At 38.1% G+C, this 72,089-nt stretch overlaps 1 protein-coding gene across 1 annotated transcript; it reads left to right on the forward strand.

Annotated features, from left to right (window-relative positions):
* The first annotated feature begins 23,813 nt into the window (after window positions 1-23,813).
* On the forward strand, window positions 23,814-33,732 carry LOC149804375 (arginase, hepatic-like). The gene is made up of 7 exons (XM_089939538.1): window positions 23,814-23,972; window positions 28,135-28,314; window positions 30,116-30,381; window positions 30,731-30,787; window positions 31,283-31,387; window positions 31,733-31,869; window positions 32,921-33,732. Exons 1-7 carry the CDS (start codon window positions 23,823-23,825, stop codon window positions 33,097-33,099), a joined length of 1,074 nt encoding a protein of 357 aa, XP_089795664.1. The 5' UTR covers window positions 23,814-23,822; the 3' UTR covers window positions 33,100-33,732.
* Window positions 33,733-72,089: the final 38,357 nt, after the last annotated feature.

Here is a 72,089-nt window from a genome sequence, read left to right on the forward strand (position 1 = left end):
GTAGCGCGCGCATATCATCGTTTAATGTCATTCATGGGACGTGATCAAAATATAGATACCGGTTTGCAAATATCACAATTAGATTTTACAGGTCTATATCCGATTTATTATTTTTCGCTAAAACATCTTGATTTATCCAAACAATCTGTTGTTGATATACACTTTCGAGCTCATGTTACTAACCCACCACCTGGTGGTGCCTTTTACAGAGCGATCGCGGTCGTACTTAGCGACAAAGCCATGTTACTTGAAGGTGGTAGTGGTCGAATGAGGGTCGTTGATGCACCGGTGGAAAATATTTAATCGTGTTATTTAGAAAAATATTATTTATATAAAAATGTCGTATGGTCATGTTAATGTTACTCTGACCCCCGGTCAGGTAAAAAAGCTTCAATCAAAAACCGCCAACAAATGCGGAACTAAAATATCACTAAAACGAGATCAGATTAGTGGTGGTCCAAACAAATTATCGTTGACAAATAATCAGATTAAACATTTCAATAAAGCCCTAGAATCAAAAACTGGAGTTCAATTCCATCTCTCCCCGAGCGCCATCAAAGACATGGTTAAAACGGGTGGTATATTCCCATTTCTCGCGGCCATTCCGGCATTAATAGCTGCAGCTGCTCCAGCCGTAGCAAAAGCAGTTGCGTTAGGTGCTGCTGGAGCGGCGGGTAAAAAAGTTTTCGAAAAAGTTACTGGTGGACGATATAACAAAAAAAAGGGACGCGGTCTAAAATTGCCAGGATCTCGTTGGGGGAGAGGCCTAAGGCTTCCAGGGTCACTTCGTTAGACGTTCCAGCATCAAATTTTGATTTACTTGATGCTGCTAAAAAATTAAAAATATCTGCCTTTAGAGGTGTTTTTATGCGAGATCAATTACCGAAACAACCAAACAAACTTGAAACAGGTATTATTAATCTCGATGAACGTTCTGGACCTGGTACTCATTGGGTATCATACGCGGTTGATCCACGTGGAATTGTTTATTTTGATTCGTACGGGTTAGCTCCACCTGTTGAATTTATCAAGTATGTCGCATCACTCCACGCAACAACCAGAGGTTCGAAAGTTTGGTATTCAACGCTACCCACACAAACAATGACAGATCCGCCAATATGCGGCCGTGAAGTAATTAATGTACTCGACGCTATATCAAAATCATCCAGGCCGCCACATAAAGTCGTGCACGATTATACAAGCAACCGATTTGTTGCGCGTAAGGCGTTTTAAACAACGGGTCTTATTATAATGGTTGATATTTACGGAAGATCTTCTTCACGCGTTAAGAAAAAGCCCGGCGACGTTGATCTGTCGAAGTATGTGACTAAGGATGACCTCGCTGATATTATGAACCTGGCTGGAGTTGACCCAGATGAAGTTGTTATTTTTCAGGATCGATATGGTAAACTAAAAACCAGCAATATCAAATGGAATGATATAGTCCGGCGAGTACTTGGTGCAGTTACGGATAATATTCCCGTGTTTACTGACGGTGGTAGAATCAGAGATTCAAGTATGTCACTTAAAACCATCAGAGATGAAATTGCAAAAAGTGTTGCTAATCGCGTGAGAAACACCGGTGACACAATGATGGGTGAACTTAGCAAGAACGGGAACAAAATAGTAGTTTTAAGAGATCCAACATCTGACGAAGACGCAGCAACAAAAAAATACGTCGACGTCAACTATGGCACCGTAGACGGTAAATTATCCACGTTACGGGCCGAATATGATGTTCACGCAGGCGCTTTTGGAAGATTTCGAAGAAATTTTCAAAAAACCGATGATGCCATAGATAAATTCTTCGGTACTCCACGCGCCATTGACATGAAACTCGTTGATATCAAAACTGACCTAGACACGATCAAACGAACACAGCAAGACGTCGTAGCGGGAATTCCTGAGATTATCAATAAAACCAATTTGATTAAAATTCAAGCTGGAATAACTCCCGGGCATATCACAAACATCGTATGCACGGTATCATCGGGATTTGCAACATGGTCGCAGCAAAATAATACTATCAAATATACCGCAACAGTCACTGGCGTGTACAGGCTGTCTGTGTTTAGTGCTGCAAAATTTGAAATATTTACAACGTTTCCATGGCGTCATTCCACCGACAGGTTTTCCGGGGTTGTATCTGTTGTATTAAATAACGGAACCGAGGAAATATTTATTCTGGAAGCAGATGATAAGAAATTAACCGCAACATCCTTCTGGTGGTGTTTGGAATTTGTAGCTGAAACACCTCAATTGGTTACTGCATAAAAATATATGGACGGTGCACAATACAGATACAATCAAGCGCGTGAATGGCAGGCGGCGCTAAAAGATCAAGTCGATCAATATACAGTAAAAGTAAAAAAATATCGACGACGATTGGTTATCGTTGATGTGATTGTTTATTCAGTATCCGCTGTTGTTGCTGGAACCGGTGTCATATTATCAGCGTTGACAACGATGGCACCAGTAGCTGTGACTATTTGTATTTCAGCAGCAACAACTATTGCAGGTGTGCTTAATATCATCACAAAACAAATATGTACTTGTACGAACGAAACGATTACAAAATAAAATTACATACAGCGACGGTAGCATACTCGAAATTATCCTCGTTGTTATCAGCAAGTCTCAGTGATGGAATTATATCTGATTTCGAATTTTCAATGATAACCAAAATATACGACGAAGGTATCGGTATTAAAGATACAAGTATCAATAATGACAGAATTACTCCAACAGATCGTGACCAACACAACTCCGCCAAAGATAACGATGATCTCGGTAAGTTCAATTAATCCTGAATTTAGTGTTAATTTTCCCACTGCAATTCCAGTAAAAGAAATAGCACTAGCACAATTACGAGTATATTACAGCTGGCCAAATATCAGATCAAAATCATTTAATGGTACACCAGCAAATAATTCGCTCGTATTTGCTAACAACAACAAACCCGATGGAACACCTGACTGGGTTGTTGTTGGAATACCAACTGGCAGTTACGAGATTGAAGAGATCAGTGAGGAATTTGCGCGTAGAATAAAATCAATAACAGGAAAAGAATCAAAAATATCAATTAATGTTCATGAACCCACCCTGTCCTCGACGATTGAAATAAACTCGCCTGATTATGCCGTTGATATTTATCAATCCACGATAAGATCCGTGCTAGGTTGGCCTGAAATATCACCACCGATAACACCGGTACCACCAGAACCGAAAAAGTCTGATTATGTCACGGATAGGCAATCATATCATTAAATTAATCCATCATACGGGGAAAAACTACGTATTTTTAAAAATAAATCAATGCTCAGCAAGGTTTTAATTCACGATTTTGATGAGTTCTGGGCTTTTAACAATTCCGGTGAAAAAGCAAATAGTTTTGTTATTCGTCGGAGTGATATTATTGAATATTTTCAGGAAATCAATCAAGAATGTAAAAAACAACTAGATCAACTAAATCAATATTTTAACGAACATATTTTTGACATATCAGCGTCATCGCGTGAAAAAATCATCACGCGTGTGGAAATATTAAATCAGCTTATATCAGATATGGAATATATTAATAACCGAATAGTTCAAGCAATGCTTAGTTTAAAATTTTCTGAAGGAACTTTTGCAAAAATATTGTTAGATAAATATAAATTAACAGAAGCCGATGTACCAAATTTTAAATTTCCCGGGTATAGTGTAACCGAGTTAAGAAAATCTGTCAGTGATGTCATTGATGAGTTTTTTCCTAAAATACTTGATGCATGGAGAAAATTAATTCCACCAGCAGCTGTTCTTAGATATGATAATGATCCACACGGCGGCGGAAGACACATATCTCCCGGAATCGTTAATATAACACCGACGGTCGCGGTCAATCTGGTTTGTGACGTAATCGATGGCAGCTATCAAATAGATCTCGGAAGATCAAATCAAGCTCAACAAGGATACATCCTGTACACGTTCACACCACAAGTTCCCCCTGGAAGTTTAATCGTGCAAGAACCAACTAATCCTGTGTATCTGCGGTGTCACAATAATATGTTAACACGAATCAATTTTAAACTCACAGACCACCTTAATCGCTTAATTGACATACGTGGAGAAGAACTTGTAATAAATCTGTATGTAAAGTCGTAAGACTTTATCGTAGATCTTCATGTAATGGAGGGTTTTTACACACGAGGATTTCTTAACAGTTAGAAGAACATTTGTAACAGAGATCAGACTCAAATTCGATCAACTTAAAAAAAATAAATAAAAAAATATTTTATTATTACTGGCACAAATTTGTGTTTGGTACAAATTAATCGGCCTAGGCAACTAAAAAAGCTGGTCGATGAAAGTAAAAATTAAAATTTCTATCACAAAAAAAATAAGATTTATTAATTTTCCTGATTTTTATTATTTTTTTTACTGAAATTGTACGAACTACTTGATTTTGACTACCAACTACCCCGTCAGAAACATAAAAATGTTCGAATTACTTGATATTGACTACCAACTACCCCCTCAAAAACATAAAAATGTACGAATTACTTGATTTTGACTACCAACTACCCCGTCAGAAATAAGGAATTCTAACTTTGTCAAATTGTTCCTAATAAATTTTATTTATTATAAATTAATTTTATTTATTAATAATATTATTTTTACTGAGATTTTTATTTTTTTTTACTAAAATACAACGAAAATGCTCAATTTTCCTGATTTTGACTACCAACTACCCCGTCAGAAATCAAGTAATTCGTACATTTTTCTTTAATTTTGACTACCAACTACCCCGTCAGAATCAAGTAATTCGTGCATTTTTCTTGATTTTAGTAAAAAAAAAAATAAATCCTCAGTAAAAATAATAGTATTAATAAATGAAATTAATTTATAATAAATAAAATTTATTAGGAACAATTTGACAAAGTTAGAATTTTCTTGATTTTGACTACCAATACACGTGGTCAGCGTTGACATGGACCCCAGTTACCAAAACTTTCATTTTCATTATCACCAGTAACGAAGTTACTCTGGATCGTTTCACCAGTAACGAAGTTACTCTGGATCGTTTCACCAGTAACGAAGTTACTCTGGATCGTTTCACCAGTAACGAAGTTACTCTCTAACATAATTTTTCTTAATAGTCTTATGCGAGTACTAATCGTTTTCTTTGCCTCATACTCGTGGGATAATAACGATTTAATTCTTTCTACGGCGGCAGAGAGAGGAACGAACTCCTTCACATGATCATCTTCTACGGTAGCTAGCGACTGAAACATTGCCGCCTGAATCCGTTTCATGAGCCTGTATTCAGATGATAGTGTGTGTGTCCCCTGGGTTTTACGTTCTTGTAAAATCTCAAAGTCAGAAACTATTTTTTCAGGATTAAGTTCATCAGATATATTAATTCCATCTTTTTTCAATTTTTTAATAGCAACAATTACATCATTGATATTTTCATGGTTCATTATATAATATATAAATCTTTAAAATAAAAAAAATATCCCAGAACCCCTATCGAGTGTATTAGCGAGTTCGTCGGGATGTTTCAAGGACAGCACAACATATACAATGAATGAAGAGCCCCTATCGAGTGTATTAGCGAGCTCAGGTTATGCATTGGACGGCACAAACATATAACTTAACTAAGGAAATGGATATATACAATGAAATGGTTATATACAATGAATGAAGAGCCCCTATCGAGTGTATTAGCGAGCTCAGATTATGCATTGGACGGCACAAACATATAACTTAACTAAGGAAATGGATATATACAATGAAATGGTTATATACAATGAATGAAGAGCCCCTATCGAGTGTATTAGCGAGCTCAGATTATGCATTGGACGGCACAAACATATAATTTAACTAAGGAAATGGATATATAAAATGAAATGGATATATACAATGAAATGGTTATATACAATGAATGAAGAGCCCCTGTCGAGTGTATTAGCGAGCTCAGATTATGCATTGGGCGGCACAAACATATAACTAACTAAGGACAGTACAAACATATACGCTCAGCAAAATCCCACCCACAATAATTAATCCAGTGGGTGATACGAAAATATGTATCAACCACAAGTCAATATTGTGGGTGAATTTTGCTGAGCGGGGGGGTTTTGCGGTTCCCCCACTATTATAAAAATCGCAATTATGCGCACACCACCGACAAATTGTCAGCCATGGGGGTTTGATCCTGGACCGCGAGCGTCACAGTCCAATACCATACTGATTGAGCTATCAAACCTTGTTACGAACATATGTTTCGGAAGTTAATATATAGTTAAGCTATATAGCTAAGGAACCAATATTTACACTAAAACAGCGGTTTCTGAATAATAACAGTTTCTGAATAATAACAGTTTCTGAATAATAACAGTTTCTGTATTTATAACAACAGTTTCTGAATAATAACAGTTTCTGAATATAAAACAACATTTTTCCTAAGCAGACTGCGAATCAATAATAACGGTGGCATGAACACACCTGCAGATCGATTACCATGACAACGGTTTCTGTTCTGTACCTACACAGCTTCCTGCGGATCAATAACATTATCATGATCTCTCGTAATGTTGTATGATGGGAAATATTTAAAAAACATAAATAATACTTCTACGAGTAATTAATTACGATGTAATTAGTTAAACTGACTAATTACGATCATAAAAAATCAAAAATCTACGAAGAAAACTATATATTACAAAGTAATCTCTCTTTTATATAATCAAAATTCAGTAGTGTATGGAGGACCTACTGTGACATAAATTAAAAAAATTAATTCAATGTGGTGATGATAGTTAATAATGTGGTGATGATAGTTATTGATACTGAAAGATGATTTTCTGCTTATTTTTTTTCGAGAAAGCTGTTTTATATATATTTTCTGACACTCTTTGTACTGATTGCGAGTGAATATCAAAATATTTTGCAGCTGAATGCATTGAACGAAATATTATTTCTTCACCAGTTTCTATGTTTGTGGAAATTACCGCCCTCTTTCCGATTGTCTTACATCTTCCTGTATTACCACGTGTATTATTCTCGCTGTATGTGACAACACGAAGGTTGGATAAATTATTGTTATGAGGATTTCCATCAATATGATCAATAACAAGACCGTCATTGATCATCCCATTATGACATTCATACGTAAATCTATGACACAGATAATGTTTCTTTCCAACTGTAAATCTAAGATAACCAAAATTATTAATATAACCAACTTGTCTCTTCAACTTGCAGTGTCTGATGATACCATTAATATTTGATTCATAGTTTGTTATGACAGGATGTGGGACAAATATATTTTGCTCCATTATAATAAAATTATACGTTTAAATCATTGTTTGTCTGAAATCTTGATATATAATCCCTCACGGATTTTATAGCGTTTTCACCGCTATTATTTTTTTTGTCATAATATCTTTTAAGTTCTCTGAACCGTTTTCCGCGGCACTTTCCACATAATTCTGTTTTTCCTCGCACTCCAATACCACACCTCAGACATGGTATTGGTCCTAGACTTCCTCGTCGTATGTTTTGTGAGTGCATCCAACAAAATTCCTTTCTGCAGGATTTGTTGCATCGATTTACTGAGCCGATCATCAACCATCTGCATTGAGACATTGTATATATATATATATATAATTTTCTTTATTTAAATATTTGTTTTAATTATATGAACGAGTTTGAGAGATTATCCCAAACTAGGCCTGTTAAATATAAATTCAACCTTGACAGATTATCTTCTGACTTGCCAGTGCGAGATTTGGTTGATCCGAAAAATAAAAGTCTGATCTCGAAAATTCACGACGCCAAGAAAGAATTTTACACGGATGGTGCATCTCATACATGGTCAACGTTCAAGATTATACGCAACACTGACAAAGTCAGTGTCGACAAAGTCACGGACGCCACAATGAACGACAAGCGAGCGGCAACTATCATTAACTACATTGCTGAATACGAGGGCAATCAAAAATATTTCTTCAGAGTAAAATTTATTGTATTAACAGAAACAGGTAGTTGGATTATCCGTGACAAATATGATCCTGTCCTTGGCAATAATAAAACTGTCATATTAAGTAAAAATTCCAGTCCGGGTCTACTGACGGGTATTGACAAACCGTATTATGAACGAGCGTATCCTGTAACAGCGGTTATTTATGGAATTTATGAGATAAATAAAAAACCCAACGTTGATAAACTAGCGCCGATGAAATTTTCAAGGTTAAATTGTGTAGCCGAACGAGTAATAGAACACTTTACAAACGCGATGCGTGGAAATGGATTAACTGATTTAAGGCGTGAAAAAATAAACTCGTGGGCTGATTCAGTTAAGGATACACTGGTCAACAGTGAAATCATTACTGACTTGAAAAGGCCCTAATCTGTAGTATTTTGGTGTGCCGAACACGAATATAACCGTGAAAAATTTGTATTGGCTCTCGTTTTGAAGATATTCATATACCTCATTTTCTATGTTTCACTGTGTAAATTTCTCCAGTAGGACTGCAGCAACATCCGGAATAATGATGTAACATTGCATAATACCATCATGCTCACATCATCCACAGTTGATTGCATCATTTTCTGATGCAATGCAATACTAATGCCATGCGGCTGCTGAAGTAAGTTGACGTCAGCAGTGTACTATACATGTGTAGGCCTATTATACTAATGCCAGGCGGCTGCTGAAGCTGACGTAAGCAGTGTACTATATAAAGCCCAATCAGATAGGTTCAGCATTTAAAATATTTTAGACGTTGTGCGAGACAGTTCAAGCTACTGTTACATAAAACTTATTATTTTATCCATTTACGTACAATAAAGAACAGTAATGCCTTGAAAGTGTGTTAATACCGCGGACAATTTTTGCTATATTTGTGGGGAAGTGACTTTTGCCAACCAGAAGAAAAGTATCAATTCTCAAGTGAAGAAGGCATATCATCTTTACTTCGGATGCAAGGTTGGTGACCAAGACAAGCCTTGGGCTCCGCATATATGCTGTGCTACATGTACAACACAGCTTTCACAGTGGTTGAATTGCAAAAGGTCATCAATGCCGTTTGCAGTCCCAATGGTGTGGAGAGAGCCAAGCAACCACCTAAATGACTGTTACTTCTGCTTGGTTCCTCCTCTTTCCGGCGGAATAACGAAGCGAAAGAAGTCGAGAATAGTCTACCCAAACATTCCGTCTGCATTGAGACCAGTTCCACATGGTGAGGGACTTCCTATTCCAGAACCTCCAGCAGAATATTCTCTTGATTCATCTGACGAAGACAAAGGTGAGTCGACCTGTTCTTCTCCTGGTCCATCAGCATGCAGTGATCCAGATTTTCACTGTGGTGCATCATCAACCCCACACAGAATAACACAGGAAGAACTAAATGACCTGATTCGTGATTTGGACTTATCAAAGAACAAGGCAGAATTGCTAGGATCAAGACTCCAACAATGGAATCTTCTAGAAGAAGATGTCACAATTACTGCATATCGAAAGCGCCACCAGCAATTGGAGCCTTTCTTCAGAAAGGAAAGTAATCTGATATTCTGTTCCGATATTGAGGGCCTCATGAATGCTTTAAAAATCACTCATGACCCACAAGAATGGAGACTATTTGTGGACTCTTCGAAACTGAGTCTCAAGGCTGTGCTTTTGCACAATGGAAACATTCTTCCATCTATTCCAGTAGCGTATGCTGTCCACATGAAAGAGACATACGATAACTTAAGGCAGCTACTGAATTCCATTGAGTATAACAAGTACAGCTGGCACCTCTGTGGTGATTTGAAGGTAGTTGCCCTTTTAATGGGGCTGCAGCAAGGATATACAAAATACATGTGTTTCTTATGCGAGTGGGATAGCCGAGCAAGGGAAATGCACTACATGAGGAAGGAATGGACTCACAGGCAGAATGTAGCCATTGGAGAGAAGAATATCCAACACCCAGCTCTGGTTGAGGCTCAGAAAATCTTGCTACCACCCCTTCACATCAAACTAGGTTTGATGAAGAACTTCGTGAAAGCCATTGACCGGACTTTGCCAGCATTCCGATACCTGCATGAAAAATTCCCTTGACTCAGCGAAGCAAAGATTAAAGAGGGAGTTTTTGTGGGTCCTCAGATTCGAGAGCTTTTCAAAGATGACCGGTTCAACAACTTGCTGGAAGGTGACGCGAAACAAGCATGGAATGCTTTTCGCCTAGTTTCTACAAACTTCCTCGGAAATGTTAGGGCAGAAAACTATAAGGAACTAGTAGAAGACATGTTGATGAAGTATAAGAAACTTGGCTGCAATATGTCTCTAAAGATTCACTTCCTTCATTCCCATTTGGATTTCTTTCCTAGCAACTGTGGTATTGTTAGTGATGAACACGGCGAACGTTTTCATCAAGATATCGCAACAATGGAACAAAGATACCAGGGAAAATGGTCCACTACAATGCTGGCTGACTACTGCTGGACACTCCTCAGAGATGCTCCCGAACAGCTGTACAAGAGACAGGCGAAGAAATCTAAGATGTAGTCAATGACTTGATTTTTTATAGGTAGGCTATTACAGTTGACCTTTTACTATTGGAATGCATTTCGTTATGTAAACATTAATTTCTTGCAGATTACAAAAAAACTAGAGCCAATTTTGCAATTTGACTGTCATATTCGTGTTCAGCACATAAAAATTGATAAGAATTGACTAATTTTATTTCAGTAACATGACTTTTGTAAAAATTTGTTGTCCAGTGATACCGGTGCTACAATAAAAGATGTTGCTGAGTTAGGAAAAATATTAAAATTTCCAATAACCGTAGCAACAATAACGGGAGAAGTACTGTACCAATCGAAATATAAATCGAAGGGAGCTCCAATAAATATTATCGATCATAACGCGCACGCATGGACTAACGCAGTAACAATATTTCCACGTGATCGAACTGTTAGATTTTACCCCACAGATAGTATGTTTGATTTTATCAACGAAATAAGTAAAACCGATCCTGTATCGGTATGGTTATTTAAAAGTAATGAGGAGGGTGAATTTGATCAGTTTGTCAAACCGAACGGTGAAATATATCGCACAGAATCCCTCCATGACGAGATGAAAAATCTTGCGACGTTTTTACAGTGCAAGCACGCGGAAAATACTGACAAATTACTAACTAATTGTTTTACCGTTCCATCTGTTGCGGCTCATTTCGCCAGAGAGAGAAATTCATGGAAACCAACACGATTTGATTTACTCGAGGACGTACGCGCAAGTTGCGTCGAATATGGACATGGCGGATTATGGAATACCAAATACAATTACAATGATGTTATTTCGGTTGATATGGTTGCATGTTATCCAGGAAGTTTTCTGGGATACGGAGATTGTTCTACGTACTTTGAAAGATTTGGTCACCCAACAAACGAGATGACGCGAGTGGCAATTAATGGACCATTACCTGATTTTGATCTGACTGGATTCGCCCGTATTGAATCATTCGAGTTTAACGAAAATCTTCACAAGATTTGTTATGTTTGGTTTGGTAGACATTTTTGTGAAAAACGTTGGGCACCTATAGTTTTGTTGCGATATATGCTAGATTGTATGATACTGACATCGTTGGTGGTCAGTGAGGCAATTATATCATATCATGCACAGACCAATGTTTGGTTGCCCATGTCAGATTCTGAAGTTATCAGCGAGTTTAAGGATGTTTCCGAAGATGATATTCCTAATAAACTCAAAACCGCAAAAGATCTCGGTAGAAAAATTATAGGAAAATTTACTCAAGGTGGTGCATATGATTATAAAAGACATCACGCACGATTAATTTTAGATGATGCCGAGTACGATTTTATAATCGCTGACACAACGGCGAAAAATATATTTGTAAATCGAGAAAGCGTTCATTTATCCGACGGAACAAAATTAGGTACGATCGTTAGTTACATAAATGATGTATCCCCGCAATATACTCATCTAAGATCTTCCATGTTGGCTTATGTTTCTATAAATTTATTATCGATGATTAATAGATTTCCTGAGACCGCAGTCAGAGTCGCAACAGATTCGTTTTATATTTCAAGTAAATATTTAGAATCTGTTATGAAATTTACAAGTAATGATGAACGATGGGGTTCGTGGAGAATAAAAAAGGAACTATTACACAATTATACAGAATCAGCAGATGTTCCAATGAGAGATTTTTATCGTGAGGGTAATAAAATATCAGAAATGTCGAAAGCACCATCGTTGAGTGATCCAATAACCAGATATAAGACAGTATATCTCAATGGACCTGGTGGATGCGGCAAAACAACTCGAACGATTAATGTTTTTAGAAATTCAGATATAATCGTGCTGACACCCACACATAGACTTGCACGTGAGATGAAACAGCGGCAAGTACAATCGTGCACGTATCATAGTTTCTTTCGGTGGCGCGGAGATACATGGACTCCTGAACGGATGGGAGAAAAATATATACCTAAAATAATTATTTGGGATGAGATATGCACGGTGTCATTGGATACATTAAAAATGTTTCTTGATTGGTTGTTGACGAAAAATACCGCCATAATAATGTGTGGCGATCATGGTCAACCGCCGCCCTTTGTTGGACCATCTCCACATGATTGGTTAAAAAATTTCGTTGATTATTACGAAGAAATAGATGATGATCATAGAGCCCTTGATGCAAATTTGAGGGAGTTTAAAAAATTAATCAGATTACAATCAAACAAAATTCAGTGTGAAATAATACGTGGAGTGATCTCAGAGACATCAATGAGTGATTTTTTGAAATTATGGAGACCCACCGATTTGATCGTAGCAAGTAGAAAAATAATCAGAGACGCTTTACAACAGCAGTTATTTCAACTACATAAAGAAAAATATTCAGAATTACCCGTACCGTTGTGTTACAGACCATCAGATACACGAAAACAGAATATTAATGTTGATATTCCAGGACCCTTGACAGAGTCAAGGAAACAGAATCTCGTATTAAATGATATTGTAGCCGTTGATATCAGTGTGGTCGAAGATGCATTACACGCTGACAAATCTCCATGGGTGTTGGGATACGCCATGACAATCCACTCGTCTCAGGGATTAACTATTTCTGATACACGAGTCTGGATTGTAGACGATCGCATCGAGTGGTCAAATTTAGTTTATTTGGCGGTATCGAGGGTCAGAAATATATCTCAATTACGTAGAATTATAATTCCTGAAATCGTTGATAAATTTAACATCATCGATGATGATATAATAAGAAAAAAATTAATCGGATACAAACAATCTGATAAAAAAAAACCACGACTTTGATCTTGATGTTGAATTTATTATTGAGTTAAAACAGCAGCAGAACAATCATTGCGCAAGTTGTAATTGTATAATGTTATGGCGATATTCGAGTAATGATTCAAGACAATTTACCGTAGATAGAAAAGATAATAGTCGCGGTCATACACGAGAAAATACCATGTTAACCTGTCTTGAGTGTAATCGACGTAGAGGCGCTGGCACCCTTAGCGCTAGTGCTAGTTAAGTGATCGAAATCACTGAAATGATCGCGGTGGTAGTTGTGTATCCGCGGGAATTATTTGTAGTTGTTCACGTGTAAATCCACGCTGAGGAGCGGCCGAATCTAATCTGTAGATTGCAGGTCTGGAAACACCTGCGTTTCTTCCAGTGGATCTTGTCACGGTAGATATTTTGTGTGTGGTAACACTCCAAATAGGATCAGTCGCTCTCGCTTTACCACCTTCAAGTTCACCAGGCTCATATAAATATCTGACTGTGACATCACCTAATATTTTTTGTTTTCCAACATCTTTTCGTTGTGTTGGTATATTTATTTTTGTAATTGCATTAATGGGTTTCATGTTGGTTGTTCGTGTGATCTCATTATTTAATGCGGCTATCACGCCTGGTAATCTTGCCACCCATTCGCGAGATCTTTTATCCTGAATAAATTCCCTCGCGTATTGATATCCAAATAACCGCTCAGCAAGTGTTCGATTAAATCGCTCAACAATTGCTTGATCGCGATGAATTGCAGTATGACCTCGTCGTATTTTGGTATTATGTTGTTTCATCAACGATGATACTGGACCAAGAAATTCCTTACCAGGATCAACCTGTAGTAGCTGTGGCCATCGCAGACCACCTTGTGGTCCGAGTCCTCGTTGATAAATTCGTTCAAACGCATCGGCTACTTCAGATGATGTTTTCGCCGATAGCGGCTCTGCTTCTTTATATCTACTTGCAACATCAACTACGGTTAACGCGTATTTGTACGTTTTTCCACGTACAGTATCATGCGGTAAAAACAGAATATCAGCTTGATGAACTTCATTAGGAACACTGACATCGAAATACGCGTACTGAATTTGTTTAGGACGTGGTAGATAAATTTGCCATATTGCCTGCCTGGACAACCACGCTTTAGCAGTAGAATGTTTAACCGCCGCTGCATCAGCGAGTTTACCAATTGCTGCTTTGCCTCTCCAGTATCCAACTGGTGAATAATAAATTGATTCCATTATTAATTACCAGCCCCAATCGCTAATTTACCTTTCATCGAGGATCTTACTAACCAATTAGCTAATGATTCTCTAATATTTTTATTTTTTATAGAATTTAATGAATGAATTAATTTTACATCTGCAATATGCCTATCTTGTAGATTTTGACTTTTATAAGCTACATCATGAGCATGACAAGCTCGATCAATAGCGTTTATTGGTTCCTCGCCTGGTTTTGGTTGATCCTGATTATCGAGCCTGATATCGAGTCGAGTACCAGGACCGCAATAATTATATCCTGGTAGATGTTTTTCTCCGCTGTATTTAGCCCATGGAGCACCTGGAAACTTTGACATCAAATTAGCAATATCACCACCGCGCTTATTAGGTAAAAATGAAAATTTCTTTCTACTGCATATAGAACATTTTCCACCGTACGCTATTTTTTTATTTTTTGTTATAACCGTAGCTAAATCAGTGGTTGGAGTTTTAACTTTACAGCGTAAACAATATAGATTCATGTTATAATATATATGGATATAATTGATTTCTCAGCAACTCGGCAACGAGAGCCAGTTAAACACCATCCTGCGCTACCAAATTCCATCAGAATGATTATCATAGGACCATCTGGATCGGGTAAGACACAATTATTACTTAATCTGATAATGAGATGGTTGAAATGGGATAAATTATATTTAGTAGCACCATCCGTTGATGATCAGCGATGTTATGATGTACTTAAAGATTTCAATGAAAACGCACGATTACTGGATGAAGATAATGATGTTATAGAGTTTATAACCGATATTGATGAAGCACCATCCGTAGATTCCATAGACGGATTTATTAATAATTTAGTTGTATACGACGATGTGATGCTAGATAAACAATCAAATCCAGCCAGAATATTTTCCCGAGGTAGACACAAAAATACAGACGTGATCTATGTTACTCAACGATATACACAAATTCCGAAGGTGATCAGAGACAACTGCAACATTTTAGTTGTGTTTAATGGCGTAGACACACACACGTTGCGAAATATTCATCAAACTTGGTGTGGTGGTGACATGGATATAATTAAATTCAAAAATTTCTTCTCACGAGCGCAAGCTACTCCGCATGGATTTATAACAATAAATTTACATGATCCAAGAACAAGATATCGTGTGGGTCTTGATAAAATATTTGGGTAAACTTAATTAAAAAGATATCATTCATATAATGAACAACTGTGCGTGGCTGCGTCAAGGAACCACTAACAATTGTAATAAAAAATGCCGTGGAGAATATTGCAAGAAACATAATTATCTTATAAAGAAAAATTCTCATGCTGGTCCACGAAGTTGTGTTGGTTGTAACAACGGTGTTAGAGGATTATATCAGATTTGCAAAAATTGCGGTGGAGATCGATACAGAAGTTTGATGAACTATTACAGAAAAAGAAAGAACATAAATCCCAAAATAGAAAAACCACCATCAGAACTTGAATATTACTTGAAACATAGAACAAATAAAGATGAAACAGATGAAGATGAAACAGATGAGGAGAAAGGACAGCGAGAACGAGTTGAAAAATATTCATCAAACTTGGTATGGTGGTAAATTAATAGCAGCAGAGAGGGTACCTACCAACGTTGGTCGTCAAAAAAATAAACAAGAAATAAATAAACACGTAGAGTACTTTATTTTTTCAGCTACTATTTCGAACTGAGGTTTTATTAGTACAATCGGTCATTACAGAAATAAAACATCTCAAGGAAAAGTTAATTTGTAAAAATCTTGACCTTTCTACGAGATGTTTTTATTTGTTTGTTTTATTTGTTTTGTCGGAATTCTATGGTCTGTTCACCCTCTCTGCTGCTGCAGCTGTTCCGTTTTTTGTGCCGTTTTCATGACATTTGTGCTTGTTGCCTGTCTTCGTCTATGTTATTGTGTTCATTATGTATTGGCTGTTCAGTTCGTATGTGTTTCTTCATCTCCTTGTTTTGGAAACGAGAACAATTAGATTCTTTCTCAGCTGTCTTGCTCCACTGCTACAACTTCCATTTGAACAAACCCCATCACGTGATACTCGCCAGTCAACCCGTTTGTGCTATGATGGACCCTCAGCAATTGCTTTAAATGACTACTCCTTGGCTCTCCACACTACATTGTGCTCTAGACTAAACGAACTGGGACTACATTCATCATTACCTAAATGTAAACAGATGCGAATAAAAGAAACGTTAATTCGTCAACCTTCGTGTTAACTATCCAAGAGATACCTCTGCGTATTGCATTATTCAATGCCCAATCAGTAGGCCCACAGGAAAAGTGCACAGAAATAGTTAATTTTATCAACGACCAGAATATTGACGTCTTTTTCCTGAAAGAAAAACATGGCTAAAAACATCAGGCGATGAGCCCAAGTGTGCGGATCTAACACCCACTGGTTACTCCATCGAGTCGTTCCCCCGTAACTCTCGCGGAGGTGGAATTGCTGTCATCACAAAGAACTCCATGATCAAACGTCTTAACCACACCACAACATTCAGTTTCGACCAAGCATCGTTTGAACTAGTCCAAACCACACTCACACTGGAGCAAAGGTCAGTCCATTTTTCCTGCCCATAAACATGGTCACATTTTAGACTGGATTCTTCATAGACCTGATGATAACATTCTACGGTCCTCCCTGGTATCCCATGACCTTGCATCAGATCACCTCTGCATTATATGCCATCTTGACGTATCAGTCCCTAACCCTCCACCTGTATCTGCTACTAAAAGTAGTTAATGACATTCTCTCTGCTTTGGATAGCGGAAAGATTACAGTCCTCACCCTCCTTGATTTGTCTGCAGCATTTGACACAATAGACCATGATATATTACTTCACCGTCTTCAGCATACATTTGGCATTCATGATACAACCGTACTGTGGTTCAAGTCCTACTTGGTCAACAGGACACAAATTGTGTCTGCAAATGGAATACTGGAATACACTCCAGCCCAGTTGATCTGTGTTATTGTGTTCCACAAAGGTCTGTTCTTGGACCTGTTTTCTTCATGCTATACCCTCAGCCGCTCTCAAGTGTCATAGATCATCATGCAGTGTCTCACCAATTGTGCGCTGATGACACCCAAATATACAAATCTAGCCACCCAACTGAAGGTGATGCTACCATCCAAGGTGTAGAGAGGTGCATTTCTGATGTGAAATCATGGATGACATGTAACAAGCTGCAGATGAATGATGATAAAACTGAGGCTATTCTGATTACAACACAAAGACTTTATCATTCACATCCTTTACCTCAAACAATAAATATCAGCAACACCAACATTAAATTCACACAATCAGTACGGTTGCAGTTACTCTGGACAGTACTCTCACATTGCACCAACATGTCATGAACATATGCAAGGCTGCGTATCTTGAGCTGAGACGCATCAGCTCCATTCGCAAATATCTTTCAGTTGATGCCACTAAAACACTTGTGTGTTCATTAGTACTTTCAAGACTGGAGTATTGTAATTCAATTCTGTCTGGTTCATCTCAATACCTACTCCAAAAAGTTCAAAACGCAGCTACTTGGATCATACTTAGAGTACCACGATCAGAGCACACCTCTCCGCTGCTCGGTACCCTACACTGGCTATCCATTCGATCCAGAATCAAACACAAAATGTGTTCTCTGTGTTACGTTTCACTGAAGGACTCTAGTCCAACATACATATCCGACCTCACCCATGTGTACACACCAGCAAGATACTTACGCTCCTCTTCTGACAATCGTATACTCATTATTCCCACTATCACAACAAAGTCATATGGACAGCGTTCTTTTGCATACCAGGGCCCAGCAACGAGGAATGAATTGCCGACTGAACTTAGACACAAAGACGCAGTGATCCCATTCAAGAGTGCTCTTAAAACTCACTTATTTCGACTGCAAGAACAAAGTTAAAGACCTAATAATGTTTCCTACCTTAAATATTCTCAACATGTTGTTGTTGTTGTGTTTTATTATTTTTTTTTAATGTTTTCTAATTTTATGGTGTTTGTTTTTGTAATCATATCATTATATATATTTTTTATCTTATAGGTGTTGTCTAATGTTGTAAAGCGCTTAGAGCTTCTAAAGATTAGGCGCTATACAAAGTCCTCATTATTATTATTATTATTATATATATATATATATATATATATATATATATATATATATATATATATATATATAGGTGTGTGTGTGTGTGAGAGAGAGAGAGAGAGAGAGAGAGAGAGAGAGAGAATGAGAATTAACTTTACGATATGGAAATGCTAAATATGGCTAGCGACATTCATAAAAAGATAAACCCACATTATCTGCCAATATTTATTATACTAATTATACGGAAATGACTCTAACTGGATCCAGATTAAACATGAATTTATAAAAGAATACGTGCCAGATCAATATGCGAGTTATATTTAATCTTTTCGAAACTTAGGTTCGACTAAATGCTCAACCAATAAACCGTAATGGTGGGAGTGAGGACTGGGTGTAAATTGGGTGGTATTAGGCTTTTGATCTTAACACAATTGTACTCAGATAATCTCGGTGTTGCCTAACTCATCCATAATCTTTCAGAGGACTTAAACGGTTAATGATCGAATACATACAGACAACCGAGTATGAGCGTTATTCTTACACTTCTTGCACTCTTAATGAATACATATTATAAATCATTCTGCCAAAAGGGTTAGGTTTTTGAAAGAGACTATGATTCAAGCAGCTGGTGATATTCTTATATATGAGTAGGTCTGACGTCATAGAACAGCACACTGAAACCAGATGTAACCGTCTTAGCCACGCTTTCATAAAACTTTGCAATTTAAATATGTATATAACTAAAAATTATGTCCATCCATAGAATTTGTATCAAGTTAAAAAAAAATTATCTCGGCGCCTAAACATAAAGTTCCAAATAACGACCTCACACCTCTTCTATCCCCGTTGAAAAAAATGAGAACGACACAACGGAAACGTTTAATAAAGTAAGTTTTCCGAACAGTAACATGGTTAAGACTGTGACATGGAGATGATTAAAATACTGCAGGTTCCATTACGTGAACAGTTTGTCTACTTATTCATGCTCTGCGTCAACATATTTCTTGATCCGCCCCTGCAATCACCAGCTCGCTGCTCATAAGGAGTGTCAATTTTTTCTCTACCCGGGGTAACAACGAATGAAATGTATAATACTGTTCCACACGCTCGAGGCTAAAAACACGTTGGCTGCTGAGTGGAGTATATTTCATGTTCTGTACAAATTACGTATTGAAGGTATGCGTGAGCTATTCATTGATGAATTTTAAGCGTATCAATGATTAAAAAAACAACACAAAAAAAAACACAATAATGTCCCCGATATAGACCCATGGGGACACCTGAAATTGCGTCGTAGATATGAAGATTATAAACATTCCTGTTTGCTTGCTGATAAGTAGCTTTCAAACCATGGTAAACATTTCCCAGAAAAATTATAATTTTGCATTTAGATCACTACCTTGCCAGATTAGGTCGAAAGCTTTACCAGTATCAACAGTTTGACCTCTGAGCAGTGAGGTCATTAGAATGCAGTCATTCGTGTTGGCTGTGAGATTTAGATTATGGAAGGAGTGTGTGTGTGTGTGTGTGATTAGGAATTTAATCGTAGCTTTAACAATTTTTCAGTCATATCGCTACGATGTCTGCAGTGTGGCAGTTTATGGTGATTTCCAGCATCGGGGCATCATGCCACAGACATGAAGCATGATGTCCCACCCCGTCACATTATTCTGACACCAGGCCAAGCAGTCCTAACACTAACCTCTTAATGCTGAGCGCCAAGCGAGGCAGCTGTTAGTACCATTTTTGTAAGTCTTTGGTATGACTTGGCCGGGAATCGAACCCACAACCTCCCGCTTCCGAGACTGACGCTCTAGCCACTAGGCCACCGGAGCGGTGATTATGTAAGGAAGAATATATATTAGCTATAATACTAGTACTGAATAAAGACGGATTAGTGAAATAAAAGTGTTTGAGAGGAAACGTGATTGCCTCATCAAACCACGACTCTGTGTATGTACGATATTTTGATTAATAACGTAGCTTTAAAAAATGTCAATCATCCTTACGATATACGCAGTGTGGCAGTTTGGAGTCTGTTATTGAGGTATATTATAATATTGCTCTTTTTCAGTTGTACAATCCAAGTGTCGAAAGTTCGGTGATTTTCAAAACCGATGACTTCATTTAGGCTTGTGGGATTTCGAATAATATGCAATATTTACTTACCTCCGAAACAAGAGTTTTGTCACGTGCAAACATTACTCACCTCTAAAACTGAACTTTTGACAATAGAAATGATCCAACGAATCCAATGAGAATGGCCAATTTTGTTTTTTTGCGAAAGCACGTGCTAATAGACTTAACGAGGATTTGCACTTAGTTCAAATTACAATCAAAACATATTTGATTGACATTAGCAAGTCATCACAGCCAAAGACAGTTTTGTGTCAAATGCTTTGAAGTGCTAAACTCATAACATGTACACTGTCCACCAAGTGGTCAGCATAGAAATAATATCCGAAATTGGATAGCAAATCGCCAGATGGGCAGAGACGCTTACTTAGCGGCGATGGTACTGAGTGGTACGAACCACGATCTGAACCACTGAAAATAAAAGAACAGAAGACAACATGTATTTAGCAAAATTTGCAAAAGCAGTATTAGCCGTGAGAAAGCAAACATATGACTAATGAAGTGGATAAGTAAAGTAACTATATTGAGCATTAAACATTTAAATTATTTGATGATTTTTAAACACGTGATCATTACATTTTCATACAATGTGAAGATCAAAAATTAGGATTTAATTGTATTAGTTTTGTAATACAATTTAATCATGAATTACTTTTATGAAATTGGTTATTTTCTGCCATTTGAATATTTGAATATTTAGGGATAGGCCCTTTTATTGTTGTGTGTGTGTGTGTGTGTGTGTGTGTGTGTGCGGGGTGGGGTATGTGAGATGTTTTCTAAACAAAATTCCTGATTTCAAAGAGATTGCTAAAACAGTCCTGCCATGATTTATAGTAACAACAAAGTAATAATATATCGATTATATAAGCTGAAGGAAACAATCATTAACTTGAGGTAAAAAAAAGTATTTATCTGGGCTCAAAAGAAAATCCCACCCCACCTCTACCCCGGGACCCTGGGTGTCCAAGTGGTCTGGGGCGGTCGCCTTTACATATGATAGGTTCATCTCATCTCTGTCCGAGTGAGTTTGAGTCTAGGCTTGACCAATCTGGGTATGTGAGAAAGCTTGCTAGTAGCTTCCCATGGCTCGTAGCTTCATTCTGTGTTCTTCCTCCACCAAATATTCTGGCCAACATGTATAAGTATATAATATGCTAAAACACAGCGACAAACCCCACAAAACCAGCCACCGCCTGAGAAAATGAACTTGTCGGTCTGTTACCGAAACCCAACAATTTCATGTCCATGGATATTGACATTATTCCGACATTCGGTTCCAGAAAGCCGGCCATGCAACCTGATGTCTCAATACCAAGGTCAGGCGAAAATCGGACACGTAATTCTTGTTCGTTTGCCTCTCAAAATTTACATAAAGTTCAGACCCATCCATGTCCATGTCTGATTGGCTCTTTCGTAAAACGTCTATGCTTATATATAACATCACCGACTACAGTGTTTTGGGTGTTATTCATAAATACTAATTCAGTTCCCCTCTGTTTGTCTGTCTGTCTGTCTGTCTGTCTCTCTCTCTCTCTCTCACACACACACACATAAACACACACATATATAAATACTCGCTCTCTCTCTCTCTCACACTGTCAGACACAAATAAATATATACATGAGTGCTAACGCTCATAAAGAAAACTAGGGTGTTACTCCGACATGAAAATATTATGTAAAACTACAGACCTAATACAAGTTTAGTATTTAACCGAATTCTACAATTCTACAAGCAGCTGAAGTTCAACAAGGTGTCCACTTTATTTTAAAATGTGTAAGTTATATTATACAAAAGTTATTATCTTTTCAAGCGACACTTATAAAGTATATATTTTGCAATCAAAATGAAAATGTGAATTAGATCACCAAAATTGTAATTTCCAAAGAAAGCATCTCATTTTAAAATCGTTATATTAGTATGTAATTCTAAGTCCATGTAGTCAAGGATTTTCCCAGGTGTGATCACCAATCTTGCAACTTAATTGTCTGGACCAGCCTCGTGTTTTTCTATAGATCTATTTATTCTACTTTTTACTAAATCTTTACATGCAAATTTCAGATTTCTTAATGGTTAAGAGGAATTTACACTCGTATGAGTGTTTCCATTATTAATACAAGTCTTTTTTCTTTTTTAGAAAAAAATGTTCTTTGGTAAATAATTTGTAAATATTCAATAAAATTATTGTGTGGGAACCTTTTTTTGATGGTTTGTTAAGTTTCGGTTGTCATAAACTGCCTCCCTTCTTTTACCAACCTGCTTTAACAAAGTCCGGAAGTAAATGACATCTCTATGTATAGTCATCATGCACGCGCGCTTAGTTTAATCGTTTTTTTAAAAATTAAAATAATTGTTCGGGTTATATTTATCTATTTATTTATATTTATATGTATATTTTCCTACCCCACAAAATGAGAGGATCCAGAGAGGTCAAATGAGATTATATTTAAGTGATTTTGTAATTCATTTTATGTATTACTATGTTTGAAACCGTCCATCTTTTAAAAACAAGAAGAATGCTCTCAAACACAAATATTTCTTCGAATTTACACAAGGATAGAGGTAGAAGTCTACCATCTTGTATGAGACGACAGTGTATCGCCAAGCACCCATTATTTGATTGGCATATTTGGGGCCCTATTGGGTATTCAGCGATACATTATGGTTTGATTTAACTTCAGCTACGGGTGGTATCTACAAAAAATTAACAACCGTGCAAAACTATATTTTAAATAGCTTAAACGTTTTCGACTCTCACTGAATATGTGTCAAATCCAAACACAAAACACAGACAAAAGAAACAACACAAAACACCCTGAAATTACAAACACCCTGAGTTTACATGATTACATCCAATGGAACTAAACAGCCAAAGAAAAATCAAATTAGATTGGTGCGCATACCAGTTGGTACTGGGTCATACTGGTTTACAAATGCTTTGCCTGGAGGAGCGCCCAACCAAAATGCTCGATAAGTACACACCCCAAGCGGAGGCGTGGCCCTCGTATGTTTAAATACGCCAATGTATGCATGGAAGGAACACATTTTTACTCGAGCCGAATTATCTAGAAATCGTCTACAGAGATCTCGTCAAGATGCCAGGAAGCGTTGAACAGATGAAAATGAAATCTGCTGAAAGGATTGGAGTTCTTGGTATTCCCTTCAGCAAGGGACAGGTGAGTGATTATTTTCTATTTTCAGTTTAGCTAAATAATTATAAACCAGGGAAAATGTATTCTATGTCTCCAAAAAGATTTATATTTCGGTTTAGTGTAAAATTCTTTAATTATATGCTATTTTTAAAAAAATAACGGAATTGCATATTTTAGACTCGGTTGTTTTTCATCTGAATGAAATAAACACGTCTTGATTTAGACTAATACTTAAAACTGGCTAAGAATGTTTCAATTTTATTTCACATAATTAAAATATTGACATGATACGTATTGAAAACTACGGTGGATTTCAAACGTCACCACAGCTTGTCGGTCACTAATTTCTACAAAATATATATCATTATGCCGTAAGCATCCTAAAATATCGAAAATCTACTAAACTGTCATTGTTCACGTGTGGTGCAAGTTATACCCCGAGAGTGCGGAATGAAAAGATTGCGCAATATGGTATGTTAAGAAGTTTCAGTACAAGGAAAACAATTCTGTGTTAAATTTATTTGGTTTAATATTACCTATATTAATCTCGTAAGATAGTGCTGTAATACAATCTCTTACCAGTGTCGGATTGTGGAGGGCACTTGTCCCAGGTTCACTAGTCATGCCAACTCAACCCCAACCCATTTTGCCGTGAATAAAATTACGTGTCGAAATAAACCATATATAGATCTAAATCGTCTTATACTTTCCATAGTAAATCTATAATAATTGTACACGTGTAAAGGGCAGTTTAAAGACTGATATCAACGTGCATGTGTAAATCAATAAAGCCCCAACACATATCTTAATACCCCCCCCCCCCACACACACACACACACTACGCCCACGCCTTAATCCAACTCGGTCTCTTACATCTGTTTAACTGTTCTTTACTATTTTGACCCTGGAAGTACGTCAAGGAAATGTTTAGCTCACTGGTAAAGTTAAGTGTTTACAAGAATATGTAAACAAGTTTGCACTTATTTCACCCGTGTAAGGTGTGACGTTTAACATAAACAAGAAATACGAATTGCCTACACGTGACATAGTTTTAATGTAGATACATGATTGACTGTTTATTCCTTTTCTAAATCACAACTTGAGTATTCGGGTGATGCAATAGCGGTCTTAGCTGATGGGTGGGTGGGGTCAGAAAAAATTTGGAGACTGTTTTAAAGAGATCGCAATTAAAACCAGAGTATTTAACAATTTCATTTTGAAAACAAACTATTTTTCGAATAAGATTTCTGTGAATTTGTTCAGTGATATAAAAACAGATCTGGGGACCCATTGTCATTTCGCACCGTTCCGCAGTGCCCTAAAACCGCCGCTACATGAAACATATTGTATAGTCATAACATCTGCGTTATAAAAAAAAATCTATATCAAGGACCACGTTCAGATTAAATTTCCTGATGTAAATTATGTTTAATAATTGTGACATTGCTAGTCAGCATATCAGACGGAATACACATTGACAGGTATCACCATGTCGGCGAATTCTGCGCGTCTGGTAATTCTGCGAAACGATACGTCATTTCTGTAAACATTGGATCACGTATCGCTTTGGGTAAAAACAATTGTATCAAGAAAGAACGGTCGTACTTTGATTAAGGAAAGTGGTATTCATAAACTGTACAAAAATATCCCACATGTTGACTCGAAATGCATATGAAAATGTGATTTCTAAATGTCAACATGAATACCCACTCCATTACCTTCTGGAACCTGTAACCTAGAAAATCCTATTTGCTAAATATCGTTTAGAATCGTACAAACAAATACATTATTTAAAGATGGAAATGTATACCTTAAAAGAATTCTGCATTTTAATCCAATTTTTCACGTACAATATCGTCTGCTTCCCAATGTGTCAACTTGCCGCTAGAACGAGATTCTCAAGAAATTCATTGGCTTATAGTCTGTTTGTAAATTCTTTAATCATTTTCCACCGTAAACACATTACACCCTATTCATTGTTGTTTCTCTTCCACATAATAGCTTAATTTTTTATATAAAATGTTGAACTTTACAAATTTTTTCACAAGATCGGTTTAGTTGGCTTAATATCGCTTGGCATTTTTACGTTGAATTTTGTAAAACTAGCTATAAAACTGACTTAATTACTCAACTGAACTGCTGACACGAACAGTCCAAGGAAATGTATTTTATTTCTATAGCCCGATGGATAAATATTACATCTTTTCAAAGCTGTGTTCAGAATATGCCGACATATCGCGAGTTATGAAAACACGGGGGTGGTATCCGTGTGTCCAAAAGTAATATTATTTGAACAGAATATTCTGGTGACAATTGCCTCTTTTCAAACAGTAAGCGTTGCAGTAATTTATTTTCGTCAATCTGTCGTATTCGGTATGCCTTTTGCTTCAGTATTGGTGACGGAAACCTTAGGTACGCATAAATGCCGACAGCACTGTATATATTTTAGGCATAAACCAGTTTGAATTGAGTTCTAATTTTTCTTGTTTACCAATGTTTGCAAACTTTAGAGTGAAAATGCGATTCTTTTCCAGAAAAAAATCCGGGCTACGATATTTGTACTTGAGCAAGTCCACTTTTGTTTCTCATATCTGTAATATTTTTATCACAATTGGCCCACATTCTCGGCTTGGGTTTGAAAGTCATTTTACTGCATTTCCAGTTGTAAATTATTGGATAAGGGGAGTTATAAAATAATACACATAATGGTTCTAAATGAGGCCACTTATGTCAATGAACAGATTAATTCACTGGAAAAGTTAAATATAAAAGATGTAAACACGTTTACACTTATCGCTCCTATATAAAATGCGGACGTGAAACAGGTCACTATAAACACTAGTGGTCGAGTGGTCTAAAGCGCTCTCCGTTACGGATCACTGAAATCTCACGTCTGTCTGTGTGGTTTCGAGTCTAGGATTCGGCTAATGTGGTTATGTGAGAAAGCTTGCCAGTAGCTTCTCGTGGGTCGGTGGTTCTTCACGGGGTTTTCCTGGGTTCTTCCTCCACCATTAATACTGGCCGCCTTGCATAACCTATCGTGTGCTGAAAAATGGCGTTAAACCCCACAACAACAACAATAAACACGAACTGACACATGCGGAATATTGGCAACACGTGACATTCTGCGTTGTGAAATCCTTATCTTAGATTAGATTTCCTGGCATAAATTAAGTTGACTAATTGATTATGTTGACCACTTACTAGCCAGTCCGAGACCTTTTAGTCAAATGGTATGTGCGCCATGCATTAGTTCTTGACAATGACGGGGTCCCGGTGGTCTAAAGCGCTTACCGTTACGGATCACTGCCATCACACCTGTTTACATGGGTTCGAGTCTAAGAATCGGCCAATCTGTGTACGTGAGAAAGCTTGCCAGTGGCTTCTCGTGCGTCGGTGGTTCTTTCCGGGGGTTTTCAGGGTTCTTATTCCACCATTTATACTGACCGCCATGTATAGCCTATCATGTGTTGAAAAATGGCGCTAAACCCTACAACAACTTGACCATAACACTTCGACTCTTTACCTCTTCCTTAAAATTCGAGGACTCGTCCGACTCGCAGCATCTGATGACACAGACGAAAATTTATTTCGGCAGCTGAGAGGACGAATATCGTCCAGGAAAGGGAAGAGGTGTATAGCGGCCAACGGATCAAAGATCACAACACTGTCACGTTGTGTGCATTTCAAACTAAGTAGTTTATTTACCAGCATGGCGTCCATATTTGTTTGGACGAGTTTATTTTTCAGAGTGAGTGATAAGGTTCATTGTCTTAGATAAACCCTGAATAATTCAGTAAATTTCAGTGCTTTATGGAATCTCATTATTTCGAACCCATGTTTTTAAGATTTAACTAGCTTTCCATTTTTATTTCAGTAACATTTTAAATAGACATATTGGAAGTAAATTTGTACCTTCCGTGTAACAAATTTTAATCATTCAGTGAATCCTCGCGACAACTAAAATACACGACTTATTCACATTTTCATTTTAACTTTAGGACCACTTTTTTAAATGTCTTGCACTTTACAGAATACATTTCTGTTTCGAATGAAGTACAGCTAATTTTAAAAGCTAACAACAATGCGTATTTGCTGATAATCAAATCAATTAATAAACATGTTAGATGGTAGACATGTCTGTACTTTCATTTTACGTTATCCGTTATGTTTTTGCATCTTTCAGTCCCGTGTTGGTACTGAATATGGGCCGGAAGTCCTGCGTAATGGCGGAATTGTAAGGAAGCTGCAGAACCTTGGATGTCACGTTCAGGACCACGGTGACGTTGAAGTGATTCAGGTTGAGAAGGACGACCCGGAAGAAAATGCTAAAAATCCCAGAACTGTTGGACTGACGTCAAAATTGGTATGTACGATAGCCGACACTTCCTCCATGACAAATAAAATAAAATAAAAAAAATACTAGTGTGAATATTGTCAGAAATACTTCGAATACGTGTTATCTGCTGATATTCGGTGTGTTATTTGGTGAATCTATCGGAACCTTATTAAGTATATCAAACGTTGTAATTTTGTTTTTAGGTACAAGATTCAAGTTCTAGATCCTTGTGATTTGTAAGAAGACACGCAAAGGGAAATCAGTGATATAATGCCACAATATACATTTTCTTTCTGACGGGCGACTTTAATCCACGCACAACAAATGTACATTTTTTGTTAGATTAAAATCACGATGAGTCGAATGCTTTTCAAATAGACTAGTTTAATTTAACATTCTGATTGACCTTGATGGGTTGTTTTCCTTTCCATCAATGGATTCTGATTGACCTTGATGGGTTGGGTGTTCCTTTCCATCAATGGATACAAAGACTACTGCAAATTACCATTTAATTCAGATGAAAAAATGACGATGTCGGTAAATTCACATGTACTAAAATAATTTGTTGAATTTGTTTCGTTATCAGTTCAAGACCTTGATGGTATCTCCAGTGTCAAAGTTGATGAATTTGCACCATTATTTTCTGATGTACAATCTCCATTGAGTCTTTGCTATCTAATATTCAACGCGACTACTATTCTTAATGGAGAGACTACTAAAAGCGATTTTTACTGTTCTCAGTGGAGAGAATGTTTAACGCGATTACTGTTCTTAATGGAGAGAATATTCAACGCGATTACTGTTCTTAATGGAGAGAATATTCAACGCGATTACTGTTCTTAATGGAGAGAATATTCAACGCGATTACTGTTCTTAATGGAGAGAATATTCAACGCGATTACTGTTCTTAATACAGAAAATATTCAAACTGTCAAAGTATTTCTAGGATGGAATCAAACAGAGTAACATCTTCCTAAATAATATTGACAATACTTTACTGGTTTTTGATTCTCCATATCAGTACTGTTTGATAAAATCTGTGGTATGATTTACCACGTAAAGTTGACTGAGGAAACTTTGGCTTATAAAGAAATGTCAGGTGAAGGTCGCGCAATCGAGCTAGTTATGAAAGGAGTGCAAAAGTACCAGCCTTAAGTACACTTAGAACGAAGACTGCCGATTTGTAAGAACTGTAGTCAAAAATTGAACAAAATAAATAAAGTTAACGTGTGAATGCAGAAACCCCCCCCAAAAAATGTAACTAAATATTTACAATTAAGCTTATAATCATTCAAACTAGTTCAACGATATTGCGCTCTGAGGTCTTTTGGAGTTTTTGTTCTTCTGTCCTGTTGCTACTGCAATTTCCACCCCAGCAACGTTCATTATATCGACATTTTTGCTTGAACACAAGTCACAACTTTGATAAAATACAGTCTGAAGAACTACAAAATGTCTGTTATAAAAATATTGCAAATTTTCAAAATTTCTTTTAATCGATGTAGTAATTGGGCGCCAAGTGACATTTGTGCCATCAGTTAATAAGTACGTATTCATAATAATGTATAACATCGTCTCACACCAGTTTCATTTGTACTAATCTTTCCCATGGGCTATTAACATGGATGGGTGAATCAGGTTCATACTACTTAAATAATTTCTTTTTCAATATACACTGTGTTTGGATTACTCGTGCTTCCTAAAACATATTTCTTGTTTTTGTTATGCATTACTGGATAATTAACAATGTTGATTACAAGTCGAAGTAACGATATTGATATGCCTACTTAAAAACTTCGTATGTTCGAATTGTTTGTTCAACATTTAGATTGCGGACAAGGTAGAGCGTGTGTTGAGATCCGAGGACATTTGCCTCGGTCTCGGTGGTGACCATAGTATGGCAATTGGAACTATCGCTGGAAATGCGCGGGTAGAACCGGACCTGGTGGTGTTATGGATCGACGCTCATGCTGACATCAACACCCCTATGACGTCAGACAGCGGAAACATCCACGGCATGCCACTCGCCTTCCTCGTTCGTGAACTTGAATCTTATGTCCCTAAACTGCCGGGTTTTGAATGGCTGTCACCTTGGCAAGTATCATATACACTGCATTTTAATCCAGTTAAAATCACATACGCGCGTGTATTTGAAGTGTTATTATTGTGGCTGTTTCAATATTAAGATTTCGTGCAAATTATATGCCATTTTATACATGTTGTTTGCAAATATTCGAATATTTACTTTGAAAATGCTTTCAAGAAAAACTGGCTATAAATTTTATAAATTTCAATCCATAAAAGTATGATATAGTTGACAAAATTAAGTAAAAGACAAAAATGAAGTTACATGAATTAGTTTCACTGGTGATAATTAAATAGCATTTGTACAATTCGGTAAGCAATTTTGCCAATATAATTAGAATTAAGGTTTTAATTTCAGCATCCATGCTAAAGACATTGCCTACATTGGTTTAAGAGACGTCGACGCCGGGGAGAGGTTGGTATTACATGATTTCTTATACTAACAAATAAGTTTCATGGAAATAAAAAAATAAGGATAAATTAAAGTTAAGTGGAAACTACAAACTGAAAAATAACATGAATCTAACCCTTATTTTTGTCTAACGTGCCTAAGCATGGTGTAATAATTTTGAAGCGGCGTTTGTTTGCAATGGCGTTTTCGCCAAAAATGTTTGTATTCCAAGTTTTTCTAACTCAGAAAAAGAGGTTATACTGACAAGCTTGCGGATGCGCGTGAGGTGCATGTGTTTTTGGAACTTTGTATGGTTTTTTAAATATCGTCCGAGGAAAATAGTATATTTTAAAGAGAAAAGATTTGATAATTCAGAGTCCTTTAAGATTTTAAATTATGAAACGAGACATGCATTTAGGTTAGTTTTCAATGGTTCTTATGGCAAATACATTTATTATTCGGTGTAACCGTACCTCATTCCTAGCAAACCTTCCTGATGTTAGATCTTCTACATTTCAGGAAAATCATTGAAAAATTTGGTATTACAGCCTTTTCCATGCAGGAAGTTGACAAATATGGTATTAATGAAGTAGTAGAGAGAGCATTGCGAGCAGTGGACCCTGAGTAAGTAACTCTTTACAACATGTATAAAAAAAGATTTCAAAAATAAAGTTGAACCTTTCAGTAGTATCACTTGTAGAACATGCATCAAGATTTTCGGTATAATAAGGCCATATTGCTACATTGCTTTAGATCTAACATGTTTTTCAGCTTTCAGCTCTTTGAAATTGTTACACTTAGGAAATATCAGAATAAATGTATTTTCTGAAACGTTCTGAATTATCTAACGAAAACCGTGTACGATTTCGCAAAGGTAAGCTCCATGATTGTTGTATGATTACATAATGTACATTAATATCCGTTCTTTTTCTTATCGCCACAAAAATATTGACTGTTCATGATTTTTAGGGGTAAACGTCCAATCCATCTCAGTTTCGACGTTGACGCAATGGACCCAACCTTGACGCCCAGCACGGGAACACCAGTCATTGGTGGTCTCTCCCTTAGAGAAACATATTACATAGCTGAGGAAGTCGCTCGCACAGGTAATACTAATATACAATAATAATAATAATATTACAATACAATCATAATAATAATACAATAATAATATTACAATAATAGTCATAATAATAATACAATACTAATAATACAATAATAATACTATTCTAAAAATAATACAATAATAATATTACAATAATAATAATAATAATAATAATAATAATAATAATAAAAAGATTAGCGATGGGTGCAACTGAACGCCCAGTTCACTACCATTTGGTAACCATGATCTTAGACAGAGGAACCTGTTCTTTGAAATTCAAAAAGCTACGAGCTTGAACAATCAGGAAACGTAGCTCTTATTACATGAGGTTGTAGTATACTGGAATGGTCTTATCGCTAGAAAGGTGTAAGATGCATCTGGTTGAAATCCAGTATTCCTTCCTACAGTTATGCTGTGGAAGCCCAAACTATGGTAGCAGACAGGGACCAAAACTCTTGAAAATTATTTTCATATATTTTGCAAAGTAAAGTATTTCTCACTGTATTGCTATTTGCCAAATTTGTTTGAAATCAAACAGTACTTATGTAAAGTCCTGTTGCACAAACTAAGAAGCCACGAGGATGGGTAGAGTGTGTGACTCAGTAAAAAAAATGTCACGGAACAGAGGGAGTCGAACTTTATGAAACGCTCAGCAGTTGATAGCCCTATACCAAATTGGTTAAAACCAACAAGCGGTAAAATGTTATGCTGTAAAACCAAAAGTAAGGATGAAAGGCAGTTAAAGGCTATAGCTCATGTAAATAATGCTGCTGGACTCTTGAAACCCACCTGTTGCCAGTCTAATGATGTATACGCACATTTTTTCAATCCAAATATTACATGTACATTTACTTGAAGAAATTAAACTGATAACAGACGGAAGGACAAAGTAATTACTATAGACTTGAAATAATAACGATAGGAAAGTTGGCGTTGTTCAGGATAAATAATCAATAATCACCCAGTTCTGTCCAAGAGTGAGGAAAGAAATCTTAAGGTCTGAAAACTCGAATACTGGTACAACTGTTAATGTATTATCTCATTGTTTACAGGGAGACTTTCCATGGTAGACGTTGCAGAAGTTAACCCTCTACTTGGCGATGAAAAAGATAAAAAACTGACCGTGGACATGACAATAAGCGTCATACAGCGTTTCTTTGGCAACCGACGTGGAGGTTGCTATCCACCTGGATACGACATTCCGCTGCCACACAAACTTATGACCAGGTAGACTGCGAGTATACTGCCATATAGCATATGATATACTGAAGCCTTAGTGGTGTTCAAGAGATTAGGGGCCATTTTAGCAGTTTTAAAAAGATTAATGATTCACTGCTAAAACCTTGACACAGCTTCAATGAGCATTTAGTCGGAACAAATGTGCAGACGTGTGTATTTCAAGGATGAAGATGTACACACACACACACACACACACACAAGTGTGCACCTACTCAGAGAGACAGATTGTTTTCACTATTGACCGGCAATGTGTAGATAATAAACTGAACCATCTGTTTCAGCAGTTATTTTCGGCTTGTGCCATAACTGATCTTAAATAGCATTATTGACAATTCCGTGTCCTAACATTGTCTTCAACAAAGCCTTCTACTCATCATACTGGCAAGCTGTGTGATAACGTCTTGCTATCATCGCGTATAAGCACAATACCATTAGACGATCCTACGAGCCTGTCAACCCATTCAGTGCATACAGTATGTGTAAATGTTTTCAAATTTGTACATACCTGCATTTTAAATGATATATTTGTAAAGATGTAAATTTTTTATACGTCTAATAATATGTATCTTGAAGTATATTATATTTCATAATTTCATACGAAAATAAATTATTTTTGGTATTCCAAGTGCATTGTCATCGCAATTCGTTTTCTTCCAAGCAAATAGGTTACAGAGGCCACGTTTTCCGTGTAGTCGGTAATAGTTCTGTCTGCCACATACACATTACCTACTTACCTACCTATATACCACGATCTCTTGATGTATCCATTTATCTATCCTAATTGTCCTTTCATTCTTTTACTATTTCATGATTTCTATATTTATCTCTATCTTTCTTAATCGTTTTGTGTCGCTTTCTAGCTTTCTCTTTTCTTCAATTTTATCTCCATTTCTTCCTTCACTCTATCTTTTCATGCTTACTCCACCCCCACCCCCCATATTTCTTTCAATTCCATCAATATAACAATCTCGGATAAACATTCATATCAAAGGTTTGTCGGTGTTTGCCATTTGGGTCTTTGGCAATTGCCCCATTCCCATGAACTTCTCCTTAATTAATGTGTTGTAACAAGAAATACCATAATATTTATCACAATCATAATCTTAGGTATGAATGATAAACTAGGATTACGCTAGCATAACTCATGCACAATGAACGTCAGTCAGACATAGATATGTAAAACATTAAAGCTGAAGTGTTGCATCTTTTCCGACTTAACAGGAAGCAAAACAAGTGCCTGAAATGATTTTTTTTATCTATCAACGACACAGCAAATATGCTCGTCAGCGAATGTTATAAATGAAAGAGTTTAATGAGAATATTGGATTTAGAAGTCCAAACTGTTGAACGACAATGTGAATGTTCTCCCAAACACGTCAGTTTTTTTTTTTTTTTGACGATAATGTGTCTCGCATCATCAAGCCAGTATTTTCTTGAAATTTCATAAATGGTGTTACAGTAGAGGAAATGTAGAGTTGAGATAAATCATCAAAATACTATACGTGAATGTTGGAAAAACAGTAAGTAGAGACTCGGTGTATTTGCACAAGAAAAGCCAATATCATATGAAAAAATATGCGTGATAGTCGTTCAACACATTGTCTTGGAATTGTTCCAAGGGCGCATGTTTTTGCTTGATCTTAAATGTGGACAATATGCCTAATGTCACATTTTTTTTGTTTTTATTAATGAAAATTATAAATTAATAGTGTTACACGCACACAGGTATTTACTTGACCGAGCGGTTGTCAAACCCTGGCTCGATTCTCGCTAGAAGTCGTAAGTTTACCCCGAGTTTCCAAAGACTTCCATACAACCTCAGTTGTAAATTAGAAAGCCCGACGTGTCCATTCTATACCTAAATTTTCCTCTAATTAATGCAAGACCACAGATAAACCAAACTGCCAACTATCTATCAACCATACATCTGCGTGTTTTGGCTTCATTATGTTTCCGTACCACCAACCGTTCACGCCTTAGAACATATGAGTACTCCCTAACAATGGGAACTATTTTAACTCCGCCACCTTAGGCCAGTCAATGTATGCTTTCCAGGCACATTTTGCCGATATAACTGCACCATATTCGCCCACATGGCGACATAAACGGTGTCTGCCAAGTCCCTTTTTATTTATTCCCTTGTGTAATTTACCGGTTTAATACCGTAAGTACTGTCCTTGCAGTCACGCTACCAATGTATACCACTAGATTTTAATAGGTACTATTTTACGACAGGGACATTCATTCGGTTTTGGTCGGAATTCACTACTAGTGAACCAGGACATCATGGAAACACACTAACACTTCACTCCGTGACGTTTGCTCCTATTAATTAGCTCATTTGTTCGGGCCAGGAATATTTCCATGGCGCCGAATTCCATAAATCAAACAAGTAATCACACAAATCTAAGAATTGCTTAAAACGGGGCGCTATAACCAAGTGCACATACTCTAAATTTACTACAAAAGATTCGAGGTTTCCAGAGGTAACAAGCTGTGTTCCATTTCCTTGTCCTGTATTACTTGCTATAACTAATGATACATCGAACGTATTTAACGAAATAAAAACTATTATACTGAAACTCAACATTGATATATAAATGGTTTGTATCATTGTATAACGTCACTTTAAAATTTGACAGTACTACATTTCAGTTAGGACAAACATTAAGCAGAGATTCAACGTATTTGCACAGGGTAAGCCACTTTAGTATGAAAGGTATGGGTGATCGTCGTTCAACTTAACTTGTTGACCGGTAGGAATGTATGAGAATGAGCCAAATCGAGTTACACATTTCCCGTTTACCACAAGATAAGAACGCTGCGGTCCGAAAGGTGCTTTGCCATAACTTGATCAAGATGATTTTAATCCAGCAAACAATTATATTGACTTGAAACAATTTAACATAGTCTGCAGCAATTTAACTCTACAACAATTTAACATAGCGTGTAACAATTTTAAGGTCTTGCAAATACTACAATAATGTACAAAAATCCGACGAATCCTTTTTTCCAAGGACAAATCAGCCACTAATACAGATATTTACAAAGATAATTATCCACGGAAAACCAGAAAAAGAAACGGTATGCCGCGGTCTGATAAAATAATGTATTAAAAATGGTATCAAACTGTAAAGGAGAAAAAGGTCAAATGAATAACAATTATGCTAATAAGAATAAAGACGATGACACTTACCAAGGTGGTGGTGCCCGTGCATAGCAAATTTGACAAAGATGAGCTTTCAGCATACCTGCAGAGAACACGATTTGGCACTCGGACGTTCATGTTACAGGTCTAAACAAAATTCGCATCTGGTATAATAACAGATGTCGATTTCGAGAGGTCAATAAAACGGTTAAGACCCCCGTGCTAGTTTGATATTTACATCTCCACTTAAAACTGCGAGCATGAAATCAACTCGTACTCCAAAAACTAAAACAGCTCGCACAGCTATGACGAAACATTTTGTACAGCAGTTTCCAAAGCCAACTTATTATAACGTAGTGCGTCGTTGCTAACTCGTGGCTAACTCGAGCACATCTTTGGAGATATCTTTTTTCAACCTTGTCAAGTAATTAATCATCTTCACCTCCTTGTGGAGCACTGTTTCCACTTAATCGCCTCAACCACTACACAATGTTCAAATTTACTAAAGACAGAACAAAAAAAGTTGATACAATAATAGTTTTGTTTTTCTGGCTATAAAGGTAATACTGCTACACTCTTTCTTTAAATAGTTTTTTCAACCTTTCAGCTCATGTTAATGTTTCTTTAACTTTTAGTGATTGAAACGTGATTTATAAAATGGTTAGCACAATTTTCAGGCACATTTTGGCTATATTTAAACCTCAGCTGGAATAAATCATCGGTATTTATCTAAGACAAAAAAGCAAACATTCAACTTCTGCAGAAACTGAAGAGAAATAAACAGGAATTGAAAACAACTATTACAAGTAGAACGTAGCTTGAGATAATTAGTTGCTGAAAAACGTCTGAAAATAACGAAAATTCAATCAAGAAGATATTACATTTGCTGGAATACCAGATATTGTCAAATCAACAAATCATTGTCAAATATTAGTAGTGAAGGGGGATAATATAGCGACAATGGGAATTAGCATTACAGGACCCCTTGGGAACATATAGCGACAATGGAAATTTAACATGGAGAAAAATCGTGGGAACATATAGCGACAAGGGAAATTTAACATGGAGAAAAATCGTGGGAACATATAGCGACAAGGGAAATGAACATGGAGAAAAATCGTGGGACTGTTGAGCGACAAGGGGCTTTGAACATGGAGAAAAATCGTGGGAACATATAGCGACAAAGGAAATTAACATGGGATTTTTTTTTTTTAAAAATTAAAAAATAAAAAAGGGGTAGGCAATGGAAAGGCTATCTCTTTTCGAGAAATATGGCTGGCCCTGAAAAGGGCCTTTGGGTTTATGTTAATATTAATATTAACATAGATGGCATCTGTCACATCTTCTTCTTCTTCTTAAACTCCTTCTAACTGCCGGTCCATACACAAGTACCCTCTTGAGACATCCTTGTCTTTCTATATAAACTCTCCTCATCCATAGACTAGTATCTGTCCTATCAACAACAGTCCACTTGGACCGGACATACATGAGCATGTCCGTCCTGAACATCATTGTTGACACAAGGGTTGAAGATTGAACGTCGGTCCACATCTTGAGGCTCCGAGAACAGGTGAATCAATGCAGTGAACTGCGCTTATTTATAGGCAGAGGTAGGATTGAAACGGATTGAGTTCATTCACCAATCCGAACACGCGTTACAAAATTCAGTCAGCCCACATCCAATCCGAAGAGAGCTGTCTGTGACGTCTGTTGGTCTATATAGATTCGCAAGCGCTTGTGTGCAGTCAATCTATGCGACAGTGATTCAACATGACGGAAACTCAGAAAACGATCCAATGGGGTGCACCAGCAGGGGAGACCGCCCAAGGGAACCCGGACTTACTTTCAGAAGAGGTGAATTGGGATTTTGTGGATTTTCTCTCTTCGCAAGAATTTGTTCCGGAACCTTCGTTACCTTCTTCATTACCGCAAGTGGAGAATTTTAGACAGAGACAGAAAGAAGAATTGGAGAAATTTATACAACGACAAAAGGAAGCGGAACAAGCTTTTCTCCTACAGCAACAGCAGCAAGAAGAAGAGGTAAGAAAAAAACAACAGCAACAACAGCAAGAAGAAGTAGCAGCAAAGAAACAAGAGGGTGAAAATCAAACGGTCACGGTACTGTTGGACATTTTAGCGAAGTTAAGAAGTCTGAAACAAATGTATCGGACTTCTTTATTACGACCGAAGAGAATACGACCTTCCCGAGCTAAACACGTCAACCCTGTGATTAAGCCTACCGTACCACCCTTAGTGATTTCAACCCAATCGTTATCATCATCATCAACATTACGCAGTCCAGAAGTAGGCCTTGGCCGTGGCAAAGGCATAAGGCAGTTAAAGTTGATTGCTTAAACTCACCCCTACGCCATAAAGAAAAAAGGCCCTTTTCAGGGCCACCCACATTTCTCGAAAAGAAATACAATTTCAATTTGCCAATAACTCAAAAATAAACCCCACCCATTTTACCCTTATAGTACGTCTCTGTGTATGAGTGCGTGAGTATACGTTCTTATTTTAAGATCAAAACTCAAAGACACTTACCTTATATCATTAATTTATTCTTTTCTCCATTTTTTACAATCCAATTCACAATTCACAACACAACACTTTAATAAAAAGTTCATTGACTTCTTCTTTCTCCTTGTTCAGTCTCTCTGTTTTTTAAATTTCTTCACCGTCTTTTCCTCATTTTCTTCCCTTCTTCTTTTCTTCTTCTCCTGTTTCTTTGCCTCTTGTAAATAGAATTGTCTTCTTTCTTCCTCTTCTTCCTCTGAAGAATCCCTCTCTTCTTCCGAAGAATCCCTCTCTTCTTCTGAAGAATCCCTCTTTTCTTCTGACTCCTCTTGTTTCTTTTTTGGGCAATCTGGAGACCAATGTCCTTTTTCTTGACAATAATAACAGGTATCTTGACTTTTGTCTTTTTTAGTCCCTGTTTTTGTTCTTTTTTGACGGTCTGGACACTCTGAAGACCAATGCCCTTTCTTCTGACAGATATAGCAAGTATCTTGACTTTTATCTCGAAAGGAAGGAGAGTAGTCCGTCGGCTGGTCTGAAGAGAATTTTCTAATGACCCCTCGCAAAGCTCTGACGAAACGTTCCATCTGGTTAGTCTCTTCCATCGTTGTGCTCGGCTTGAGAGTGAAATGAATAGTGAAAGGACAAGACACACACCCTTTTATATACGCTGGTCTGCTATGACTATAAAGTAGCTCATGGTGTTTGAACTTGAGTCATTTGACTTTTTGCTTTCAAGATGAAACGATCTAATTCATTTGAGAAGAAAGAAGAAGAAAGTAAGAGGCAGAAACGTGATCTATCGCCTCGTACCAGAGCTGAAATCTTGGCACAAATTCATGCCAGTGATTTTGAAGAGGACATGAGTGAACCAGAATCAGAACCCTCTAAAACAAGTTCACCACCCTTAGTCAACCCTGAAAAATACTATTCCATTCGAGAGACGGAAAAGCGCTCCTCTAGAAAATTTAGAACCACGGCTTACAAATACACGGTGAAGTTTAAAGATTTCAAGGCTGAAGTGCCGTTAGAGAAAGCAGAAGTGTTGATCACTGAGGTGTGGGATTCTTTGCTCACTGCACTCAAGCAACAATGTCAACCCAAAGAAGACGATCGCTTGAGACTTTCCATACAACACGACGGTTTGAAATCCCCTGTTTGGATCGAGTTTAGCACCCCTGCAGAATTGACCGCTTCCAAAGTCATGGACAAGATTCAACACGTGCAACAATCTAATGACCAGTTTGACATCACCGATGGAAAAGCCACATTGGACATGACCCACGTCTCTCCTCCTCAAGGGACCGGACGCAAAAAGATGTTATTGGTGAACGACCTTCGCAGCATTAAGCGTAGCCTTGTCCAAATTCACAATCCTCATGACCAGATGTGTTTAGCCCGTGCCATCGTGGTGGGACGAACCTATGCCAACAAGAACGACACGGTACAATGGAAAAGAGCCTGGAAAACTATTCAACGATCCGATCGAGCCAAACAACGAAACGAAGCAGAACTCCTGTTACGACAAGCTGGCCTGTCCAAAGACACACCCTGTGGCATTCCTGAGATGCAAAAATTGCAAGATGCCCTAGCTCCACGTTACACCTTGAAAGTGCACCCTCAAGAAGTGCGCGGGTCTTTGTTGTTTCGAGGGCAAGACTTTAAGGACGGAAAATACATTCATGTCTATTATCACGATGACCATTTCGATACCATTACCACTATCACCGGATTCCTGGGATACGGTTATTACTGTGAGAAATGTGACCATGGTTATAATAATCGAGAGCAACACAAGCATTGTGGATCGAAATGCTCAGGATGTTTGGCCTCTTCACCCTGTCTGAGCGAAGAACCAGTGCCTTGTTCAACTTGTCTGCGCACGTTTGTTAGCCCTACCTGTTACCAACAACATCTGAAAACGCAAGGTTCACAGAAGAAATGTGCTTGTCAACTTCTGAGATTGTGCCCTACGTGTGAACAAGTCATACGTACCAATAATACCAAGGCACACGTATGTTCAGGAAAGAAAAAATGTCACATTTGTCACCACATCGTGGACTTGGAACACCAATGCTACGTGCAAAAATACCAGCCCCCACCAGAGAAAGAGGATGGTCACAAGAAGAAAGGCAATTTCATCTTTTTCGATTTCGAATGCATGCAAGAGACCGGCATTCACATTCCTAATTTCTGCGTGGCTCATCGAGCGTGCGAGAAGTGCATTCAAGAACCTATCTTCAGTCATTGCCCTCACTGTAGCAAGATTCCTGGAGGGCGTGAAAAAATCTTTCGGGGACCGAACACGCTAGCCGATTTTGCCCAATGGGTCTTAGACCCCGTCGACAAGACGTGGAGCCAAGAGGACATCGAACTTTACGGAGATTGTCATCGTCATGCCACGGTGATGGCTCACAATTTCTCCGGATACGATGGACAGTTTCTTTTGAGGTACTATATGGAACAAGGCACCGAGCGTCCTAAAGTGACTTTGAACGGAGCCAAAATCATTTTCATGCAAGTGGGACAAGTACAGTTTAAAGATTCGATGAGCTATTTGGCCATGCCTTTGAGTCGAATGCCTAAAACGTTTGGAATGACAGAAATGGCTAAAGGGTACTTTCCACACTTTTTCAATACGGAAGCCAATCAACACGCCGTTCTACCCCATTTACCTGAGGCTCACTATTACGACCCCGACAACATGCGTACCGAACAACGAGAAGCTTTCTACGCTTGGTACCAGGCTCACGCCTCGGACCCTTTCGACTTTCAGGAAGAAATGCTAAAGTATTGTCGTTCCGACGTGGACATTTTACGACGTTGCTGTGGAAAATTTCGAGAACTGTTCATGGAACACGGAGGGGTCGATCCTTTGAAAGAAGCTTGCACCATTGCCAAAGCGTCTTCCTTAGTGTATCGACAACGATTCATGCATGAAAACACCGTGGCTGTCATCAGTCCTCAAACGACCCACTTTGTCAAACGTCAATACTCGGTCAAAGCCCTACGCTGGCTACATTACTTGTGCGACAAGGAAGACAAGTGGATTCAGCATGCCCGCAACGGAGGGGGCGAAAAGACCATCGGAACGCATTCGGTCGATGGCTGGGACTTAGAAAACCCCAAGATCGTGTACGAGTTTAACGGTTGCTTATTTCACGGATGTCCTGTTTGTTACCCTGACCGTGGCACTAAAAATCAGTTTTTGCAACGAACCATGGAAGACTTGTACCAGGACACTTGTCAGCGACGCCTAAAGTTAGAACAGCAAGGATACCAAGTGGTGGAAATGTGGGAACACGAGTACGATCACCGTATGAAAACCGATCCCGAGTTTAAACGCCTCGTGGAAAGTTACCAGTTCATGGACCCGCTGAACCCGAGGGATAGTTTGTACGGAGGAAGGACCAATGCCACCTGCTTGCTGTACCAAGCCGACGAAGAGAAAGGAGAAGAAATCAAATACTTGGATGTGTGTTCGCTGTATCCCTACGTGTGCAAATATTGTCACTTTCCTACAGGGCACCCGCAATTGCTGACGGAACACATCGACCTGGTCAACATTCGACAATACGAAGGCTTGATCAAGTGCAAAGTTTTGCCTCCCACGAACCTATACCATCCCGTCTTACCTCACCATTGTCAAGGCAAACTGATGTTTCCCTTGTGCCGCACTTGTGCCGAAACGTGCAACCAAGATCAGCCTTGTCAGCACACCCAGGAAGAACGGGCCTTGACGGGAACCTGGGTCAGCGTAGAATTGTTCAAAGCTTTGGACATGGGATACCAACTGTTAGAAGTGTACGAAATTTGTCACTTTCCCAAGACACAACAATACCACAAGGGTGACCCCACGCAGAAAGGCATTTTCGCAGACTACGTGGATGCCTTTTTGAAACTGAAGCAAGAAGCCAGCGGCTATCCTTCCTGGTGTCACACTCCCGAAGACCAAATAAAATTCAAAGAGAAATACTATGAACAAGAAGGCATCACTTTAGACCACATCGAGAAAAACGAAGGCAGGCGATCGTTTGCCAAAGTGATGTTAAATTGCTTGTGGGGTAAAATGGCACAACGACCGTGTTTACCCAAGACGGAATATTTGACAGAACCTTCCCGCTACTTCCAGATGATTCACGACAAAACCAAATACATGAAACACGTGGACGTCGTTCGCGAGGATTTGATCTTGGTCAATTACGAAGAAGATCTGGACTTTGTACAAGACGACCCTTTTGGAAATGTCATCATTGCGGCTTACGTGACAGCCCATGCTCGCTTAAAATTGTACGAAGCTTTAGAACTGTTAGGGGAACGCGTCCTGTACTTTGACACGGACAGTTGCATTTACATCCATCACCCGATTCAACATCACCCTAACATCGAAGGAGACCGTTTAGGAGCCTGGACAGACGAGCATCCCGACGACAAGATTCTAAGTTTCGTCAGTGGCGGTCCCAAAAATTACGGCTACGAATACCGGGACAAACAAGGAGAAGTGCACACGACGTGCAAAGTGAAAGGACTGACTCTGAATTATCGTACCAGTCGAGTGGTCAACTTTGGGGTATTGAAAGAAGCCTTGCAATCGGGAGAGGATGGAAACTTTAAAGTGACCACCTACCAACCTAACAAAATTGTACGTTTACCCACTCACCACATCGTCAGTCGACCCTTGGAAAAAGTCTATCAAATCGTGTACCAGAAGCGAGTGCGACTTCCCAATCACTTTACGTTGCCGTACGGTCACGTCGGTATTGGTCTGTATATAAAAAAGGAACCCTAGGCAAGATCGATAGTTCATTGTGACTACCAAGACCGAGCGAACAAGATGAATACTTTGAAAGAGACATCGTTCCAGTTTGGGGATTGTAAAAAAGTTGTATCTTCCTCTAGTGTGACTAATATTGGATGGATAAGACCCAGACATTGCGACGGAAAATGTCCGGAAGGAAACTGCGATTGTCCATGTGGTTACCATTGTAATTGCGTAACGGAGTTTGCAGACGAGTGCGATTGTGAGCCTTGCGATGGGACCGATGCTGTACCTTGTGACCTGAGCGATGCCGTAAAGCATCATGGGAACTTTAGTGCCCCTACCCCTATCATGGAAAGTGATGCTGTGCGTGTCAAACCTGTGGGATGCGAAAGCGATGCTGCTCGTCCTCTTAGACATTTTACCGGGTTTAAAGGGGAATGTTCACCTTCACGTCTACCCCCCTACGGATGTCATCCAGCCCTGAGCAAACTCCTGTTCCTGTCACCCAACCCTCATCGAGACGAACCTGTGAAAAACGAATATTCGTTTCCTGTGCGTTTGTCGGAATACTGCGACTTTGAAAATCGTCTTCAATCGTTCAAAGGAAAATGGCCTAAGTATCTGGGAGGACCGACCCCCGAAGAATTAGCCAGAGCCGGATTTTTCTACTTGGGCGAAGGAGATAAAGTCAAGTGCTTCAGTTGCGGTGTGTCACTTCACCACTGGGAACCGCAAGATTCGGCCTACGTAGAACATGCTCGATGGTCACCGAATTGTCATTACTTACCCTTAGTGGGACCGAGACATTGAAGTAACTTCTTACCATGATGATCTGTTCATGGATACTTTACAAGAGAACATTCGTGCTTTGCCTGTGGAGTTGAGAGAACGCATTTATCGAGAGCTGGTCAAAATACAAGTGAAACGTAAAGAACAATTGCATCCGTTACGTCACCGGTGTTTGAACCACTGGTACCTGAAGGCTATACAAGGATTGATTCAATTGAAAGTGTTCCATCGGACAGACATTGATCAACGATCCTCTAGTTTTAAAAAGGATTGGTTTGGTATGGACGATTGTAGTTACATCATTGTAAACGTACTGCATCGAATTCCAGAGGAAGAGTTAACGAATTACCAACATCTTGAACACAATGTCAACTTGGTGAAAGAGGAAACTTCTGAACGAATTGTAATGTGTAGATTAGTGACTCAACGATTTAAATTCGACACTGAAGTAAAACCATGTTTGTGCAAAGAGTACATTTCTTGTGTCAGACCAAAGAGGATTTAGTATGACCTATTCATGGATACTTTGCTAGAGAACATTCGTGCTTTGCCTGTGGAGTTGAGAGAACGCATTTACCGAGAACTGATCAAAATACAAGTGAAACGCAAACTCAAAGTGATTCGTCCGTTTTTAAATTATGCTATGTTCCAAAGTACAAGAAGACTGATTATGAGTGGATATTACATTAGGCACAAAGTTAAACGAGGCTATTGGCCACCACCCAGCGATTCCAAAAACAGTGTATATACTTATGGATACTTTACAAGAGAACATTTTGGGCTTGCCTGAGGAGTTGAGAGAAAGGATTTATCGAGAGTTGGTGAAAATACAAGTGAAACGTAAAGAACAATTGCATCCGTTACGTCACCAGATCTTTAACCACTGGTACCTGAATGGTATAAGAGGACTGATTCGTCAGAAATTTTTTCACTGGTCAGACCTTGTTGAATACTTTCAGTATATGAATGATGATGGGCCAGACGTTCGTAATTTTGGTTACTTGGAGATTCACTTACTGCAACGTATTGAGGAAGACGAGTTAAAGGATTACCAACATTTGTTACATGGAATCTGCTTAGAAAAAGACGAAACATCTAGACAAACTCTGACGTTTCAGTTACAGTATGTAACATTTAAATTCCCTACTGGAGAACGAACGTGTTTGGTTAGAAATTACCTTTATTGCTTCCGAAACAAAGACACTATAAAATCAAGTTGCCATGCCACGGATTATGTCACATATCATTCAACAGATTCCGTGGAAGGAACTCAATGACCATATTCAAACCGTGGATCATTACCATCAATTATTACAAGAACTGTATCCGTTCAATTTGGGACGACAAGTGGTGTGTGTCTTAGTGACTTGTTTTTTGGGATTTCGTTTACCAGCCGATTCTTTGTGGACTCTTTACGATCAGTACTTACCACCTCAATGGCCTTAAATGGTCACGAAAAACTCCTTTTGCTCAAAGCCTTGCGGTTTCATCTGGATACTTCTCGACCTCAACAGGAAAAAAATATTCGTCAACTTTTAGCTACCCAAGACGTGTATGACGATGTGTGTGTAGCTTGTGACTTACATCCCCATTGGACAGATGTCCGTGCCTGGAAAGAATGGGGTTTTGAGGCTTGGACCCAAGAAGTGGCCCAGTATGCACGAGAGTTGTTCAAGGAAAAAAGTTACTTTTCAACCCGTGTTAGTGACGGTGCCAGAAGAACCCGTCACCCAGGACGGGACTGTCGTGGACAGACCTGAAAGACCCTTTCGGGAGGACACTTGTGTGACCTTACCCCCTACTATAGAACTGGTTAGAACATTACCCAAAACATGTGGTTGTTGTACAGACACTTGTGTTTATTCCACGTTCATAGTTATCATGTGCCTTTTATCCTTGTACTTAAGCCTTTGGCTTTTATGTATTTTTGTCTTTCGTATTCATGTTTGAAAAAAAACATTCAATAAACGTGTTCTGAAAAAAGTATATAAACTCTTGTCTTGTTTGTTTTTCGTGTCACAAGTGACATTTCTCACACCATGGCTGCCTCTACTGTCTCTGCTCCCTCTTCCTCTACTGTCAAAGTCATCGACGAACACTTAGATCGTGCCAGTTGGGAGGCTTTGTATCTTCGCCATCCCTTTAACATGCTCATTGCTGGACCTAGCGGTTCTGGCAAAACCGAATTCGTCAAACGTTTGATCGAACATAAACATCATTTGATCGATCGACCCCCTCAACGGATCGTGTGGTGTTACAAAGAGTGGCAATCGGCGTACAGCCTCTTGCGAGAAAGTCAAGGTGATTCCATCGTGTTTGTGGAAGGCATTCCTAAAGAAGACGACGGCATCGTCTCTGACTCCCGTCAAACCCATTTGGTCATTTTCGACGACATGTTAGGAGAAGACGAAGAAGAAATTAAACTGTGGTTCACGCGCAAAGGGCATCACCGTAATGCCAGTGTCGTTTACATCACCCAAAATTTGTTTCAACAAAGTAAAGCCCATCGCACCATCAGTCTCAATGCGCATTACGTGGTCTTGTTTAAAAGCCCTCGAGATCAATCGCAAGTGCAAGTCTTAGCCAAACAGTTAGGAACGCCTTGGCTGACTCAGGCGTACGACGATGCCACTCAAACGCCACACGCCTATTTACTCGTCGATTTGAAACCTACGACCCCCGAGGATTTGCGATTTCGTACCCACTTGTTTCACCACTGGTGCCAAGACGGAGGGCCTGTCCTGTACACGTCTCCGTCCTCGACTTCATTTCACTCCCCATAAAAAAAATCTATAAAAACCTCAGACCCTTTTTCGTCTGTCTCACTCACAGTGCGAACATGACGTCCCTTCAGTCGCATCTTCCCGTCAAATTGATTCGTGCCTTGTATGGTATCAGTCGAGAAAAAGATCCACAAACACGAGCTCGTGTCTTAGAAGCTAGTCTCAAAGAAGTCTTACGATGGTTCACGGTGACAGCACGTCAATTACTCCAAGGAATCATTCAGATTCCTCATCAAACCAAACGCTTTTTCGATCGAAACAAAGTCGCTTTGGTCCAACTGGCCGATCCCCGCATCGACACTCAAACCAAAAAACAAATCATTTTGAAACCTGGAGGGAGCGGTACTTTAGGAGGGGTCATCATTCGCTCACTCTTAAGATGGGATCCTAATGCCCCCAAAGTTATCCCCAAGACAAAAGTCCAACGAAGCCCCAAGAAGAAAAAGAAAAAGACCAGGTCCCCAAGAAGAATAACTTCTCCAGTGGCAGGACCCTCCTCTTACCAGACACCACCCCGGAAAAAGAGAAGAAGCCCCCAGAAAAAGAAACAGAGAAAAAGTCCCCAGAAAAAGAAAAGTCCACAGAAGAAAACTAGTCGCAAGAGAGGCACTTCGGCCAGGACGCAACCTTACACTCGCAAACCACGGCCTGCCACAGCGGTGACTGCGTCTCCGGCAGCCTCACGTTTATCCACTTCTCCGTTGATGTCACCAGGAACTGAAGAGTACTTGGAGACGTTGATCACACCAAGAACTTCTCCGTTGATGACCCCCAAAAGAACTTCCCCAGTGGCAGGACCCTCCAATTTAGTGGCAGTGGCTGCTGCTCAAAAAGTACCTTCTCCCAAAATCAAAGTCCATGAAAGATCGGGCATGTTACAAAGTTTACTGGATTTGTCCAAGCAAGAACTGGCTCGATTTAGTCCGTTGCGTACCCCTGCACGACGTGTCATGCCTGTCATGAAGTTGATACGACGTAAAGACAATCAGTGGCGACGCGTTCCAGTATAAAAAAGGCCTGTGACCAAGTAGGGTATCAGTGTTTTTTTGGTGCTCCTGAAGACTCAAAGATGTCACCCTCCAGAAAACCCAAAGGAAAGAAAAGGAAAGGACTGCCACCACGTTTAGCCAAACATGGGGACATGTTATCTGTCCTGTCCAAAGCTTCTCCACCCCTACGAAAAAAACTCATTCAAACAGCCTCCAAAGAGGTCATCGATACCGTGTGCGAATGTTGTTTGAACGTTTTGAAAGGCACGATCCCTTTGTCCAAACACCAGAAACAATGCTTAAGCAAACATCGTCACGTTCTTCGCCAAATGGTTCGAAAGAAAATTCCCATTCGTCAAAAAAAGAAGATGTTAGTGCAACGTGGAGGCATTTTGCCCCTCTTGTTAGGCCCCATACTGAAAGGAGTCTTGGGAACCATGTTGGGAGGACTAGTGGGAGCAAGATAAAAAGGCCCTCGAAAGTCCCAAGATCTCAGAATTCACCCCTGACAACCCCATGGAAGGACGAAAACTAGCTTTAGTGCCTTACAAACGATGGATGGAATACCATCGGTGGCAAGAACAACGCACCCCGCATTTACCTCCCAATCCCAATTTGAGCGAGATGTCCCAGTTACAACACGAATTGCAATCCTTGATGGATCGCCAAGATTTGTCCGAAACAGAAAAATCGCAAAAGTACGGTCAACTCTTGCAACGACTGCAACTCTTTCACCAGAAAGCTTTAGACGAAACAGCTCTACCCACTTTGAAAGATTTTAAGACCTTGATGAAAAGTCCAGCACCATCACCAGTACCAGTACCAGTACCGGTACCAGTGGTCAAGAAAGAAAAAGGAAAAGAAGAAGAAGAAGAAGGGTTTCAAACTCCACCAGAAAAAGTACGCAAGTTAACAACACCACCTACCTCCAGAATTGGATGGATTAAAAAGATGATGGCCACCCCTTCTTCATCACAAGAGAAAAAGAAAGTGAAGACAGAAGTGAAACAAGAACCGATATCCCCTGCTCAGACATCCTCCTCTTCGACACCTATTGCCGGTCGCACACGCAAAGCCTTGCAATCCAAGAAAATACCCCAAGAGAAAAAGAGTAGCCTCTTCCAAGAGTGGGTGCCTTATTAACACAAAAACACAAAAAAATGGAAAAAGTCTTAGCCAGCATTTACTACGATCCCTCGCATCCTGCAGGTTACGCAGGAGTTCAAAAATTGTATCGTGCTGCCAAAACTCGACTGAAAAGTCTCCGTTTACCTCAAGTGCAACGATGGTTACAAGAACAAGCTACCTACACTTTACACAAACCCATTCGACGTAAGTTTGCCAGAAGTCGCACCCGAGTGGAAGGCATCGATCATCAATGGCAAGCCGATTTAGCCGATGTCTCTCATTTGGCCAGCTACAATCGCGGCTACAAATATTTGTTTTGTGTCATCGACGTCTTTTCCAAATTTGCCTGGGTCGTGCCCTTGACTTATAAATCCAGCAGCGAGTTAGTGCGAGCCCTGCAACGAGTGTTGAAACAAAGCGGTCGTCACCCTCTTCGATGGCAAACGGACAAAGGCACCGAATTTCTGAACCAAGCTTTCCAAAAAGAATTAAAGAAACGTGACGTTCATTTTTTTACCACCGAGAATCCCGAAACCAAAGCCAGCATCGTGGAACGTTTTCAACGCACTTTGAAAGAACGCATGTGGAAATATTTTACGCATCACCACACTCTGAAGTACATCGACATCTTACCGCACCTGGTGCAAGCGTACAACCAATCTTACCATCGAAGCATCGGACGTGCCCCGCAAGACGTGACTCCCGACAACGAAGTGCTGGTGTTTGAGCGCCTGTTTGGTACGTCCCCGACGAGGGCTGTCCCCAAGAAAAGTGGAGAGTTGACCGTAGGAGATTGGGTGCGCATTGGCAAAACCAAACGCACTTTCGACAAAGGTTACTTACCTAACTGGACGACCGAATTGTTTCGCGTCACTGGACGAGTGCATGGCCGTCATCCTACCGTCTATAAATTGGAAGACATGAACGGAGAAGTGCTCAAAGGAACGTTTTATTTGCCCGAGTTACAACGTGTCACCAAAAAAGAAGACGACGTGTACGACATCGAAAGCATTCTCGAACGCAGAACCCGTAAAGTGGGCAAACGACGTGTCAAAGAAGTCAAAGTACGTTGGAAAGGATATCCACCCAGTTTCGATTCTTGGATCGACGCTTCGCAAGTCATCGACTATAAAAAGAAGAAGTGACCATCATGCCCTTTCACACATCAGACGCAGCTACGTCGACCACTCCTTCTTCACCTAGTTCTTCTGTGCAAGATTTACAAAAACAACCCTTGTGGGTGTGGTGTGGAGAACGTGTGCCTAAAACGCAAATCGTCTTTTTCTGCCAAATCTTCGTGGTGTATTGTGTCATCGGGGCAGCCATCGCCAATTTGAGTTTGCAACAAGGAGACAAACAATTGTGGACCATTTTATTGAGCAGTTGCATCGGTTACCTGCTTCCCAATCCCTCCCTGAAATTCTCCTCGAACGGGAACCCCGGGAACCTTGTGTCCAGTGCCATTGTCAGTCACAACCACAACCAGAACCCCATTTTGGGTGGAGACACGCCTCTGAGGTCCAGTAATATCCCCTCGGACAGCCACAGAACTCTAGAATTATGAGTCACGAAAACCAATTTTACTTGACCTTACCCAGTGACAGTTCCATGGAGGTGTTTCCCAATAACACGTTGTGCTGTTACACGGCCAAATTACCTCAAGCCATCCCCTTAGATCACGAAGCCCATTGGGAAGTGGCTTTAGTGGAAATGATTCACCCGACCCAAGTCCTCAACGTCCTTCCCAATCAAAATAAATTTGATGTGGAAGTTCATGACGAACAAATGCAACAGTACTTGGATACCCATAGCAAATATGACAAGAAAACCCGTACACCAAATCTAAAGTGGACCACCTATCACTTGTTCATTCCCCCAGGCTATTATTTTAGTGGTCAACATTTGGTCAACACCATAGCCACCAGGTTTAATGGTGTGTTTCTGAAAGCTTTAGAGCATGTCAAAAAAAGTGTCACCCTGGAGTACCACAAAACAGCTCGTCGCTTCCTGATAAAATTTCCTGAGGGGCCCAAAATCATGTCTTTCTTATTTTGTCCTGAATTGTTTGACATGTTGGGCGGTGACATGGAGCTGAGGAAGAAAGTAGAACAACAAAAAGGCGAATTACTAGTCATTTCTGACAACGATACTTTTGCCAAGTATTTTCGTACCCCGGTAGAACTGAACCAAGGACTAAATTTGATGTTCGTGTACTCCGATGTGGTGGAGTATAACGTGGTGGGACACACCTCTGTGCCGTTACTGCGTGTCATTCCTTTCAAAGTGGATTCTGCCGCAAACGCTGACGAGGAAGGTGGAAACACTTACCACGTCCACCGCGAATTTGTCCATCCTCACTATTTACCTGTCAGCAAGTCGTATTTGGACACGGTCAACATTACTATAAAAGGAGATTTAGGACAAAATATTCCATTCACCAAAGGAAAAGTCACGGTGAAACTCCATTTTCGAAAACGGTTTTCTCACGACTCGTAAGTAAGTCATGTATCCAGTGTACCGAGGGGTTGCACGACAGCGAGGACACGGCTTAGGAGACATGTTAAAATCGGCCTTTCGTTCGGTGGCCCCAGTCTTGAAACCGATGGTGACACGCGGATTGCACGCCTTGAAAGATGCGGCACTGACGCAAGGCAAAGAATTTCTCCAAAATGTCATCATCGACAAACAAAACCCTAAAGAAGCCTTCATGAGGGCTGGCAAAAATGTCTTGCTGCAAACGGGCAAAGACATTTTGGGCCGACGAGACACACCTATAAATGTTCTGCACGCTACCGAGTCAGGCATTCAACAAGGACAAGGCAGAAAGAGACGACGAAGAAAACACCCTTTCACCAGACTTCAAGCGAGAAAGGCTAAGAAAAGAAGAACCGTTCGAGACTTAGACGTTTTCGATTATTGAGACACAGAGAAAAAATGATGCACCGAGAGTCTTGCGCTTGTTCCAAGACGGAACTGGATCTGTTTGCCATGCCCCCCACCATGATGACGATGCAAGAATCTCAATGGGTGGAATTTCATCCCGTCTCCTCATTGACAGCCTCAGCTCCCATCGAGTTTGAAATCAAAGGACAGCCCGAAGATTACATCGATTTGAATAGCAGTTACTTGTACTTGAAAGTCAAAGTTCTAGATAAGGATGATGGTGCAGTAGATGACACTGAGAATATAGCTCCCGTCAACAATTTCATGCATTCCTTGTTTAGTGGAGTGGACTTGTACTTGAATAACAAACTGGTCAGCAGCAGCATGGATACTTACCCTTACCGTGCCTACCTGGAAAATCTCTTGACGTACGGAATAGATGCCAAGGATACCCATCTCAATGCTTGTGTGCTGTGGGAACCTGACGAAGCGGGCAAGTTCGACCTTGTAGATGGAACCAATAGCGGCTTTGAGCAAAGAGAACTCAAAATCTTAGATAAGAAGTGTTTAGAACTGATGGATCGTTTGCATTTGGACATGTGGTTGCAAGAGAAATATTTGCTGAACGGAGTCAATGTCCGCTTGAGACTGAATCGTAGCAGTACCGCTTTCCATTTGTTGGCTGAGGATGCTAAGGCTCCTAAAAGCAAAATCGAAGAGGCCAAACTCTACGTACGACGCGTGGAAGTGTTACCCAAAGTAGGTAACGACATCAGTCAAACGTTGAGCAGAACGACCGCCAAGTATCCCATACGACGCGTGGAAGTGAAAACGTTCACCATTCCCGTTGGACATCATTCCATGATCGAAGATCATCTGTTCCAAGGACAGCTACCCAAACGTTTGATCCTTGGTATGGTCTCGAATTCAGCCTTCAACGGAGCCTTCGCTCAAAATCCTTTCAACTTTCAACACTTCGACGTGAAGAAAATCGAAGTCAGTCGCGATGGCAAAACCTTGTGTACCCGACCTTTCGAACCTGACTTTAAAGAGAAGAATTACTTGAGATCGTACTTGTCCCTGTACGAAGCCACCGGACAGTTAGGAACCAACACCAGTCACGGTATTACGTACGAGGATTACGCAGGAGGCTATGCTTTGTGGGCTTTCGATTTCACTCCAGACCAAGGCAGCGACGAGGGACATTTCCACCCTATAAAATCAGGCCAGATTCGTGTGGAACTTCAGTTTGCAGAACCACTGAAAGAGACAGTGAACGTCATCCTGTATGCAGAATTCGATAATACCATTGAAATCAACAGTTTGAGAGAAGTCATCCTAGATTACTAGAAACCATGGAAGACTGTTGTCCCTCTTTACCTAGTGGAGAAACTTTGGAGATGGAATGTGAGGAGACCGTGGAAAAAGAAGAAGTGATCATGATGAAGTCGAGATGGCCAGAACAAGAAGCCCATTTAGTCTCCTGTTTTGCCAAACACTTAGTCGACAAAATGACGGAATTGATCAAGAAAAATTGCTATGGATGTCAAAACGATCATCCCAGTCAAATTCAACACGATAAATGCCTGATGTTGAGCCAAGAAGAAAAATTGGACGAGTATCTGGACGAAGCTTGGAGTCTCATCTCAAACAAAGACGTGTTGCATCAGTGGTATAAAGACTTGCGTGAACATTCTTGTCCACCATTAACCACTCAAGAGATCCATCGTATCGAAGCTCTCCTGAATCAGAGTGAGGAAACAGAACGAATAACCGTTTATTCGTCAGACATTTTCAAGCAAAAAGTCAGGATCGAATTGACGACTTATTATTACCTGTGAAGAAGAAGAAGAAAAAAACACAAAACAATGGATACCTGGGAACTTTATTACCTTTTGAACCACAGTTCGTATACGGCTTCTTGGAATCCTGTCGTCTGTGCTAAAGATGAACTCCCTCATCGCAAACCTCAAGACCATCAAGCTTACGTGATCAACACGGACGACAGTCATCTCCCAGGAACCCACTGGGTAGCCGTCTACTTTCCTCAAGAAGGATGTGTGGAATATTTCGATTCGTACGGATTGCCCCCTTTGGAAGACGATATCATCGACTTTATGAGAAGAAATGCTCAAACCACCCGATTCAATAACGTGAAATTACAAGGCACAGATTCTTTGGTGTGTGGACAGTACTGCGTGTATTTTCTGCATCATCGCAGCCTGGGCTATTCCTTAGAACATTTAGTGACTCATTTTGATCCTCGTTCTTCTGCTAGAAATGATGTGAAAGTAGATCGATGGTTTTGTGACCATTATGCTTATCTTTTGTCTCAAGCTAGGAAACGTAGTGTCCATCAATGGCCTAATGATTTCCAACAGTGGAAATCACAATTTCATTCACAACGTTGTCAGCCCTGTTCAAAGTAGTTAGTATTTGAAGAAAAAAATGTTTGTGATTAGAAAAAGATTGTTTGATGTTATAGTATTGGATTATTGTTAAAAAATGTTAGAAATGTTGATGTTTAGTGTTAAGTGATTTTTGAATAAAAAATGTTGTGTTTAGAAAAAAATGCCTTTGTCTTTTGTTTAGCTATAAGAATGTTGGATTGATGCTCTTTCATTTCTTACTATCCCTCTCATGAACGTTGCGGCTCGAAAACCGTGTGGGGGATGTTTTCCTTCACGTCCGCGCTTTGACTTTAAGAACCGGGTTGTTCCCAGTCTAACCATCCATTGTCGACTCATCCTCCTACGAAGATGTGCTCCAAACTAGCTAAGCTCAACGAAGCCTACGTGAATTTGCATAGGGTCAGACACAGTCTGATACCGAAGCCAGAAGAAATAGAGAATGTGAGAATGTTAAAAATCACTGAAGACCTGATAGAAGAGCTCTTCAGAGAAGAAATGAACAGGGAGAAAGAAGAATGGACAGAGAAGTACAGACTTCAGAGACAGCAGCAACAGCAGCAACAACAGCAACAGCAGCAGCAACAACCTGAAGCTGACAGAGGCTTTGTCGATTGTCGTATCGACACCAAAGAGTTCTTCTTCTCTTTCCGAAGAAGCAGACCTATCGCCAGAAAGTCAATCCTCAGAGGACATCGCATTCTTAGAAACTAAAAAAAAGAATGCCATAGCAAACAAAAAACAGCCCTTTTCAGGGCTACCCAATACTCTAGAAAAGAAATAACGATCAATGTCCAATGTGTGTAGGTAGAGTAGTGTGAAAATAAACACTAACTCTTTTTAAAAAATGTGAGGGTATGTTTTTGTGTGTTTGTGTTTGTAAGTGATCAAGTAAGTTGGTATGGATAGTAGATTAAAATGATGTCTTTTTTGGTGTTTGAGGTGTGTATTTGGGGTTAAATTGGATTGCTTTGCGTATGTAAATAGTCTATTGAAGTGATTTATGAAAAAATTTTAAAATAGTGATGGGTAGCATAAAAAGTGAGTGTTTCTTTTAGGTCCGCGCGTTGTTGTTGTTTTTGGTCATGATCTAGGTAAGATCAATTTTATGTTTTTAGGGGGATGTTTTCCTTCACGTCCGCGCTTTCACTATAAATTGAAACTCGCTGGACAGTCTAGCTACCCTTGTTGATTGATCAACACAAGAATGAATAGTAGCAGAATAAGCAAACTTCTTGAACTCCAGATACATCTGGAATATGTAAGGCGCCTGGTCAATGAACTGGCTGCGGAGGCTATAATAGAAGAAGAAAGAATAAAGAAAGAAGAGGAGGAGAGAAGAGAGAGGGAAGAAGAGGAAAAGAAAAGAGAAGAGAGGATGTCGTTCAATATTCCCGAGACAGAGGATTGGGGTGTTGAAGCGAATCATCCTCCCTCTGCGCTCCCCAGAAGAAAGGTGAAAGAAGACTGGGGAAGAAGATGCGTGTGTGGCGCCAGGCCAGGAAGGTGCAACCATTAGATAGGTGCATCAGGAGTTCAAAAAAAAACCAACAGCCCTTTTCAGGGCTACCCAATACTCTAGAAAAGAAATAACTATCGATTTGCCAATGTGTGTAGGTAGAGTAGTGTGTATATAAACACTAACTCTTTTTTAAAAAAATGTGAGGGTATGTGTTAGTGTGTTTGTGTTTGTAAGAGTAAAGGTATGTTTGTGCGAATAGTAGATTATGGGTTTCTTTATTGTTTCTTAGCAAATGTGGAGAGTATAGTTTGGGTTATATTATATGAAATGAAAAAGTAGGGGGATGTTTTCCTTCACGTCCGCGCGTTGTTTGGTCATGATCTAGGTAAGATCCATTTTATGTTTTTAGGGGGGTGTTTTCCTTCACGTACGCGCTTTAAGTATAAGAACCCACAGTATTCGTCGTTCAAACCATTCTGCAAAGAATAAAAAGAAGATGGCGTCAAACCAAATGGACAAAATACAAACCTTGCAAGACGTTTTAGACAACTTAGGAATAATGGAACAGATGCTAATAAGACTCGTTGAAGACCATTATTCCTATAGTCCCCATCGTGTAAAGATGGAAATTAATAACTTAAGAAAAGCAAAGGACAAGATTAGTGGTGTCATGAAAGAGATAAAGGAGGAGAAGGAGGATGAAGAGGAAAGAATAAGAATACGCAAATGGAACGAAAAAATTGAAAAAGAAGAAGAAAATGAAAAGAGGAAGAAAGAAGAGGAGGAAGAGAAGAAGAAAGAAGAGGAGGAGAAGAAAAAAAAGAAAGGGAAGAAGAGTGTAGGAGATAAAATAAGAACTTGGTGGAGGAAAAGAAGAAATTAGAAGCAGAAGAAGAAGAAGAAGAAGAAGAAAACCCAAAGGCCCTTTTCAGGGCCAGCCATATTTCTCGAAAAGAGATAGCCTTTCCATTGCCTACCCCTTTTTTATTTTTTAATTTTAAAAAAAAAAAAAAAAATCCCATGTTAATTTCCTTTGTCGCTATATGTTCCCACGATTTTTCTCCATGTTCAAATCCCCTTGTCGCTCAACAGTCCCACGATTTTTCTCCATGTTCATTTCCCTTGTCGCTATATGTTCCCACGATTTTTCTCCATGTTAAATTTCCCTTGTCGCTATATGTTCCCACGATTTTTCTCCATGTTAAATTTCCATTGTCGCTATATGTTCCCAAGGGGTCCTGTAATGCTAATTCCCATTGTCGCTATATTATCCCCCTTCACTACTAATATTACAATTTATACCATAATATCAATGACAAGAATTATAAATACGTAGAGGATCTCAAATGGGTAATGATTTAATATTGAATTTATGAAACAAGTGGAAATTATTTAGATAGAAAGAAACACGAATAATTTCATCCATTCTCGCTGGCGTTGAACCTTTCATTTATTGTGCGTAAAACATAGTCCCAAAGAAAGTTGAATTAGTATTAACGTTTAAAAGCAGATCGTACTTTCTTACAATCTATAAGTTAAAGAACATTCGTCCTTCCAAATAAACAACATTTTACAAAATCATTTTCCAACAAAATGTCCAATGCTTGTGATGTCAAATTGTTTGATGACGTACCGGTTGGAATGCAGTAGACGGTCCATGTTTACGTAACCTAACATGTCACTCTCACAACTAAACATTACATTGTTGCAATATTCGTTGAAAGAAGGTTTCTTAGATGCAGAAATTCTTATATTTACTGTAATGTATTTGTGATTGGATATTTGCAGTATTTGACTTGGAGCAGCAGACTACAGAATATTTTGAGTCGGAATTGCATCACATATTTACCGTGTAAATATCCAATGGTTGGATAAACTTCTGTCAGTTTGGTAGTTGTTGTTGTGGAGTTTAACGCCATTTTTCAGCACACGATAGGCTATGCATGGCGGCCAGTATTAATAGTGGAGGAAGAACCCGAGAAAACCCCGGGAAGAACCCACGAGAAGCTACTGGCAAGCTTTCTCACATACCCACATTGGCCTAATCCTAGACTCCAACCCACGCAGACAGTGGTGAGATGGCCGTGATCCGTAACGGAGAGCGCTTTAGACCACTCGGCCAATCGGGGCCCCCTGTCAGGTCGGAGACCGGTTTATGTGGACGTTCTTCTGTAAACAGAGGTGGGTTTATTTACTTCTGTAAGTTAACATTTAAACCACACTTTTAAATAGGATGGATTCCATTCTTCAAGTTTGCCTCTTCCACGAACTTACACATTTGCTATGAACTGAGCAGTACCCTTAGTTTTACTTGTTGTTGCTGTTGTTATTGTCTTGGGGGTTTCAACCATTTTTCATGTTATGATATAATATAATGACATAACAAGCCCCATGCGGTAGTGAATTGGGCATATTCAGACAGACGATACTATTTGGCCCCTAATTTCTGTTGTGAATTGAATTTAAAAAATGGCGGCCAAAATGTTCATTGAAAACAAAACATTCCAGAATGCGGGGTTAAAAAAAGGTTTCTCACGATCGCAGCCAATCATTAAAAAGAATACTGCACAATAATTTCATGGGTTTCTTTTGACCAATCAGAATCACGTACAGTGGTGTGTTCATATGTTATAATATCAAAAATATGAAACTGGCACACACTATAGGCAAACAGTACCAACTATGTGACAAGAGAGTTTATAATATGATATACGAAAACGATCTCAGAACTGGATTTTTTCATTCAAGTTCGTGTAACATCTATCTGCATTAAATACTAGATTAATTACTTTAAAAATGTTACTTTTTAGCATCAAAATGTTAACGGACATTGCAACTGCATATAGCATACCTCGCCAGATGTTACGATTCTATGGTCTTAAACTACGTAACAGAAAAAGTGAAAGTCAGCAAGTTTGTAAAATTCAACAAATAATGTATTCCCTCGAATACAAAGAGAAAAATAAAAAATAACGTACAGGATGGTGAATGAAACCCTAAATAGTCCCTAAAGTTATATTACAAGTCCAAAATTATCGAGTAATCCAAATGTATTCCAGTGGTGTTCCAATGAAGTCCAATCTATTGTGCTGATGTGCCAGTAGTCGAAATAGTTTGATATGTTAACAGTCCTGACGCATCACAATGATATAGTCGAAAATATCTTTACAGTAATTCCAAAACAGCTACTTAGTCCAAAGTTTATAAGCACTTTGTAATTCCAATGAATAATTGAAATAAATAAATTAAATTGTGTGAACTGAACACAACAAAATGACTCCACTAAGACTGATGATTAAGATAAGAATAATTAATCCTCAAATGCAACATCCCTTGTATATAAAAATAACTACGACACAATTTCAGAACCAGGGTCGAATAATAAAAGGTCAGCACTTTTAGCAGCTGACCAGTCAGAAGTTATGTCACCTGGTTTTCCTAGGGGAAACCCATGACCTAAACTCAAACAAATCGTATTAAATTCATCAACACAATTTCTTCTACAGCTCACAAGTCTAAAGGCCTCAAAAACATGTTTACTCATACGAAATGGCCTCATCCCAGAGTACAAACCCACAATGTACAAAATGGAAAAAATTATCTATTTAAATGTATAAATATATACATTTTTATATATTTTTTACTCAAAATCAAAATGAACATATTGCTGTCAGTAATGTGTGAAATATGCCGATTCTGTATAAAAACTGTTAGATTCGTTGACTAATTCAATTGTAGGACGCTATTTTGTGTCACATTGCAATTCCCCTTAGTAACTGCATTTTATTTAGTACCTTTATACCCTGTCATTGGTCTGTCACAATTTATCCATTGTAGAAGTGTTGTTCTGCTACTCAAACTATATAGTCAAGTTAGGATACAGAGTTTGTGTCTCAGAGTGTTTGATGTTGTTGTTGCTGCACGGTTTAACGCCATTTTTCAGCACACGATAGGCTATACATGGCGGCCAGTATTAATGGTGGAGGAAGAACCCGGGAAAACCCCGGAAAGAACCACCGACCCACGAGATCAGAGTGTTTGTATAGAGTAATATATCCCATGTACAAATATTTTATATACTGAAATTTATTGAACCATAACAAATGCGGGAGAGAGAGAGAGAGAGGATGGCCGGTTCGCCAAATCTGACTCGTTGGCGGATTCTCTACCAAATCTGATTGATTCAGTATTGTCACGTGGTTAAAACCGAAGGTTATGTATAGCAGTGACTGATAGTACTTGCCAGATAAATGCATAACGCTGCCAAGTTTGAAACTAAAAGGAATATTAGCGAATTTTAAAGTCCATAACCCCTCGTAGGTAATGACATAGAAATTGCTATAGTACTACTACTACTACTACTACTGCTACTACTACTACTACTACTAATAATAATAATAACAACAACAACAACACCAATAATAATAATAATAATAATAATAATAATAATAATAATAATATCATATTATTATTGGACTGGCAAGGTATTAATAATAACGCTTTGGTAATTATGCTGGAAATGCTTGAGTAGGTATATTCATCTTCCATATTTTCGTGCAGAGTTATCTTCCACCACATTGATACCCAAGGTAAACGAATAGAGAGCAAATCTTCAGCTTCCGTCTGTTAGGGTCACTCAGTTATTTTCAAACATTATGTCACTTTCTAACATTGAAAAAGATTATCTTGTTCTGGTTTATATTGCTAAAGTTGATGACATGACTAAATATCTTTAAAACACAGTGCTAGAGACCCTACGAAATGAACATTGCTAAGAAGCAAAATGACATCGTAGCATTAATGTTCGATTAATAACGTAACTCGTGTAGAGATCAAATATATCACAATGTCTTTCAGAAGTCCTAGTAACGTTAGATTTTTCTTTAAACATAGGGACATAAAGCAAAGATAAATATATTTCACTGGGACAAGCATATAACACTTGTTAATATCCTAGTGATAACTGTATCAAACATGTACGTATGTTTAATTAACAGATGCAGTTGCTGACGGGGTTGAAAAAAAAGATGCGTAGATACCAAACTACGGAAACCTCTGGTGTGTGTGTGTGTGTGTGTGTGTGTGTGTGTTAGATTTTTAACGCAGCTTTAACAAATTTCAGCCATATCACCACGATGTCTGCAGTGTGAGAATTTATAGCGATGTCCAGCACTGGGGCATGATGCCGCAGACATGAATCATGATGTTCCATCTATTAACATTATCCTTTCACCAGGCTGACCAGTCCCAACACTAGCCTGTTAATGCTAAGCGCTAAGCAAGGTAGTTACTTGTACAATATTTATTATTCTTTAGTATGACTCGGCCAAGGTTTGAACCCGCGGACCCCCCCCCCCCCCCCGCATCCGAGGCGGACGTTCAAACTACTAGGCCATCGGAGCGCTTTGAAAACCTCTGGAGGATAATGATTTAAAAGAAATCAAAATATGGAAGTAAAAAGTTGACACAAATTATAATATAGCCCAACAGAGTGGTAGTGAAATATTTTGCAAAATTTCTGAAGTGCAAAATAGAAGGAAGAAAACAGAAAAAATATTGGAATAAGTGCAGAATTTGTATTTTTTTTTAAAAATCAAGACAATGTTAATTACTATTCAAATATTGCAGGAGGTAACATTAATAGCAGAAGATCCTGTCTCCAACACTCAGCAAGTTTAACAAGCAATCCAGCATAGACTAACCACTGGAACTGATGACTTTGTGTGCAATATATCATCTTCGCTAGCCAAGGTTCCGATAACCAAGAAATATAAAACCCAGTTAGTCATTTTAGCTGAATGCTTACTTGAAAACAACAAGACAACAGGTAGCGGTAATAGGGAGACGAGGCTTGCTTGAAAACAACAAGGTAACAGGTAGCGGTAATTGGGAGACGAGTCTCAAATACAGAATGAATTATAATGGAAAGAAATATGGAAACAACTTACGGTTTTCCTATTACATATTTGTTTAATTAGACTAGAACAATAATATATATATGAGAATCGCTGAATTTTACAATTTTACAGTATGATGCCGGAGCTGAACAGCATATATATATATATATATATATATATATATATATATATATATATATATATATATATGTAATAGATTCATACGGGCATATTGAGTTGAAAAGTCATAAAATGTACGTAAGGGTATGCGGATCAGAAAGTGGTTAATCTCTGTGTGCTACAATGCAGTTTTAAAAGTTTTAAATAAATAGAAAAATGATCAGACGGGCGAGTAGGTAAAAGAGGCAACGGTGAACCCAATATAACAGGTCATTGATTATTTCATGATATATCATATCTTCTTAGTATGAGCGTATTGGCTCTCTGCTATTTTCAACATGATGATGTAACAATATAGAACAAAATAAACTTTGAGTTGGTAATGAAGTTTTTGAATTGCAACAATGAACCCTCTTTCGGTATTATGTCTGTTGTGTTATCGACCTGATTGCATGTACTATGATATGCATGTAAGTTTATTTTTTATTTTAAATGATATAAGCAGTTGCACAACTATTAATATTGATATGTTTGTTCTTCTGAAATGAGACAGATCTAGATAAATCTTTATACCTCAACAATGAAATTTGTCTGTATCAAATAGAATTAAAATGAATACGTGCCTGTCTTTTTCTCTTTCTGTCACATTAAACCCGTCTTTTTGTCAGTTATTATGTACACATTCACATATGTGTTGCAAGAATTTTACTCATCGATGTTGTGCAATTTGATCGGTCATTTATGGTACTAATGTATATATGTCAAGGTTAAAATAACAATCGAAGCTACTAGCAACAGGACTCGAATGTCTGTGATCTGGAAAGGTGAAAGTCTTAGACCACTAAGCCACTCCCACCTCCAAGGAGGGTTAAAGTAAACTTTATTCTTTCATACTCTATATTTAGTACTGTTTTTATTGAGCAGGTACATGCGTGTGTGTGTGTGTGTGTGTGTGTGAGAGAGAGAGAGAGAGAGAGAGAGAGAGAGAGAGAGAGAGAGAGAGAGAATCTCTTAAAGGCGATTTATAAGCTGTGGTTCACCCGCTACTTGATCTAATCACTGACCGAAAATCTACAACAGGAAACAGACTTGCAATGACGTGGAGCAGAGTACATGCTTTTGTTTCATCTTAATTTGCTTCGTTGAAGTGGGCGATGTCTGGAGGTTTTGACTAGCTCTGCCAATCAAATGAAGTCTATTGGGGGTGTGCCTGTGACCTTTACATTGAACAGTGTTCCACGAGCACGATCATATCTCTACCTTCACGAAGCACGTGGAAAAGTAACGGTTCTAGATGGCGGACACAGCTAACAACCTAACATTCCAGACAGAAAAAGTTCTTTTCTTGTCCAGCATTCGTCGACAGTATATTGCCTGATTGAAGTTTCTTTCATAAAGTCATTTGGCCTTGTTAAATATATACTAAACATAATAATATACCGGATGGTTGCGGCATGAATCTAGGAATGGGGTGAAATGCATATACATCGTTACAGATCTACATTTGCATTTTTGAACATGGAGCAGACTCAAGAGTATTGCGCATCTTTCTGGGTAATTATATGTATATTGAATCATTAATAATAATATTCGTTGAGAATTCACTCACGTACACACATGCATATATATATATATATATATATATATATATATATATATATATATATATATATATATATATATATATATATATATTTGTGTGTGTGTATGTGAATTAGATAAATAGATAGAGAGATAGTCACATTATCTCTGGAACCGGGGTAATTGTACACACAAAACACGTATCTTACAGTTTGATTTTAATGACTGATGAATGCTTAGCAAGATAACCGCAATACGTTGTTATAATTCAGTCAATTATAACTGAGATATGAGTCCATCAATGCACGATTTCCACGTCGTTTTCAGACAAAATTATGATTGTAATTAAGATACCACTCACACGTTTTTATCACTACACTTAACCATGTATTTTTCTTTTAAATGTGTCCCAGTTTTCGTAGAGTATAACAGGTGTATGATACTGAATGGGTGACACCGAATATCGAATTGCAACAATTGTCACTGAAAATTTGCATGATTCGTGAGGAAACTTAATTATAAGAAATGAATGCCTGAAGCCTAAGTTTTTGCGTATCGTTTGTTTTGGGGTATTCTTGATGGCGCCTCGTTGATGACATAAATGTATGCTGGAATGTCTACAATGTTGATACGCTTTAAGATCTGTTCATCGTGAGGAGAGGGAGAGAAAAGAAAGAGGAAGGGACGACTTGAAAGGAGAAAAAGAACGATAGAAATTAAACAAAGCGTAAATATTTGCTGATTTTAATAACGTTGATAAGGGCACTTACATTTTTTAAACAGGAAAAGAAAGCAGTTTAAAAGAGATATCTCGTCTATGGCGATAAAAGCTCTATCGCCACTGTGGTGATATAATTTTCTGCTCACTTATATATCTTCATTATCTCACTATAAAACATACCATAAAAACCTATTACCCAACGAATATCTATGAAAACTGCATGCGTGTTTCATGACCTACGTCAAACAAATTTGATATAAGCAAATTATAACAATATTTATAAAAAGATTTTAAATCCGTTCTGCATAAATGTGCAAATAATGTTTATTTTTTTCAGGGGTAAAAATTCAGTTGAATACTGTATGCATGGTGCAAGATATGTTCTAACAAATTATACATACATCAATATCCTCATATAATAAAATCGTCATACTTGTGTAATACAATCATCATACCTGTGTAATACAATCGTCATACCTGTGTAACAAAATCGTCATACCCGTGTAATACAATCGTCATACCTGTGTAATACAATGAAAAAGCTGAGTTTTTAACTTTCTTAAATGCAGAATGTTACCAGGAAGATTTCCTTATAAACTGAATGGATAGGGATAATTATGTCATTACACTTTTATAAACTAAATGGATAATCCTAATTAAGTTATTAAAACTTGTGCCGGATACTGTTGTATTATGCTGTGACAGTTAAATATGTCTCAACTTTATATTGTAGACATTTCTTATAGGAATCAATTCATAAGTTTCAGGCCTCCAAAGTGTAAGCTTTAGAGTAATAAACATTAATATAATAAATTCCTACCTATTAATTTTTATATATGTGAACACGTTTCATTACAATCACTTATTACGCTAATTTCCGATAGCTGAAAAGATAAAGACGTAGACACTAAATGAAAGAAGCACAAGGATTATAAATATTTAGTTCAGGTCACTGGCATCGCCTAATAGAAAAATGCTTTTGTTAAGATACGGTCTTCTTAACTAATGAAATAGTCTTCTGGAGGGGTGTCAGTATGGCTATGAATTGATTTAAGCACGTAAAATTGACTTATATGTATTTAACAGTTTGTCAGAAGAAGAAAAAAGCAGACATCTCTCTCTCTCTCTCTCTCTCTTAGGGACTGCTATACCTATGTTTATGACAGAGCGAGGTAGTGTTATATATTTATTGGCAGAGCTTGTACTCAAAATGAAGCTTCTTAACTACTTTGTACTCATTAAGGCACTGACTGCATAAAACACTACTCCAACGACCTGGATCTGAAGTCCTTTTAACTTCTTTTGCTTCAATTAAATGGTGGGCGCCGTCGGAAAGGCTTTCCTGCTCATCCAATTAAGTTAAGATTTTTCTTGGAGGTGTGTTTCTGACCTTCACATCGAGTAATTTTCCACGTCGATCACGCGTCTATCACAACCTGTGTGATAGATAATGCTTGCCCGAGTTTCTTCTGTCCTTTCTCCACCTCATTTTAGATGCATATATTTTCATGTTTATGTTGCGGGTTAGGTCGGGGCGTATGTCCTTTACGAAATGTTGAAATTAGCCGAAAGAGCGCGCTGTCGGTATATGGTAGCCGCTTACTACCAAGCCTAGCAAACTTAAAAGATCTTACATCCACCCCTACCAGCCTGACATCTGTTGGAAAATAATTTACCTTTTCAGACCTTGGAAATATAACATTTTTTTGTCTTAAATCAGCTGAAAGACAAAAAAAAGTATTACGAAATATTTTCCCAATTAACTAGTACTATATGCACGGGTTCTAATTTAGCAAGTTTTGGTGTAAGATTAATATTTGTAATCGGGTAGTATTTAGACAAGAAAGTCAGGGCATGTACACCTCTTCATCTTAAGCAGGTATGTTAATGTTTGGAATAACAAAAGGTTTTGTTTATCTTATACTAAAGTTGGGTGTCTTTGCATATGTCTCTCAGTGTATGTACAAATCGAATTCAACATTTTCCGTTTCCATCTGATAGTAGACTATTGTGTCTCATTCTTTAAAAAAGTCAGTATAATGTTAAATATGCTATTCACACTTACTTACATAGTCATTAATGATGCACATGTTAACGTTTATACCTTCAGATGCACAGTCAGTTAAGTCTATCTAATCGTACGGCATAATGCATGTAAAAAAGATGGACGTTTTTATCAAGATTGTTATGAACAAAAATATTCATTTTTTCCGGGATGCGAATGCCATTAAAAGAAATACCATTTAGTTTCTGTGGGGCACATAATGCCATAACAAAAAGTAATTGCCACATTCTCTGGAAAAGAAAATACTCTACAATAGTGTGTCACCGATATTCAATATTTTTGTTAAAATACCCCCCCCCCCTTCTCTGTGACACACGATAACATAACCAAGAATACCATCCATATTATCTTTGGAGACATAATACCACAACAAAAAAGTAAACCAATCGCGAGATGTTTTATGATATTGATGAGCTCTTCTGCATGTCGTAATTATGTCTAATGAAGGTATGAGTCACAATGTGTGGTGGCTAGTTTCGTAATATGTGTTTAATGGGGGTATGAATCACAATGTGTGTTGGCTAGTTTAGTAATATGTGTTTAATGAAGGTATGAGTCACAATGTATGGTGGCTAGTTTCGTAATATGTGTTTAATGGAGGTATGAGTCACAATGTGTGGTGGCTAGTTTCATAATATGTGTTTAATGCAGGTAGGAGTCACAATGTGTGGTGGCTAGTTTCGTAAGAGGCTTCTAATTTTCCAATTGAAGTAGGAGTCACAGTGTGTTAGTGGTTGATATCAAACGTTCTATATTTTTTTTTGGCTTCATTTTGATATGTACAGGAGTTCTTTTACAAATCTCATAATGCATATATTTTCAATTTTTTGGGGTGGATTTTGGTCTTAAGTGCCTGGTTTGTCCTTGTAACTATTTTGTTTTCCTTCCCATCAACCCACACTTATGAAGGATTTGCTTAGCTCGAAATATTTGGAAAAACATATACATACAAATACAACCATATACCTGTGTGAGATATTCATGTACATTAAGATTAGAGTATGATATTAATGCGATTAAAATTCGTTTGAGTAGGATAGTAATGTGAGTAAGATTCGTTTGAGTAGGATAATATGATTAAGATTTGTTTGAGTAGGATAATAACATGAGTAAAATTTGTTTGACCATGATAGTAAAATGATTAAAATGTGCTTGAGTATGATTGTAATATGATGAAGATTTGTTTGAGTAGGATGGTAACATTATTTAGATTTGGTTGAGTAGGATAATACTATAATTAAGATTTGTTTGAGCATGATAGTAAAATGATTAAGATTTGAGTATGATATTAACATTATTTGGATTTGTTTGAGTAGGATAAAAATATGATTTGGATTTGTCAGTCTAATAGGCTAAAATATATGTCAGTCGTATTGGCTACAATTTTATTTCTTACTTAAAATTGGCTAATCCATTGTCTTAAGTGTAAAACATTTCCTGAGGATACCGATTGGCCAAAATTTGGACCAGATCAATTAACTTAATGTAAAATGTATGTCCCTACTATTATTCGTGGTGGTAGAAAATTTTAAATGTACCAAAAAATTATGTTTAAGTTTTAAAATTTACATTATTGCAAACGACCAGCTCCAACTTTCTACTGATATCACGATGGACTTAAAAACATTGTACATGATTTGCAAGACACACTCTTGAGAATCATGGGTCACCTGTTTTCATTTAGAAATACGATACAATGGGCGCTGCCAGGAGGTTTGGTTGTGTCAGCCAATGAGATAGCATCTTTCTGGAGGTGTGTGGACGTGGCAATTAGAAACCAGATGTACAATGACCTGGTAAAGTACGCAGAGTTTATCTTTGAGCAAATTATCTCTTCTTGCTTGAAGTCGAAAGTAAGCATACAAGAATGTTTTACTTGTATGTGCCCAAGATAAAGTCTGCACACATAAATATATCATGCCATTTTTCAGTACTTTCAAGTTACTGTTGTGTTTAGCTAAGATCAAAACCGACCATATCTTTCTGTTCCTCGATACATTCATGTAAAAAAATTCATGTCGAATAAAATGTTGTTATGAATTTAATTTATCGAAGCCTTTCCTTACTTGCTATAACAAAAAAATTCAGTTTATCAACGTGACGGCATTTATTTCAATAATAACATTTAGTGGTTCATAAATTATTTCTCATTTTTCAAATAAATTATGAATAAAAACGACCGGAACTTATCGTTCTTAGACTTTTCTAAACAAAAACGAAGATAAACACAATGGAGCTGCGAACATTTCTTGATTAATGCAGAGGTTATTGGAATGGGTGCTGTTTTAAAACGTTGAACTTCTCTACAAGTCATGTGATCTTTATATATATTGGTTCGTTATATATTCCACTATTAAGAAACATGTGGAGTTCTCAAGTTTTCGTAGATTTTGTGTTAAATGTTTGCTTTGTATATGTAAGTTTTTCTCCACTGACGAAGAGCTTCTTTAGCCCGCAACGTTGGGCATCCGTTTTGAGTCTGGACCTTTATCAATTGTTTTATCGTTGCAGGGGCCCCGGTTGGTTGAATAGACTAAGGTGTTCGTTTTTACAGGTACCCAAGTCTCAGTTTTGTCCACATGGGTTCGAATCTCGGCTTGAACAACTTGGGTATGTAATTTAACTTTACAGTAGCTTCCGGTAGGTCGACGGTTCTTCCTAGGGTCTTCCGGAGTTCTTCATCCACCATATATATGTGCTGAAAAATGGCGTTGTTGTTAACATCGATTTATTTTCAAGCGTACTTGTGTGTCTTTTGTTTTGCCCATTATACTACTAGTAGTATGTTATTTGTTTAGACATTATTTGCATCGTCTAGCTAAATGATTTGTCTACAGCAGTTTAACATTTGTATAGTCTTTTATTAAAATTGAAACACGTGTAACAAAGTAATCAAAACGTTGTTATAAATACAAATTAATTGACTGGGGCTGAAGCAAAGGCATGCTGTTTCACGTCGTCTAAATGGTGAATAAATAACTCAAACTTATCTTCGCATATAGAAGGAGACCTAAATTTACGATTTGGCATAAAATTATATATTTTTTCTTTTAAAAGTTATTTATATTTCATGTCATAGCAATTGTCATGTATATATAATCAGGTGTCAAATTTGCATTCTGTTGGATGTCAAAGATTAAGAAGAAGAAGTCTCTTGTTTAGTTTAAAAATGTAGTTTTCAACCCTTTATGGCATTATCATCTTCAATGACGATGGAACCTCGCACATCAAAAGGCAATTTGGCCTTATTCTTTTTTTATTTGGCCATATTCTCGCCGTTCTTTATTATTGTAATAAATGGCCCTTAACATTATTGTAATAAATGGCCCTTAACATTATTGTAATAAATGGCCCTTAACATTATTATAATAAATGGCCTTAAGCATATACCAGATAGAACTATTCTAATCTATTCTTTAGCAATGTAATATATGTTTATGCTTTTTTCTTCTCATATGCATTATTTTTAATATAAATGTGATCACCATTATTTTTCACACGCTTACTGGCGGGATAACATACTTTAATAAAATTTCAATAAAATTGTAAATATGATCTCAGATTCGTACTAATTATATCTTATTTAATGAAAAATCTATATTACCTTTATCATAAATTGTATTCATACTTGGGATGGAGGCTGCAAACTCTAGAATGACACACATATGTTTCAAGTCGACAGCACATATTGCAGAGCCAGTGGCTGCACGATAACGATATTCTCTAATTTTCATAAATTGTCTGAATGTAATCATTACAAAAACAATTCACATTATTTGTATTGACCATTTAAGCTTCATATTATTTCTGTTTACGTAAATAAGATGCCAGAACTCTATGATAATAAAGTAAATAGCAGAAAGAAGCAAAACCAAAGTTGTGTCAAACGTAAATATTTTAAGTATCGAAGTTATAAAAAGATCAGGGATAAAGAAACATCCAAAATAAAATTAATTTAAATTTCAAAAGAATTTCAATTCTCTTAAATATTTATTAAATTCGTATCTCATACGAGCTCTCAATTTCACTTACAACTCTATGGCTATAACCTAAATAATACAAAGAAGTAAAAATAATAAGTTTTATAAAACTTAACCAATGATTTAATTATCAAAGTTATAAAATGAAAATTTAAGAGGAACTTACAGTGTTATGAAGTGAGTCCAAAAGAATTCTAAAAAGTTCTATTAAAGTCCGAAAGAATTGAATGTTCCGAATAAACTTCAGATCCTCAAATGTACGTATCACAATGGTGCTGTCCAGATTTTCTTTGAATAATTCACAGTAGTCCAAAAATAATTTTCTAGTCCAATGAGCAGTATGTAGTTTCAATCAATAACCCTAAAAAAAATGTATCTCAAAATTATCTAAACACAACCTCCAACAAATCTGCAGACTGTTTTCAACATATAGAATAAGAATCTAAATTAGGAATTAATCCGAAATAGGAATTAACCCGGTTACACAGTTCGCTCCGTATTTACACCTGCAAGAGTCTATTACGACTATATGTTGCAATATATCCCACGTGACAGATCACACTACTCAACCTAATATTTCAAAATACCTATTCATGTGACTTACTCCATCCAATGTGACATCATTCTTCTTGGAACCCACCTAACCTAAAAGCAACCAATGAGAAATTGCCCCAAAGTTGTCAACAGGCATTATTATTAGAAACCTGACAGCTATTTATCGATCCTACGCCGTCTACACTCGTAATATCTTTAAAAAAGAATTTTATACCCGAGTACCAACAAATTAGCTATCAAATATCTGGACTACAGATGATCATTACATTTTACAGTCATGAATAAAAACTACACATAATATAGATATACATAACACCACAAATTAGATTCAATTTCTTCTCAATAGCGACTTTATATTTGTTTGAGGTGTAGGAGTATTTTGTTGTATAGTAGGTCCCCCCCCCCAAAAAAAGAAACATAAAAACTGAGAAGAGTAAAACAGGTTTTAACACACATGCACTGTCTTTCTTGCTATGTACACAAGAATTTACATGACTAGGACACATATGTCATTTGACTGCTTTATCCTAGTTTTGTTACTGTCAGTTAAATTTGTGTAAGAGTAATATTTTATTGCAAGCGCAGAAATAAATTATTCTGCGGCTTTAATTTTGTAACCCTTAATCTGGAATAGCCATGTGTAAGGTCTAAGTTGTTGAATGCTGCCATCATTGATTCATTTGTGCCTATTTTATAGGGAATGCTTCAGGGAGCATTGCAATATCGCAAGAGTAAAGGCAGCATGTTCATGCCCAATGCCACAGAACAGGCAGATCAGCCCAGAGTACATATCCTGGACCTAAACAGGAGGGAAAACTGGTCTTAGGACTATCATCAGAGAACAGGTTATTATCTCCTTTTGCAGTCTTTGCGTTGATAAGTTACCGAATTCGATAAATTTGAGAATACTTTGTGCAAAACAGTAAATTTCCATTTTCTATAGACAACTGATTAGAAATGAAAACAGACTGGAATTGTAATGACCCTGTAACAATCTCCATTTGTTAGAATCGTGATAATAGTAGTGTTATATCTCCCTTTGTTAGAATCGTAATAATAGTAGCATATCTCCCTTTGTTAGAATCGTAATAATAGTAGCATATCTCCCTTTGTTAGAATCGTGATAATAGTAGCATATCTCCCTTTGTTAGAATCGTAATAATAGTAGTATATCTCCCTTTGTTAGAATCGTAA

The sequence above is a fragment of the Sinohyriopsis cumingii genome, chromosome 2 (assembly GCF_028554795.1).
Source record: "Sinohyriopsis cumingii isolate HCF-2022 chromosome 2, ASM2855479v2, whole genome shotgun sequence".
In the NCBI taxonomy this organism is placed as follows: domain Eukaryota; kingdom Metazoa; phylum Mollusca; class Bivalvia; order Unionida; family Unionidae; genus Sinohyriopsis; species Sinohyriopsis cumingii.

What these genes read in the sequence shown, in the direction of transcription:
- LOC149804375 (XM_089939538.1), top strand. Translation starts at nt 23,823, where the DNA reads ATGCATGGAAGGAACACATTTTTACTCGAGCCGAATTATCTAGAAATC. An exon ending in TTGGACTGACGTCAAAATTG is followed by an intron (nt 28,315 to 30,115) that starts GTATGTACGATA and finishes TTCAACATTTAG; the next exon opens with ATTGCGGACAAGGTAGAGCG. An exon ending in TTGCGAGCAGTGGACCCTGA is followed by an intron (nt 31,388 to 31,732) that starts GTAAGTAACTCT and finishes CATGATTTTTAG; the next exon opens with GGGTAAACGTCCAATCCATC.